General features: G+C 36.5%; 2 protein-coding genes across 2 annotated transcripts; both read right to left on the bottom strand.

The window, feature by feature from the left end:
* Positions 1–25,795: 25,795 nt before the first annotated feature.
* On the bottom strand, positions 25,796–28,794 carry LOC145158871 (Phospholipase A2 family protein). The gene is made up of 3 exons (XM_079077732.1): positions 28,660–28,794; positions 26,961–27,588; positions 25,796–26,046 (listed from the first exon to the last, which is right to left on the bottom strand). Exons 2-3 carry the CDS (start codon positions 27,499–27,501, stop codon positions 25,916–25,918), a joined length of 672 nt encoding a protein of 223 aa, XP_078933858.1. The 5' UTR covers positions 27,502–27,588; positions 28,660–28,794; the 3' UTR covers positions 25,796–25,915.
* A 4,749-nt stretch (positions 28,795–33,543) lies between these two features.
* Positions 33,544–38,533, bottom strand: LOC145158870 (uncharacterized). Its single transcript, XM_079077731.1, has 10 exons — positions 38,063–38,533; positions 37,210–37,246; positions 37,041–37,119; positions 36,892–36,937; positions 36,708–36,806; positions 36,511–36,579; positions 36,087–36,432; positions 35,642–35,796; positions 34,139–34,558; positions 33,544–33,985 (listed from the first exon to the last, which is right to left on the bottom strand). Exons 1-10 carry the CDS (start codon positions 38,474–38,476, stop codon positions 33,956–33,958), a joined length of 1,695 nt encoding a protein of 564 aa, XP_078933857.1. The 5' UTR covers positions 38,477–38,533; the 3' UTR covers positions 33,544–33,955.
* Between the last annotated feature and the right edge of the window lie 33,556 nt (positions 38,534–72,089).

Here is a 72,089-nt window from a genome sequence, read left to right as displayed (position 1 = left end):
ATCTAAATCCATGAGTTCTTGAAGGCCAACCTGCTTAACGATAGACCGATGGGTCACGTTCTAATGAACTCTCATCATATGTTGCAACGCTCAGACTCAGGTCTCTTAGAGTCAAATTCCGGAATGGAATATACTTTTCTTCATGTTCTAATGTGATATAATCACATTTTAACATGTAGCATTTCTAGCTACCAACTTCTTTAACTAGCGTGATACTTCTATTCACCGCTTCAATTATCTTTCACTTCAATCTTCTGGCTTAAGTTAGATGCTACATCGAACTTGGTTCTCTGAACCACGTAACATACTCATCTTAGTCGGACTCAATTTGATATGACCACAAGGGTCGAAACAACAATCATCTTCTTAATCATTACCGAAACGATGGTAACGACATACTTGAATAAAACGGAATAAACTACTAGCTTCTTGGTAACCTTGTGACTTTCCCTGATCCAAGTGTGAGTCTTGTACTTCCGGTAGTATAGGCCTTTACTACCATTCACACCTACTCATACTCGTCCCAAGTATTGTCTCGCAGTTCTCCAAGTCATTATCATAAAAACAATTTTAACACATACAAATGTGTCCAAACAATCATATAATTTTCCCTAGACTCTACTAGGACTTCTTCCATGCGTATCTTCAAGCATCAACTATGCTTCAACTCGGTTGGTGATGGAAATGTCAGACGATGGGATAACTTCATGGATTATACCAAAAATCTTTCTTTTCTGCTAATCGAAAGTGTACTTCTCCCATACTAGACGTATTATTTCTTAGACGCGTTCTAAAGGCAAGATATCACTCTAACGATATCTTCCGATAGGTACCACTCAGTATCGTAAGCCTTCTCATTTCCTCCATTTACTCAATTCACTACGAGTGTTCACCATGATGTTTTGCACACCAAAGCAGTCGTTTGGTGTATCGAGACGAGAATAAAGATAGAGGAAGGTTTAGACGCGTATTCCTCCTTATTACCTCAAAAAATTACATGCTAGTTCTAATATCGTAATTAAATGTTTAGAAATCTGAACACATAAAGTTTCCAGATCCGGTCGGCAACAGATATAGATCCGATCAAACGATAGCATCATAAAGCATCACAAATCATTTAGCACATAAAAGCAATTTAGGCATCCTTCCCTAATAAGCTAGTGCTTGTGTCTATTCAGGTGTACTACCTAAATTATATTAGACACACTCCTCGCGATCATCGCTTAGCATTCTAAGTTTAAGTCTAGAAATAAATCCTTATTCCTAGTTCGCTTAAACTAATGCTCTGATACCAACTGCGACATCCCCATTTTTACAGCCAGAAAAGACCGATTTTGTTTATGCTTTATAAAAATCAGAGTACTTCTTTTAGTAAAAACGTTGCGGAATTTGTTCCCAGTAAAACATGATAAATACGTTATCAAAGCATTTCCAAAGAAATGTATTTTTATTCATTTTAAAACATTTGGGATGTCTTCGTCAATACAGAAACATAAGCATAAACAGAAGTTACATTCATTTACACTAGTGATCTACATCTCTTTAAACTCTCTGTGTAATGTGACTTCGTATCGACACCTGTGATACAAATAAGCTTGAGTGGGTCGGGTTGAGAAACCTGGTGAGTACATAGGGTTTTCAACACACAATAATATACTTATTATGTTTAAACATAAAACAATCAACCCAATTACCCATCCCCATTATCTTACTCTTAAGGGTCTACCCTAAGAGTCATCTATCTGCATTCGTTCATTCCGAAGTCCCTTGCTTCCAGGGTTTATAAGACAAGCACTAAGTCTATAGCTGTCGATACTCATTCATAAAGCACTAATTCCATAGCTGCTATCATTCATTCATCAGGTACTAAATCCATAGCTACCAGTGTTTATCTAATAGGTACTAAGTCCATAGCTACCGACGTTTATCTATCAGGTACTAAGTCCATTGCTACCAACGTTTATTTAATAGGCACTAAATCCATAACTGTAGATTTTATTTATTAGGCACTAAGTCTATAGCTGACTATGTTCACTTATATCATCTTTCATCTCTCATCATTCATCTACCCATGTTTTACCCAACATATTCGTAGATATAAAATACATATACAGTTTAAATCATTTAAAACATGTATAAAATCGTTCATCCAACATAGATAGCAAGTATACAGGTTATATGCACACATAGCACGTAATTTATATAAAATACTTCATATCTATGTGTAAGATGAAAGTAACTATGCCCTCACTTGATAAGGTGGTGACTCGGTACTCGGACAACGCTTCGTTTACTTTAAAATAATTTCCTTCGACGAAACCTAATATTATTACCACTACATTTTAGTCTAAATCTCTTCTTCTCGGAGCCGTCGAGCGCTCCGGGGATTTCTTCTAGCGCTAGGGGAGTTTTTGGGAGGTTTAGAGAGGGTGTAGAGAGAAGAAAGAATGGGAAAGGTGTGAAGAAAATGAGGGTGGGAGAGGTTCTATTTTTAGGGTGAAATATGGCTGAACTTGGTGCCACATGTCACCATCTGGTGGCAAGACTTGGGGAGAAAGCAATGGCCAAGATTGTGCCACGACACCCATTTTTGCACAACACACTTCCAACTTCTAAAATCCGTAACTTTCGCATACGAGCTCTGTTTTTGACGTTCTTTATATCCACGCGTAGGTAAAAATAAGATCTACAACTTTCATTTTGACTCCGTCGGCTAATTCTCGACCGATCTTAAATCTAACAGTAGGAGGAGATTATATGTTAAATGACCACGAAAAATTCGTAACTCTTTCATACGGACTCCGTTTTCGTCTTTCTTTTTATCGTTGACTTCCTATTAATGAGATCTTCAAATATCATTTAGGTCGCGTAGGCCAAAAACCACTCGATCTAAAATTCGAGTTTCGGGTCGTGCACTGCTATGCCAAATCTTAGAAAATTCATAACTTCCTCATACGAAGTCAGATTTGGGCGTTCTTTTTATGCACGCTCTCGGTTTAATGTATACTACAACTTTTATTTAGATCACTAAGGCCAAAAATTCCTCTATCGTAAATTCACTATTTACGTCTCCCGGTGTCGTGCCGGTTTTGCCGTAAAACTTCGACGTGCCATAACTTCTTCGTTATAACTCGGATTTCGGCGTTCTTTATATGTACGGAACCCTTGTAACATATACTACCACTTGGTTAAGATTAATCCTTATAAATAATATTCCATCAATAACTCATTTTTTATGCTACTTGTCTCTAAATTGACTAGCCCGAATGTGCGGGCGTTACAATTATCTCCCCCTTAGGATGATTACGTCCCGGAATCATCAACGAAACAGGGCTGTATAATGAATGCATATGTTATCTCTTCATCCTAGGTAATAATCGTAACTTTTATGTTACTTCGAATGCGTATCTAACTCCTGGTCTTCTTGACTGCAAGTGGTGCTTGATCTTGCACCCGTTCTCTATGTCTTGTTACACTTTCAATCATGACCTTCAAATGGTGCTTGACTGCAAATGCCCAATAAACATGTAATGTATTTTTCGGGCCCAATAAGCATCTAAATGGACCACTAAGGCCCAATAAACATGTAATGTATATTCTAGACCCAATAAGCATCTAAATGGACCACTAAGGCCCAATAAACATGTAAGGTATATTCCAGGCCCAATAAAAGTGAAAATGACGTATTTAGTCCGTTTGTTATTTCGTTGTTTGTTTTAGCTGAATTGTTTACCAAAATGACGTAAAAGGCCCACTTTTTGTAATGATGACATTTTTGGCTCATTAAGCCGAAAATTTACAAATTAGGTACATTTTTGGTAAAAATAACACTTTAGGTCCATTAAGACCAAAAGTTTACATTTAAGGGCTTATTTTAAATAGAATAACATTTTTAGCCCACTTTCGTTAGAATTACATTTTTTGCCCAATTTTTGATGAAAATTGATATTTGCGGCCCAATGTATAGAAATTTACCTTTTCGGCCCAAGTTTAAAAAGAATGACATTTTCAGCCCTTTTTAACCGAAATTTACATTTTTGACTCAAATTTGTTTAAAATGAAAACTTAACCCACAAAAGTCAAAAATTTACTAATTTAGCCCATGAAACCGTTAAAGCCCAACTTTAAGCCCATTTTGTGATAATTAACACTTTGGCCCTTTTAAAACCATAAATACCTTTAAGACCCATTTTTATATAAAAATGACTCTTTTGGTCCTTGTAAAACCGTGAATGTCCTAAAGGCTTCACCTTTTTGTTTATTTGTCAAAAATAGCCCCTTAAACGGTTTTGTTAAATTTTTCTAGTGTTCCGCAACATGTTTACTCATTTCACTTCATAGTAAGTTGTATTATGTGTGTTAGTTTACAAACATCACCAAGTTTTGGTAGAGTTTTCAAGATTTATGAAGTTTCATCATATAATCACCACATATAACATAGAAAACACACATAAACATGCATCTACACATAGATATAACACAAAGCAACTTGTATCCTCCCCCAAAACATAGTAAAAACCGAAAATAGGGGATATGAACTCACTTTGGGGTGTTGGATTCGGTTTTGGTGAAGAGTTTGAAGGAGTTTTCGGCCTAGCTTGCTTCTTGAGAAGAGTTTTCGAGTCCAAGATGGTTCTAGGAGCATGAATCATGAAATGAGAGTGGTTTAAGGATAGATTTTTAGTGTAAACTTGGATTAAAAGTTATAGGACTTTACAATAACTTACCAAGTTGATGAGAAACTTGAAGTAAATCTCTTGAAGCACACACCAATTCACGATTTTTAGGAGGAAAAATGAGAGACTTTCTGTGGAGAGTTGAGAGGATAATATGTTTGAAATGAAGGAGGATGGTGGTGGAGGCTCTTATGGCCGTGAATAAGAAGAGAGAAGAGAAGAGAGAGAGAGAGTGAGAGAGAGAGAGAGAGAGAGAAAGAGAGAGAGAGAGAGAGAGAGAGAGAGAGAGAGAGATAAGATGTTGTATGGAGATATGAGAATGTCATGGATATCCAACATGTAATATTGAGGTGTCAAGTTCCAAATTAATCACACATTATCTTTTTTTTAAACCGAGAGGTGGTGAGAGGATGAAAGAAGAGAGTGTATTGGGTTTAGGTTTAAAATGTAGCTTAAAACACAATGGCCCAATAGAGGTTTTTCAGCCCATGAAAGCCCATTAGGGGATCTCGGCCCAAATAAGGAAAAATCAATTGGTTTTCGGCCCATTACAATTAATTATATGATTTTTGGCCCAATCAGGCCCATGAAAACAAAGTGAGACATTCTAGGCCCATTAAGGCCCATAAAAAGTCTTATGGCCCAAAATGCTATGGTTTAATGAATGTGGGTCTAACTAGGCCCCAAATAAGGTTCCTAAACCCAAAATAATCTCATTTGAGATTTTATTGGCCCATTAGGCCTAATAAGAGGGTCCTGGTCCAATAAGAGTTTGAACCGGGGAAATTAGGGTTACAACCCAAAGTAGAGTGAACATAGTGCATTGAACTAGGTTTAGGGCTTCACAAGTGAGTTTTGATTTGAATAGTTGTTTTTGAATGAGTAATATATATATATAACCTTAAACTTGAAGTTACACGATACATCAAGAAATGATTTCATATAGACAGAATTTCCTAGCCAAAATGCTAGTTGTGACATCTTCACCAAAATCGAATCCAACACCCCAAAGTGAGTTCATACCCCCTATTTTCAGTTTTTACTATGTTTTGGGGGGAGGATAGAAGTTGCTTTGTGTTAGATCTATGTATTGATGTATGTTTATGTGTGTTTTCTATGTTATATGTGGTGATTATGTGATGAAACTTCATAAATCTTGAAAACTCTACCAACACTTGGTGGTGTTTGTAAACTAACACACATTATACAACTTACTATGAAGTGAAAGGAGTAAACATGTTGTGGAACACTAGAAAACTAAACAAAACCATTTAAGGGGCCATTTTTGACAAATAAACAAAAAGGTGAAGCCTTTAGGACGTTCACGGTTTTTCAAGGACCAAAAGAGTCATTTTTATATAAAAATGGGTCTTAAATGTATTTATGATTTTAAAAGGGCCAAAAGTGTTGATTTACACAAAATGGGCTTAAAGTTGGGCCTTCACAGTCTTATGGGCTTAATTTGTAAATTTTCGACTTTTGTGGATTAAATTGTCATTTTAAACAAATTTGAGCCAAAATGTAAATTTTCGGTTAAAAAGGGCTGAAAATGTCAATTTTATTATACTTGGGCTGAAAAGGTAAATCTCTATACATTGGGCCGCAAATGTAAAGTTTCATCAAAGATTGGGTCGAAAATGTTATTTTCAACAAAAGTGGGCTAAAAATGTTATTTTATTTAAAATAAGCCCTTAAATGTAAACTTTTGGTCTTAAGGGACCTAAAGTGTCATTTTTACCAAAATTGTGCCTTAATTGTAAATTTTCGGCTTAATGGGCCAAAAATGTCTTCATTACAAAAAGTGGGCCTTTTATGTCATTTTGGTAAACAATTGAGCTAAAACAAACAACGTAATAATAAACGGACTAAATACATCATTTTCACTTTTATTGGGCCTGGAATATACCTTACATGTTTATTGGGCTTTAGTGGTCCATTTACATGCTTAATGGCCCTAGAATATACATTACATGTTTATTGGGCCGTAGTGGTCCATTTACATGCTTAGTGGGCCTGAAATATACATTACATGTTTATTGAGCCTTAGTGGTCCATTTACATGCTTAGTGGGCTTGGAATATACATTACATGTTTATTGGGCCTTAGTGGTCCATTTACATGCTTAATGGGCCTGGAATATACATTACATGTTTATTGGGCGTTTGTGGTCCAATTACATGCTTATTGGGCCTTGTAACTTAAAACATACACGGAAACATTATTCACTGCGTTATATAGTGTGATTCAATATTCGCGTAAATATAGTTAAGGTTCTTGTGAGACACGCTCTTTCATTCGTACCTACCTAGTGTACAACCTTTAGCCCTGTAGTTATAACCAGTTTCCTGGAGGGAGAGCGAGAGTTTGTGTATAGATCTATACGGGGTTGACAGCCCCGCACCTGAGCTGTTCGCTACAGCTAGACTAGGCCAGTCTAGGGTGACGGATGTCTTACCTTAAACAAGTCGACGCCTGAAAAACGTCATAACAGACAGATCCGTCATATCAAGTATGGTTATAACGACTCACATAGAAATTAACTCCGCTGTAAAATTTACGGAATACATATACGTTTCTACAGTTACAATTGTATACAAACACTATTTTACAGTCTTTGGGTTTAATACCACAACACTTTTACAAGCACAAAATATCGGTTTTTCTGGGAAAAACTTACATTATACATTACCTTCTATTTACAATGGAAAACATAGGATTTTCTAGATTACTCTCTTTGTACATTTTCAAAACAGAAAACACACATGCCTTAATACAAGATGTGATACAAAGCGTTCAAACCATTTATTTCTTTTACAGAAAATATCGGATTTTATGGTGTTTACAATGTGATACAAACTTTTCATACAAATATGCTTATGAACTCACCAACATTATATATGTTGACCATTTTCAAAATAACTTGCATTATCAGGAAATCGTTAAGCAGGTTGACCTTCAAGAACTCATGGATTTTGATGTATTTTTGCCATCATCGTACACTTATATTTTGGGAATGTAATTTTGTAAACCAAAATACTGATGTAAACAATGACGGTTGTATTATTGTATGTGTGATGATGATGTTGTATTGATTCAATTAAATACACTGTGATGGTATTACAAGATGAAGTCACCCAACCCCCAGACGTTTCCACCGTTTCTCCGGTTCGTGGGTGTGACAAAATGTCACCGACTTCTTGGTCAGTCGGGTCAGTGGAACAACAATCTTGGAGAAGTCCTGGATGAATCTCCGATAATAACCCGCCATACCAAGAAAACTCTGAATCTCAGATGGAGACCTCGGAACCTCCCATCTCATCACAGCCTCTACCTTGGCCGGATCGACCAGTATACCGTTATGGTTGACGAGGTGCCCCAGAAACGGCACATCGTGCAACCAAAACTCACACTTGAAGAACTTTGTGAAAAGTCTCTCCCTCCTCAAAGTCTCCAGCACCTCCCTCAAGTGCTCATCATGCTGCTCCTGCATCTTGGAATAGACCAAGATATGATCGATAAAGACTATTACAGACCGATCCAACATCGGTCTGCAAACGCGGTTCATGAGATCCATGAACGCGGCAGGATCATTGGTGAGCCCAAATGGAATCACCACGAACTTGTAATGGCCATAGCGAGTCCGGAAAGCAGTCTTCTGTACATCCTCGTTTCTGACTCTCATCTGATGGTAGCCCGATCGTAAATCAATCTTGGAAAATCAAGATGCTCCCTGTAGCTGGTCGAAGAGATCATCGATCCTCGGGAGTGGGTAACGGTTCTTCACTGTTACCTTATTCAACTCCCACTAGTCTATACACATCCGGTGTGTAACAAATCGTTATTTCAAACCTATGTAATAGTATAGGTCAATGTGTAGTTCTTTTTATAATAATAAAGAGAAATTTTAGCATAATGTGCATATTTACATAATTGACCCTCAAAAATAAATTATTTAGCAATCTCGATTAGGATGAACCAAGTGATAGAGATTGTAACAAGGTTTCCAAAAACATAAAGAACACTAAAATCCGAGTTATAACGAATAAGTTATGGCCAGTCGAAAATCCGCGACAAAACCGGCAAAACACTGTTCAGTGTAAAAACTGAATTTTCGATAAAAGGCTTTTTAGCCTTAACAATCTAAATGAAAGTTGTAGTTTATGTTAAACCGAGAACTTTCATAAAAAGAACGGAAATATCTGACTTTGTATGAGAAAGTTATGATTTTTCTAAGTTCCAGTATAATAGTGTACAGCTAAAAACTCGAAATTTAGATCGAGCGATTTTTAGCCGACACAACCTAAACGAGAAATGAAGGTCTCGTCGGTAGTATTACAACGGTAAAAAGACAGACAAAAAACGGACGTTGGATGAAGAAGTTATGAATTTTTAACGGATTCCCGTCCCGGTCTGTTTAAAATAATAATATTAAAAATACAGTCAAAATTAACCGACGAAGTCTAAACTAAAGTCGTAGAGTATGATTTTACCTACGCGTGCATATAAAGAACGCCAAAAACGGAGCTCGTATGCGAAAGTTATGATTTTCGCAAGTTTTGGCACAAAAATAAAGAAAAAATAAGAAAACCGGGCAATTTCGCAAGTGACACGTCACCTCGCATATGGCAGCTGCTGAGTGGACCGAAGCCATGCGTGGCACCTCCTGATTGGACCGCAGCCGAGGTCCACTAAGAAGGGAACAGCTTCGCATGAGATGCCCCGGAGACACCCCTCGGACACCCTCCTTCGCACGTGGCCTCTTCCTATTGGACCGAGGTTTGGTCCAATCCGAGCCTAACACGTTGCGAGCCTTCGGTCCGAAGTAAGCCACCTGTCCGACGCGTGTCAGCCTCGCATAGGCTTGGGTCCGAACCTTCGGACTATATATAGCATGCGAGGGCTTCCGAAGAAACCCCATTTTTCACACCAAATTTCACACACATTCACCCTTTTCACTTCCATAAGCTCTCATACAACCCCTAAAGCCCCGGTATCAAGTCTCGGACCTTAAGCAAGCCTCGAAGCCCCGAGATTCCCGAGAAGTAACCTCTCTCCTGTCGAAACTCTGCCCAATTTGAGCCGGTTTCTCGACAAATAAACTCCTTTTCGTGAAACGAAACTCTGTCCGGTTCACCATCTATCAAGTGAGTTCATACTCCCGTATTTTCATAATTTCTACTGTTTTAAGGTGGGAAATACAAGCATAACACAAGAACTTTGTGTTATAAAATCATGATTCAAATCATGATAAAATAACATTAAATTATCCAAAAATACTCAAAACATCAAACTCTTTTATAATCTTATATTTTTCCCCAAAATTCATATTTGTATATATATATATGTATATAAATAAGATTTAAAAGGCTTAGGACTGATAACTCATTCTGGGTCCTTTTCCTTGTTTGGATGTGGGCTTATAGTTCCGGTTATTTGTCCGAGTGTCGTTTAAATTTTACTTGTATATGAAATTGTGTATGTATATAAATATAAAAGTTATTTCATCAATTCAAACATCTTTGTAACACGCTGAGCAAGGGGTTACATGCTAAATACAGTTATATACACATTCAAAAAGTACATATAAATTATAATAGGTATAATTTATACATAGAACAATAATTCATAATACAAGAATACACAGTCTTACAAGAAACTAGGGTTTTGATACAGAACAAATCAAGGTTTACACTTATCAAATACATGTTTGAAATACTAAATCAAGGACATACTGTCAATCATTTATTTCAGAATGATTGGGTTTTCTTAACTAATATACATGTAACGTTTATATGCTTTTTATGAGACATTCAGGTTGTTTAATTCATTTTAGACAACCAAGGTAAAGCCCTGACATTATAACCAGAATCTCCAGCCTCGGGGATCGAAACAAGTTGTGTGTAGATCTATATCGGGATTGACAACCCCGCACTCAGGCTGCTAGCTACAGTCAGGCATACACGCCGATGAGTGACAATTGTTATCAACAGTTTAAACGCCCACAAAGCGCTTGTTTCAGGCCATCCGTCATAGTATGGTTATAAGAACTCGTTAAAAAGATATTAACAATATGTTAGTGTATAAATAACTAAACGAAAGTACGCCTTCAAAGTACCAGTTTACAGAATACAAAATACAAAGATTCAATACAGTTTTCAACAACAGCTGGTAGAGCCAGGCACACTCTCAGTTACAAGTTTTCATAAGTAATACAAATACAAAACATTAATACACAGAGAATGGTTTTATGGGAATAAAACTATTTTTCATATACAACAGAAAATATATGATTTTATGGAACACGTTACATATACAAGATACAGAGACATCCTTTACACATAAACACTTATGCACTCACTCAAATTTATGTTGATACTCTCTTTTCAAATTACGTGTATTCTTAGGGAAATAATACACAGGTACTCCCCGAACGTTTTGAGAAGATGGAGCTTTGTTGAGTCATATCTTCTTTTGTATAGCTATATTTTGATTCAATATACAATGATTGAACACATGTAAATACTTATACTTTTTAAATGCAATGGTTGTTTGTACTTTGATTACTATGATGCATGTGTTGTGATACTACAATTTAAGTCCTCCACCCCCATATGTTTCCGCCGTCTGGTTTGGGGTGTGATAGATTGGTATCAGAGCTTTGTTTATAGTGAACTCAGTATATCAATCAATAAAAGATATACAAACTATAAATACATCGAGGCAAGGAGCTCTTACTACAAGTATACTTTTAAAGATTTAAGTATTTTTATAAGAAGTATACTAACATTCATACCTACAAGTACAGTATCACAGTCATAAGAACACACTCATACTTACAAGTACAATATCACAATCATAAGAACTTAAAAGTATTTGGATGTTGAGCACTATAGTCAAACCTGAGCAGTTACGTAATCATATCTGGAATTAATATAGCCTGATCATCTATATTGATTTGAGATATGGCCAACATGTGTTTGGGAGTGATAGTAGTGTTCGCACTACTTCTACTTTCTACTTTCTATATCGAATGTGTATACTACTTTCTACGTTATGTATAAATCAAGTATCAATAAAACAATAAGCACTTTACTTCAACAAGAGTTATTACAGTTTTCATAATCATCTTATTCCAAAGTTTTGGATCGCAGAAATGTTCCAGTGTTATTTTTTCATACTTTCAATACAACCGCGGAAATTTTATTTTTCCGGTAGGTTGGTTTGATGTCGACACTTTCTCAGTATTGGGGTATATTATAATCCTGCTTTAAGGTCAAGTTTTCTGGACCTTATATACTTAATATACCAATACAGTTGACATGTACATTCATACTTTTTGAAAAATAACCATTCAATTTCATATTATCCTGTTGCAAGTAGTACTTGCAGTGGATTTCTATTTCCAATTCTTTGTAAGATTCATGTTGAATTAAGTGTTTAGTTCAGAGATATCAAATTCATATTCATTCTTGATATCTCACTATCTTTTTATCTATTTGACTTTTATAGCAAGAGATGCCTCCTCGTAGAAATCCAAGACGTGTCAACACCAATGAAGCACCGACGCCACCCCCACCACCACCTCCTCAATTCGACCCCGCTATGTTTCAAGCGGCGGTCACGGCGGCTGTAGTGGCTGCCATGTCTCACGTTCATACTCCTGGTGTTAGTGGGTCGGGAGTCGGTGCACATCCTTCTAACCATGGCGAAAGTCATGGGCATTCGCGAGAATGCACTTATAAGGATTTCTCTAATGCCAAACCCAGGACCTTTAATGGGACTGGGGGAGTTATGGCACTAAGGCAGTGGATAGAAAAGACGGAAGCAATCTTTGAAATTTTCTCCTGTCCTGAGGGTAGCAAAGTTAAATTTGCTGCCTGTACTTTTTCTGATAGGGCTCTAACGTGGTGGAATGGCCACATTAAGTCACTTACTCTAGTAGTGGCTAACTCCATCAGCTGGGAGAGCCTGAAAGCCATGTTAATGCGGGAATACTGTCCGCGAGGGGAGATACAGAAATTGGAGCAAGAACTATGGGCTCTTACAATGGTTGGTTCTGATATATCATCCTATACCAATAGGTTCTGTGATCTGGCAATTCTTTGCCCGTATATGGTTCCTATCGAGAGCAAAAGGATTGAGAGATATATTGGGGGTATGTCGCCCCAAATTCAGTCAAGTGTTTTAGCTTCAAAGCCTATTACTTTTGATAGTGCCAAAGAACTGGTACAATCTCTCATCGACCACGGAGCCCGTCAAAACTCTGTGGTCTCTGATCCAGAACAACCCAAGGAGAACAACAACAACAGCAAGAAGAGGGTTTGGAACAAGGGGAAGGGCAAATCTTATCTGGAACCACCAAAGAAGCAACAAGTAGTGGCAGTCCATGCTACTACTGTACCTGCTACCATACCCGCTATTGTACCTGCTGCTGTCTCCAATAACTTTGCACCAACAAATCCCTATGCTGGTACCCTCCCTAAATGCAACAAGTGCAATTTTCACCACAACGGAAATTGCCAAGAAATGCAGTGCCGAAACTGCAACAGGAAAGGGCATACTGCCCGATTCTGTAGAATACCACCCCAACCCCCTTAACCAAGTACCTGCCGCTGGAGTAGGCCGAGCATGCTACCAATGCGGTGATGTGGGGCATTTCAAGAAATATTGTCCAAAGGCTGGAAATGCCGATGGAGTTGGGAGGATTTTAGCACTGGGTCATGAAGAAGCAGTGGCAGACCCTGCTGTGGTCACAGGTACGTTCCTTCTCAATAATACTTATGCATGCATTCTATTTGATTGTGGTGCTGAGAGGAGCTTCATGAGCCATAATTTTAAACACCTACTAAATCAAAACTCCCAACCACTAAACGAAACTTTTACAGTAGAAATGGCTAAGGGGAAATCTGAATCCACCAATGATATATACATAGGATGTATCCTTACCTTGAATGACTTGTCTTTTCCAATAGACCTTATGTCGGTCTCTATCAAAAGTTTTGACATCATAATAGGTATGGATTGGTTGTGCCCCAACCATGCCGACATCCTATGTTATGAAAGAGCTATTCGTTTGAACTTACCAAATAACGAAACTCTTATTATCTATGGCGACAAACCCGGAACAAATCTTCAGATCATTTCTTGCATCAAAGCACATAAATATCTTCGCAAGGAGTACTGTGCTTTCTTAGCTCACGTGGTAGACAAAAAGCAAGAAGTGAAAGATATTGCGAGCATTCCAGAGGTCTGCAACTTTCCCGATATTTTTCCCGATGATCTTCCAGGAGTACCTCCCAAACGACAAATCGAATTCCGAATCGACTTAATCCCTGGAGCTACCCCCGTAGCCAAATCCCCCTATCGTCTTGCACCTTCTGAAATGCAAGAATTGTCCAGCCAACTTAACGAAATCCTTAACAAAGGTTTCATAAGACCAAGCTTCTCACCTTGGGGAGCACCAGTTTTGTTCGTAAAGAAGAAGGATGGATCATTCCGCATGTGCATAGACTACCGCGAGCTGAATAAACTTACCGTCAAAAATCGATACCCTTTACCTCGCATTGACAATCTGTTCGACCAACTTCAAGGTGCGACTACTTCTCGAAAATAGACTTAAGATCCGGGTATCACCAATTACGGATTTCGGAGGAAGACATTCCCAAGACCGTGTTTAGAATTCGTTATGGTCATTACGAGTTTATAGTGATGCCATTCGAATTGACGAATGCACCTGCTGTGTTCATGGATCTAATGAACATAGTATGTCGTCCATTCCTGGACAAATTCGTCATAGTCTTTATCGACGACATCCTTATCTATTCAAGAAGCAAAGAAGAACATGGCCAACATCTTCGTCAAATATTACAAACCCTTAGGACCGAAAAACTTTATGCGAAGTTTTCAAAGTGCGAGTTTTGGATTAGGAAGGTTGAATTCCTAGGTCACGTGGTCAGTTCAGAAGGAATACACGTGGACCCTTCCAAAATCAAAGCAATTGAAAACTGGCCAGCACCCACAACTCCTACAAAAATCTGACAATTCTTAGGGCTTGCTGGCTACTATCGCAGGTTCATCCAAAATTTCTCCCGAATCGCTAAACCGCTTACCACCCTGACGCAAAAAGGTGTAACTTTCAGTTGGGAGGAGAAGCAAGAAGCATCATTTCAAACGCTCAAACTAGCCTTATGCAGTGCACCGATCTTGTCCCTACCCGAAGGGACAGAAGACTTTGTAGTGTACTGTGATGCTTCAAATCAAGGGCTTGGGTGTGTACTTATGCAAAGAGGAAAGGTTATCTCCTATGCCTCCATACAACTTAAGACGCATGAAGTCAACTATACAACACACGACCTTGAGCTAGGAGTGGTGGTGTTTGCTCTGAAGATCTGGAGACATTACCTATATGGCACAAAATGCACAATATTCACGGACCATAAAAGTCTCCAGCATATCTTCAATCAGAAAGAGCTAAACATGAGACAACGACGATGGGTGGAGCTACTGAACGACTATGAATGTGAAATTCTTTATCACCCTGGTAAAGAAAACGTAGTAGTTGATGCCCTTAGCAGAAAAGAATACTCGGGATGCCGAGTAAAGTCGTTGACCATGATAATCCGTTCACATCTGTCCACACAAATCAAAGAAGCTCAAATAGAAGCCTTGAAACCCGAAAACCTGGCAGGTGAAACCCTGAGAGGAATGGATAAAAACTTCGAAGTCAGGGATAATGGAGTTTATTATTTCATGAACCGGATCTGGACACCAAAGTTCGGTGGTTACAGAGACGTGGTTATGAATGAAGCACACAAAACCCGATACTCCGTTCATCCAGGTTCAGACAAGATGTATCTGGACCTTAAGAAACTATACTGGTGGCCTAACATGAAAGCCGAAATCGCTACCTTTGTGGGCAAGTGTCTTCCTTGTGCCAAAGTCAAGGTAGAGTACCAGAAACCTTCAGGTTTATTACAACAACCTGAAATCCCTGAATGGAAGTGGGAGCGGATTACAATGCATTTCATAACCAAATTACCCAAGACTTTGGGTAGTTATAATACTATTTGGGTAATCGTCGACAGATTAACCAAATCCGCACACTTCTTGCCAATAAAAGAAACCGACAAGATGGAGAAACTAACCCGAACTTACCTAAAGGATATTGTTAGACTGCATGGTGTACCAATATCTATTATTTAAGACCGAGATAGTAGATTCACCTCTCGTTTCTGGCAGTCTTTACAAAACTCTTTGGGAACTAGGTTGGACAAGAGTACAGCCTACCATCCACAAACCGACGGACAAAGTGAGAGGACGATTCAAACTCTAGAAGACATGTCGCGAGCTTGCGTGATAGACTTTGGAAAAGCATGGGATATTCACTTACCCCTTGTTGAATTCTCTTATAACAACAGTTATCACACTAGCATTAAGGCTGCTCCATTCGAAGCCCTCTATGTCCGCAAGTGCAGATCCCCTCTGTGATGGGCTGAAGTGGGTGACACGCAGCTAGCTAGAGGTCAAACTCCTGATAGTGCTCTCACTGGTCCGGAAATCATTCGAGAAACCACCGAGAAAATCATACAAATTCGGGAGCGACTTAAAGCTTCCAGAGACAGACAGAAAAGCTACGCTGACAAACGGAGAAAACCCTTGGAATTCCAGGTTGGTGACCGCGTCTTGTTAAAGGTCTCACCCTGGAAGGGCATGATACGCTTTGGAAAGTGTGACAAATTGAGTCCAAGGTACATAGGACCCTTCGAAATTCTTGCTAGAATTGGTCCTGTAGCTTACAAACTTCGTTTACCCCAAGAACTAAATAACATTCATCCTACCTTCCACGTTTCAAACTTGAAAAAGTGTTTATCTAATGAGACTCTTGTGATACCACTCGAGGATATCGAGTTAAACGAGAGCCTCAACTTTGTGGAAGAACCCGTAGAGATTCTAGACAGGGAAGTTAAGAAAACCAAACAAAGCCGTATCCCGATAGTGAAGGTTCGCTGGAATGCAAAACGGGGACCTGAATTCACTTGGGAGCGGGAGGATCAAATGAAACAGAAGTATCCACATCTTTTTTCCCTAGTCTACCTGAAATACTAATTTCGGGACGAAATTCTTTCTAACGGGGGGATAATGTAACAAATCGTGATTTCAAACCTATGTAATAGTATAGGTCAATGTGTAGTTCTTTTTATAATAATAAAGAGAAATTTTAGCATAATGTGCATATTTACATAATTGACCCTCAAAAATAAATTATTTAGCAATATCGATTGGGATGAACCAAGTGATAGAGATTGTAACAAGGTTTCCAAAAACATAAGGAACACTAACATCCGAGTTATAACGAAGAAGTTATGACCAATCGAAAATCCGCGACAAAACCGGCAAAACACTGTTCAGTGTAAAAACTGAATTTTCGATAAAAGGCTTTTTAGCCTTAACAATCTAAATGAAAGTTGTAGTTTATGTTAAACCGAGAACTTTCATAAAAAGAACGGAAATATCTGACTTTGTATGAGAAAGTTATGATTTTTCTAAGTTCCAGTATAATAGTGTACAGCTAAAAACTCGAAATTTAGATCGAGCGATTTTTAGCCGACACAACCTAAACGAGAAATGAAGGTCTCGTCGGTAGTATTACAACGGTAAAAAGACAGACAAAAACGGACGTTGGATGAAGAAGTTATGAATTTTTAACGGATTCCCGTCCCGGTCTGTTTAAAATAATAATATTAAAAATAAAGTCAAAATTAACCGACGAAGTCTAAACGAAAGTCGTAGAGTATGATTTTACCTACGCGTGCATATAAAGAACGCCAAAAACGGAGCTCGTATGCGAAAGTTATGATTTTCGCAAGTTTTGGCACAAAAATAAAGAAAAAATAAGAAAACCGGGCAATTTCGCAAGTGACACGTCACCTCGCACGTGGCAGCTGCTGAGTGGACCAAAGCCATGCGTGGCACCTCCTGATTGGACCGCAGCCGAGGTCCACTAAGAAGCGAACAGCTTCGCATGAGATGCCCCGGAGACACCCCTCGGACACCCTCCTTCGCACGTGGCCTCTTCCCATTGGACCGAGGTTTGGTCCAATCCGAGCCTAACACCCTGCGAGGCTTCGGTCCGAAGTAAGCCACCTGTCCGACGCGTGTCAGCCTCGCATAGGCTTGGGTCCGAACCTTCGGACTATATATAGCATGCGAGGGCTTCCGAAGAAACCCCATTTTTCACACCAAATTTCACACACATTCACCCTATTCACTTCCATAAGCTCTCATACAACCCTTAAAGCCCTGGTATCAAGTCTCGGACCTTAAGCAAGCCTCGAAGCCCCGAGATTCCCGAGAAGTAACCTCTCTCCTGTCGAAACTCTGCCCAATTTGAGCCGGTTTCTCGACAAATAAACTCCTTTTCGTGAAACGAAACTCTGTCCGGTTCACCATCTATCAAGTGAGTTCATACTCCCGTATTTTCATAATTTCTACTGTTTTAAGGGGGAAAATACAAGCATAACACAAGAACTTTGTGTTATAAAATCATGATTCAAATCATGATAAAATAACATTAAATTATCCAAAAATACTCAAAACATCAAACTCTTTTATAATCTTATATTTTTTCCCCAAAATTCATATTTGTATATATATATATATATATATATATATATATATATATATATATATATATATATATAAATAAGATTTAAAAGGCTTAGGACTGATAACTCATTCTGGGTCCTTTTCCTTGTTTGGATGTGGGCTTATAGTTCTGGTTATTTGTCCGAGTGTCGTTTAAATTTTACTTGTATATGAAATTGTGTATGTATATAAATATAAAAGTTATTTCATCAATTCAAACACCTTTGTAACACGCTGAGCAAGGGGTTACATGCTAAATACAGTTATATACACATTCATAAAGTACATATAAATTATAATAGGTATAATTTATACATAGAACAATAATTCATAATACAAGAATACACAGTCTTACAAGAAACTAGGGTTTTGATACAGAACAAATCAAGGTTTACACTTATCAAATACATGTTTGAAATACTAAATCAAGGACATACTGTCAATCATTTATTTCAGAATGATTGGGTTTTCTTAACTAATATACATGTAACGTTTATATGCTTTTTATGAGACATTCAGGTTGTTTAATTCATTTTAGACAACCAAGGTAAAGCCCTGACATTATAACCAGAATCTCCAGCCTCGGGGATCGAAACAAGTTGTGTGTAGATCTATATCGGGATTGACAACCCCGCACTCAGGCTTCTAGCTACAGTCAGGCATACACGCCGATGAGTGACAATTGTTATCAACAGTTTAAACGCCCACAAAGCGTTTGTTTCAGGCCATCCGTCATAGTATGGTTATAAGAACTCGTTAAAAAGATATTAACAATACGTTAGTGTATAAATAACTAAACGAAAGTACACCTTCAAAGTACCAGTTTACAGAATACAAAATACAAAGATTCAATATAGTTTTCAACAACAGCTGGTGGAGCCAGGCACACTCTCAGTTACAAGTTTTCATAAGTAATACAAATACAAAACATTAATACACAGAGAATGGTTTTATGGGAATAAAACTACTTTTCATTTACAACAGAAAATATAGGATTTTCTGGAATAAGTTACATATACAAGATACAGAGACATCCTTTAAACATAAACACTTATGCACTCACTCAACTTTATGTTGATACTCTCTTTTCAAATTATTTGTATTCTCAGGGAAATAATACACAGGTACTCCCCGAACTTTTTGAGAAGATGGAGCTTTGTTGAGTCATATGTTCTTTTGTATAGCTATATTTTGGTTCAATATACAATGATTGAACACATGTAAATACTTATACTTTTTAAATACAATGGTTGTTTGTACTTTGATTACTATGATGCATGTGTTGTGATACTACAATTTAAGTCCTCCACCCCCAGATGTTTCCGCCGTCTGGTTTGGGGGTGTGATACGGTGAGACCCGTCCTTCTTCTTCACAAATAGAATCGGGGCTCCCCAAGGCGAACTGCTCGGCCTGATAAATCCCTTGTCCAACAGCTCCGACAGCTGTGTAGACAACTTTTGCATCTCGGGAGGATCCAACCGATACGGTGCCTTGGCTATGAAGAGTATTCTTTTTGGTCTAAAATCGCCTATTAATTCTATGAATAGTGTGCAGAGTTGGGGGATCGAGCTGCTACAAGTGCGGCAAGACAACCCCATGGTCGAATTCTATGAAGAGTCTTCTTTTTGGTCTAAAATCACCCAACGATTCCACAATGAAATGGGTCAATGTCGCTATTGAAGCAAAGATCAAATCTATATCAAATGGAGGCACACAAACCAGGTGAGAGTATAGTTTTACGTTGTGTTGAATACATTGAGACGTACTTAGGAAATGATGAAAATGATTAAATGTTGTTAAACAATATTCTTTCAATTTTCTGCCAAGAAAAACTTATACCTTTATGATATTCAGAGTTTTGGCAAGTTGATAGAGCCTTAGGGGAAACGCAAAATGACGCCAATATGTGGACTTAATGGTGTTATTTTTATGTTTAATGTTTCCTATGTTTAATTTCAAGTGTCATTTATCTTTTATTATCCTATACTTGTCATTTTTATCTTAATGAAAGTTTTAGCTTTATATTAATTATAATATTTAAAAAAAAATCAAAGTGAATGTAATATGATACACCATCTCCTTAAATGACAAGAAAGAAAAGTAAGTGGTGTGGCTAAAAAGAATTCTTGTCTACAGGGTAGAAAAAAAGTATGGCAAAAGTGGTTAAACGTCCTCCACCTATCCGGAGTGGATACCTCTTCACGCGTGAAAAGCTGAGGTGGAGGGGCCAAAGACACGTGAACACCGCCCCCATCCCTGGTGGTTTGTGTGTGGCGTCTTTGTGAAGACGGAAGAAGACAACCAATAGAATATTGGCAGCAGCATCGTCTCTCTTTATCTCTCTCTTCCTTTTATCTCATCACCATCAACCCACCGGTGAACACCATTTCCACAACCTGGTAGGTTGGTTGTGAAATGGTAAAAAGTCTATACGTGACTTTCTTTTCACATATAACACACTCGTGACGATACCACACGGCCTAAATGAAGCATTTATGATAAGATACTAATGATTACACTTGTTATTCAACCTAAAAGTTTTTTTTGAAAGACTTTTGATTTGATCTTAAATCACATCTCTTCAATGGACTTGTACCTCAACTTCTAATGTAAAATGTAAAGTTATCCGAATTACCTTTTAAAAAGAAAAATTATTTTATCATATTAGAGCATATCTACAAAATTTATGGGAAAAAAAACTTAAGATTTATCGATAAATTGACTCAAAAAGTTTTTTTACTTAAAAAACAAAACAAGTTAGAGTATAAACTAGTTTATGTTTGTCGAACACAATATTAGTGGACCATTTGAATATTAAACACTCCAAAATAAATTGTGAATCCTACAAATTTCAATTTTAAAATGAGATACCGTTCTAAAAAATTATATGGAAAATGACTCTTGAGGGTAACAAACTGTTGCGTTTGTTCTCATTTGGTCCCTTTCCTTTTTTTTGTACTTAATATATCATCGAACTTATTTTTTGTGCTCACCATAACCTTTTTGACCGGCTTTTGATCTGTGATAGCCGGTCAAAGGGTTATGGTGAACACAAACAACAAGTTCGATGGTATATTGAGTACAAAAAAAAGGAAAATGACCAAATGAGAACAAACTCAACAGTTGGTTACCCTCCTGATTCATTTTCCCTTTATTCATTTACAACAAATCCCACGTCATCTTCTGCTGATAATAATGACTTTATGAGATTCATTATTGTTTCTCTTCAAAAAATAATCCACGAAAGAACATTATTCATACATGTACAACTTTGTAATGCACTTAAATATTTATTAGGGGAATCTTGACTAAGCAGGTGCATTTCATGACTACATTTACATTTTCAATCAAATGATTTATCGTATCATGGATTCTAGATAAGTCTACAAACGAGTGAAATCACAAGTGCTATGATTTTTGAGTTTACTTAGCTTTATGATCGAATTCATGGGATAAGATACAATATCAATATGTACAATATCATGCAGCTTTTGCAGACACATCACCATAATATACCTTGATGTAAACGTTTATGCTGATAACTATACCTCTCATACACAATCATATCCTTTTGTAGAGAGGTGTTGACAGCTAACCACAGTAAGCATAGCATAGACCATGTTTTAACGAAGTTACCCCTCCGAAACGCTCTTCATGTACGTTATGGCCAAAGAAGGTTGCAGTCTTTGATAATTTTGCAACTTTAATTTCATTTATCTTTTCGGGGAATATGACTCAGGAGGGTAACTAACTATTGAGTTTGTTCTCATTTGGTCCCTTTCCTTTTTTTTTGTACTTAATATACCATCGAACTTGTTGTTTGTGTTCATCATAACCCCTTGACCGACTATCACATGTCAAAAGCCGGTCAAAAGGGTTATGGTGAACACAAACAACAAGTTCGATGGTATATTGAATACAAAAAAAAGAAAATGAACCAAATGAAAACAAACGCAACAGTTAGTTACCTCAAGAGTCATTTTCCCAAAATTATAAAACACCTTATCACTAAAGGAGAGTGGCCTACTCTTACAATGTATAACAATGGTATTCATAATTTGTAACATTGTTGTTTCGACCATTAAAATTGAGATATTTGAGTCGTGTGATGAAAAACTATGACATTCTTGACTAGTTATTCAAAAACATATCAAATTTTACATTACATTATCATTAACAACTTAAATGCCCAAACCAAAAAAAGAAGGAACGAGAAATGCGCCAAATGTGTCATACACTCAGCCTCATAGACTTGCAATCTTCTAAGCCTTTTACTCAAATGAATTAAAGTAAAATATAATTTTTTATAATTATAAATATTAGTTTAAGATATGTTTTCATTTGAATTAAAAATACGTACATTTCAATCCGAACATATTTAAATTTGTTTTATCTATTTTATCAAATAAAAATAGACAAATATAAACGCGATCTATTATATACAAATTAACGATAAAAGTATTAGTTATTTTTTTTTGTGTCTATTAAAACTCCTACAATTTCAATACATACGCTAATATCTCTATATTAAACACAAGAAAAATCTATATTAAATGTTTGGCTATATAAAGACTTTCAATCCATATGAAAAAGCACACTAAAAGTTTAATGCCAGAAAGCATAATTTATTATAAATCTTTTTTTTATTGAAAAACGTTTTGGAAAGAGGAATTAGACCATTGCAAGAAAAGAGAAAATTTTAACATGTACAAAATTAATATAATAGTTTTTTCGAAATTGATATATGATAAATTGTTTTTTTTTTTTTAATATTTGTACATAAAAAAATCAATAGAATGATATAATTATTGTCTATTGCTTACATAAAAAGTCAAAATAGAGCAAATTAGAGGGAATAAAAGGTGGTGCATTTGGAGACATTTATGGTTGAGTTGCACAAGAGCCTGATGGTCCTCACCATTCGGAAATGAGGACCAATTAATGGTCCATGTTTCCATTGTCACATTAACATCATATCCATTTCACTTCAATCAAACATTGGAATTGGTGCTTTCGGTTTCTTTAAATCCATGGATTTATGTAAAGTCGTCTTTTCTATATGAACCTAGACAAAGTGTAATTTTTTTAATATTAAATGTTGTATGTGTAAAAGGTGTTTAAAATAGAAAAAACGAAAATAATAACATAACAGAGAAGACAAATACATGAAGACAAAATTAATAAATGTTACAATTTAATGGTGAAAACATTGTTTCTTTAACTTTCTTGCTATATCTATCTTTCCGCATTAAGTAAAACAAATATGTATATATAACTTACTTAATTAAATGATATCTTCATCTATCAAGTCAGAACAAAACAACATTATGACATTTCTACCACAAAATGTTAGATATTATCAATTTGGTCCACTAAAAGGATTGTTTTGGTTTTGCTTATTTAGAGTTTTTATCAATTATATGTTTAATTGAGATGATATAAAAGATTTAAGTCTTTAGCTATTGACTTACTAAACTCCCTCAATCGGGTTGCAATTGTTTAAATTTAAAAACGAGGAAGTTGTAAATAACACACTAACTTATCACGGATTAAGGAATTCGAAGCAAAATATGCACTCTTATTACGAAAAAATTTGTGATCATCCTTAGATTACCTCAAATACTTGTCATGCACATGTGTAAAGGCTTATGGTCTAGTGTGGTCATGAGTTTATATTAGTAACATTAAATGTGTCTATGAACAGAAAAAACATGTAGCACATTCTTCATATGAAACTACAAAATAATGACATCTCATAATTTAATTGTTACCTATATGCATTGTAGCAACTAGTTGTCATTTCCTTTCGTATCTCCCTAAGTCAAAATGTAACTCATCTCATCACACATTAGTTTGGTCATGTTTACAGTTTTAGTATCATATACAATGTAACAATAGTTGTCATATTGGCACCAACGCTTTAAAACACATGTAATGTCATCCATAAGCACATCAACATAAATTCACATCCACATATATTCAAAAAAACGACAAAGCATATCATGGCAATCATCATTCTTTTCCTATTTTAACATGTAAAATACTTTCTTTGCAACAAAAAATAGAAGTAGACTAGATTGAAACCCATCATCTCTAATTTCATGTATCTTGATTCTTGCTAGACAAAAATTCCAAATATTCTACTAACAAAAACATATATGATATGTTTGGCCATCAAGAGCTTTTAGAAGCTTTTAGTTTTTAAGAAAAAAAACTAGAATTAAAGAAAAAACTTCATTCGGAATTATTAACTTAAAACTTTTATTTTATATAAACAGTTTAGAATCCAAAAGTTACTTCAAGTAGGTTTTGAGAATTTTAACGAGTTTTTAATCATTTTACAACTTGCAAAAGCTTACACCACATTTGTTGAATAAGTCTATACATATAAAAGTTGTAACTCCCAACGCCCCAAACATACCCTTAAACCTTAATCTTAATTAATAAAGTGGGTAATTCAACATATATTCATTTTCCTTTCAGTAAGCTTCCAACAATAACGACTATGGATTGTAATATTATAATACATTATTGGTTTATTGATTTAGACATTTCCTCGTTGATTTTTTGTATTAGACAAGGAATCTTTCATCGATTATAACATCTTGTTTGTATCCTTTTAACTTGTATTGAGATATTACAATATACATACGACTTTGAATCACCTGAAAAATGTAGTTGAAAATATGTAAATATAACCTACTTTCCACGAATTCTTACTTCAAGCAATATTTTTTTATGTCCATTTTGAGTAATACACCTTAACCCACCGGCATAATAAGATCTAAAGTAAATTATAATGTTACATACAATGACAAAAATACATTGCGTGGAATGGAGGGAATTAATAAAAATTAGAGTAAATTAAATTATTTGTTCTTGTGCTTTATAGAAAATCACAAGTTCGGTCCAATTTTTAAAATTGTTTATATGCCAGTCCTTACATTTGCATTTCATTACAGATATGGTCCTTGTGCTTTACTCATTATTGCAAGTTTTGTTCAATCTATGTAGCCATACTATATGGATAAGGACTATATTGGCAACAAAATTCAAACTTAAGGACATGAGGATAATTCGATAATTTGGACCAAACTTGCAATTTTGGATCGAGCATATGGACCAAATTTGTAATTTACTCTATAAATTATTACCTCTAAAAAAAGCACATTATTATATATAGTGAAAATTAGCCTAAGGTAATTGTTATTATAGACACTATTATTATAGTGTCTATAATATGATTATTAAGATAGAATAGATTTAGAATAGATTTTTAATACGTGCAAAAGACAATTGTTATTATAGACACTATTATTATAGTGTCTATAATATGATTATTAAGATAGAATAGATTTAGAATAGATTTTTAATACGTGCAAAAGACATAAATGTCCTCCTTTTCCTGATATCCAAAATAGGCCTATGTGTTTTTGCAACTACGATATACTAAGATGGATGTAGAAATTTAGACTAATTAAAACGACAATTTAATATAATTGTGATAATTTGGACATTTACTCACAAGACATTTACATACATATTACTTGTATATATATATACGAGTCTTATATAGACATAATTGAATTTAACTCTAGCGTGCTTCTTTATGAGCATTCCATCCTTTCCATTTCATATTGCTGAGCCATCCGAATCCAAGACTTAATTGACCCGACTTTAATTTCACCAAATGTTGTCTGTATGGTATCAGTATACCCCTCAGACCTGTATTATAGAAAAAAAAAAATTATAGGTTAAATTACTCTTTTGTCCTTTAGGCAAAGTTCCTTACATGGAACAAATTTTCTAGGGATCTTTTTGGCAGTGAGGATGAGGAGGGCATTAGCGTCTTTTGCACAGACAAGATACGACTGAATCCATGTCCTGACATCATTTCTTTCTATTACGACTTCAAAAAATTACCCAATTATAACATTGTATTTATTTTTATTTTTCTTATTGGAATTTTGGACATTATATTTTGGAAAATCTACCAAATTATAACAGAAAAAATTGTCTTGTATTTGGATGACATTGCTATAATTGGGTAGATTTCAAAGTATAGTGTTGTAATATGATAAAGTTAGAGCAGGATACTATAATCATGATTAATGAAATGGGATAAATGCAAAGCTATAAAACATATTACCATTTATTCATGTATTATAGCATCTTACTTTCAGTTTTTTTTTAAAGGTTAAATATCATAAAAGACCTTATATATCGAGTTTTTTCCTGATTAAACCTCAACTTTATTTTTTTAATGAAAAAGACCTTGCAGTTTTTCATTTTTTCCGAAAAATCCCTCAACTATTTATTTTTTCAAAAAAAACCTCACATTTGACAAGTTTTTTCGGAAAAAGAAACTGCTAAAAGGGTCAAATCGAAAAAAATGGAAAAATACAAGGTCTTTTTCATCGATCGGAAAAAAAATGGAAAAAAAATTATTTTAAAATTTTAAAGTACAATGCTTTAATAGGAAAAATAAATGAAACTAGGATGCTCCATGCTACGATAAACAAATCAATTAAAGTTTCAATTTCTTCCAACAACTCCTAAATAAATCGATAAAGTAATTTGCTATTTTTTGCATTTAACCTTTTCTAAAAAACACAAGTGAGAAACAAAGCTACACAAACCTGATACACACATTGTCTTGTAAAGTTGAGCAACATGAACATCTCCTCTTGTAGCCATATGAGGCCTCTCTAAGCACTCAAGAAAAGCCAAATCCGCCTTCAAAAGCTCACTTTGATCATGACTATCATATCCCATATCATGACAATAACAACAATAATCAAGCCAATCAATAGGCCTTTTATCCCACAATAAAGACCCTCCATCTTTCCCACTTGACCAATTTGGCCCACAATAATGCCCATATCGTGGAAACAATTGTGACAAAAATGCCCTTGGACCCGTGTGCCATGGAACCTTTGAAACATAAGGTCTGAAACGAACTGTGGAGTAAGTGACACCGGGTCCCACAAGATTGGCTCGAGAGTTTTGTGCGTGTTTTTTTAGTTTTTTGTTGAAAAAAGTTGGGATTTTTAGGTTTTCTGCCCATGGGAAAACTGAAATGAGGGATAATCCCCAAACTTTGATGTTGATTTCTTGATTTTTAGGTGGATATTGAAGGATTGTTGTTGTTGTTGTTGTATCTGGTTTGTTTGAAGTCATTGTGATACTAAAAGTGTAGAAGTAATTGAGAAATGGGTTTTATGGGAATCATTTAGTAATAGAAGAATGCTTCTTGTTAAACAAGACCTACATGAAGCAAGAATAGTAAAAGTTGAATTAAGATAAGCAATCCAAAATGGAGTGAAAAGAATTCATAACAAAATGATTAAAGCATGTTGTGTTTGTTTTTTTTTTCTGTATTTTCCCTTTTTACAAGATGGGATAACGGAGGAAAATGGTTTTCTAAATGGTAAAAAAGTAAAATGGTTTTCATGATGTCACCAGAATCTTTGGCTATATACAAGCAATCAGCAATTCAACTAACAGATGATGAAACTCAAACTGAAGGTTGTTATACAAGATATAGTTTATAATGATAATAAACAAGAAAAAGAAGCCTTGAACAAACTAAAAGTCTTAAACAAACCAAAGGTCTAATCAATAATCATAATCACCCTCTTTTAAGTTACCATCAAACTCTTTTCTTATATCCTCATCACTCTTTAATCCATCCACAGAGGTGTAATTTAAAAGTCTAATATTTCTTTGGGACAAGTTAAGAAATTCCCATTTCATAGCCTACGAATTACGTAAGACTAAGGGATTGTCATGTGCGTTTAAACTACTTATTGCGATTTGAAATTGCAACAATCAATTTTAAGTGTTTGCGTAAACCGATTATGATTCCAATTTTCTGATTATTTAGGGTAAACGTAATCATTTGGATATCAATTAGCGTACGAAAATCGATTATAGAAATCATTGTAACATTACCCAACTATCCTACCTTTTAACAGATTATGTGATTTTGATTCTTTCAAAGCATCCTTCATAATGTAAAACCGAAGTCATAGGCCTATGTGTTCTTGCAAGAAAAACAGAAACAGGTACAATTTCCCAGTAATTACACATACGTTACTCTATAGTTCATCAAAATCAAGTGTCAATCCGAACTCTATTAAACTTGTCACAAAGCAATAATTTTCTAAGGACAATAGTTTTCACAAGAACACAATACTCGAACGCGATAATTTCCTAAAAGTACCAAAATATGACAATTAATCCACAGGTATGAACGAGAGCAAACGAAAAATCTATTGATGAGCTTAAAATTCAAATGCGAAGCTAAAATTAGAAGGTGAAACGAATGATACTAACCGAAACGCAGTAATTCAGCAACAATTTCGTAGTAAAGCTGTTGTTCATCAGAAAATTTGGGAATTTTAATGAAGAGAACAGGGTGGGAAAGGATAAAGGGAGTGATGCGACAAAAGTTCACCGACTCAGCAATTGTACACTCAGAAAATTAGTGTCTTTGGTCAGAATATATTCTCCAAATAACAAGCTAACGTTCTCTAAAGTCTTACGTAATAGAAAAATATTACTAAATATTTATTGAGTTTTATAGTTTTATTTTTTAATCTACCTTATTTCAAACTTATCAAAAAGTTTAAATAATAAAATTTTAATTTATTTTGTTAATAACAAAACTGGTCAATCTAGTTTAAGCAATTTTGTAAATAGTAACCAGGTTTTAAAATTATTTAACTTTTTAGAATTTTCAAAACCTTTTAAGAGTTTTAAACACTTAAATCTTAGTTATATCACAGAAAAAAAATGTTATAAAAGATATTATACTTTTTAATTTTTTTATTTAAAAATAAACTTTATTTTATTTTCAAAAACATCTGCATATCTTTTTTTTTTTCGTTATCATTTTTTAAAAGGTTTACAGATAATCTTTTAGTAATTGACAATTTTTGGGTAAAGAAAAACCAAACTTTTTCTCAAAAAAATAATAAAAAAAAAAGAAAAAGAAAAACCCTCTTATATTTAACAATTTTTTTTCATTTGGACCAACTTTTTTTTTGTTTTAACTCATAATCTCGATGTTCTTATTGTTGGTGTTTATGATGTTCTTGATTGAGGAAGATAAAGATCTGATTGTTAAGTGGTAAACCATATTACGTCAACTCACCCCAAAACTCATGTGAGAGGTCAAACTTTGAACATTAACGATATTTTAGACATGACAAAGTTTGAACCTTGGACCTCTTACATAAAATTATGCACCCAAACTACTAGTCCCCATTGTGGGGCTAACTTGTATGTGATTGCTAATTTGGAAGGTGAAGATCGTGTCTGATAACTTCTATCAAACAAATGATTACATGTCTTTTGGGGAGTGAATGTTTTGCATGTGCATATCACAAATGGTTTCATGTTTGCTAATTTCGAGACTAAATTTCTGATTTTGTTATCGTTCACAATGCTACTCTTAAATGGCTATTGATGGTAAAAAAAAGTGAGTCTAAAATGAAAGAACGTTTACATCAAACAAACCCAAGTAAACCTAGAGGAAGATGTACAACAATCCTAATCCTTCATAGCAGCCAAATGTCAAATAAATACCAAACAAAAATAGTGGAACATAAAATAGACGTGTCCTCCTCCAACACTAAATTCTTTCCGGCATAATTAAGAGCTACATGCCGGATGATCCAAGCTATACTTGACTATACTTATCAGACACTTTCACAAGATCATTAAGATAAAAACCATTCAATAGATGCATCCACCACTTATAATCTTAAACACGATATAAAATGCACAAAATGCCATAAACTCATGTAGTTTGTATATAATTTAATTTTTAAGAAAATTACTAAAAGTGTTGGATTTGAAAAAAAAAAATTAAAAAAAAAAGAAAAAACGTAATGATACTAGTAACTAAATTGATCCTTCCATTTTGGGTTCCAAATTGTTCAGCCTCAAATCGAACAACGGAAATTATATATATGTGAGTTAGTTTTAACTTAATAAATATAAATCTAAAATGATGTTTCGAATTTGGAAATAAAGAAATGCATTCGAGTTCATGTTTTCATGGTTATGATAACTGGTTTTTAATATAAAGTTTGGATCAATAATCAAATTTTTCTTAAAAATTATATAATTGAACCAACATGAGTAAGTATTAGAAATTCAATAAGAGTTGTACGGATCAACGATAAAATTGAGGAAATGACGATTGTGGTGGCATGAACATATACAAAAAAGACTACCATCAATGACGATGGTGAGGGTTGATTCATTGATGGATGATGTTAAGAGGAGAATAGGACATCCTAATAGGAAGTGGAAGGATATCGTAAGGTTAGACATAGAGTAATTGGCTCTTTCTAGCGACATGTCCTCATATAGGAGGGTGTGGAGGGTTAATATCATGTTAGTTGAGTGGCCTAGGTCCTTATATGCATCTTATTGCTTATGTCGTTTGGTAAATTGATTTGTTTTTTTCCAGTATATGTTTACTCCCTTGTATGTTTTGGTTTTTGATCGTTAATATCGATAATAATATGTTTTATATGTGTATATATAGCTCACACTATTTTATTATTCCTCTCTTTCCCCCCATTTAAAGGTGTTTATTATTTACATATGTCAGAGGCCTTTTTGGTTTTTGATCGTTAATATCGATATCTATGCCCTACCTCATTTCAATGGGATTCTCATGGTATGTTGTTATTGTTATATATATATATATATATATATATATATATATATATATATATATATATATATATATATATATATATATATATATAAAGTTATGTTTATTGGCTAGGGAGTTATCTTCTAAACATGTATACATATTAATAAAGGGCTAATCACAAAAATGAACAACATAAATGTGAAATTCTCTTTTATAACCAATCCTTGAGATATTTTTAAAATAATCACCATCTTCGAAATACTTTAATCAAACTAATTGATTTTTGTGTCAGATTGTCTTAAGAGTTAAAACCGTTGAAACGGAATATAAAATAATATGAAAGTTGAAATTTTAGACAAATGGTATATTTCATAAAATAATATGAAAGTTGAAATTTTAGACAAATGGTATATTTCAAAATTCCATATATGCTAGTTTTGTATATTTTGGACAATACTTCAATTCAAACTTGTATATTGGACTGCATTTTAGGTTTTTTATCGTATATGTGATGTCTGTAGGGTTTTAACCATTTATCTAAATACAAAACTCTATTGTTCAAAATATAGCCAGATTTTAAAGCCCATTTTCCTATTGGAGGGTCATGGGAGCGAATCAGTGGTGCCATGCTGTAAATTATGTCTAATTATACATTTTATGGTGTGCATTTCACTTATGTATGAACTATTGTGGGGTGGTAAACTTCGCGGATTCCAAGATAAGGTTACGGCAAAATCAAACTTTTTGTCTTTCCAATGTCCTCGAATAAACGTTGATGACAATAATGTCAAATATTTTATGAGTATTGTTACTAGTATCTTGTCATTATTTGTTGCCAATAATATTATCAAAAGTGATGCTAACCAACTAGTTATATATCGATCTCCTATATCAATAAGAAACTGATTACCTCGGGAAAACCAATTTGATGAAAATTTGTCTCGCATTAGTATTAACCAAATATGTAATATATTGCATGTTACAGTGACTCCCGAAGCAATCTACGAAACACAAGAAATACGTGTAGACGATTTCCTTTCACGTCGTTAAGGGAAGTAATGTAACACATGTTTCCCAATATGTATTTTAATTGTTTAAGTAATTGAATTTATGTTAAGGAGGGTTAATTTTAGGCCGAGGCGTGACGTGCCTCATAGCAGGCACAACGAGCTTGGGCACATGCAGGTATGGAGCGGCGCATCCTATTTGGCAACTAAAACCCTAATTTATCGATCTTTATGCCCTATTTAAAAACACTAACTCCTAGGGTTGTCTTATTTGACCTCCATTTTGTAGAATCACCTCCCTCGAAACCCTAGGCTCCATTTATGATCTTCCTTGGGTTTTGTCACCTTGGTGTGTAGCTTTTGGGAGAAGGAAGCTCATTTGGTGGAAGAGAGCTTAGATCCCTCGAAACCCTAGCCTCCATTAAGACTCTTATTAGATTAAGATCTAAGAATTATAGGCACTAGCTAGAAGGATTAAGAGCTTAAGGAAAAATGTTGTTAAGCCAGTAAGCGTAACGTTCCTGTTAAAGAGTCACATCGTGTCTGACCGTTGACTTTTTGACCAGTTTGACTTTTGGTCAAGCTTTGGTGGATTTAAACTATAAAGTGAGAATAGAACTTTGTTTGGTTATATGTTATCAACGTTAGCTATTTCGAGGAGTTTGATTGTGTGTCTACAGTTGTATTGCATCCATGAGTTTTGTTTTTACAAACTTCTGTTGATATGATTTTACTTTGATTTTGGAACACGATGCGATATGTTTGATCAAATGCATGTTTTTATTATATTTTGGAAAATGGTTTTGGCTGATTACTCTTATTTTAAAATGACCATTTTATTTTGAAAATTCCAGACGTCACAAATGTAAGACATTTATGATGAGACTGTTATGATGCTCATGAATCATAAAATAACCATCAAAATCTGTTGATGTTGATTGATGATTAAAACCCACATTCACACAAAATCCAGTGTTGATATTTCCTACTCCACAAGCATGGCGGGCAAAATGCTATACTTCAAATTTTGAAAGGATCTATCAAAAAAATCTTTTTCCGAACTCCATGTGTATTATTACAATATTAAAAGGATTAATCCAGAAATTGTTACTCATATAATACGTATGAATTACATCGGTTTGAATACTTCGTCACTATCAATTGTTTGGTAATATTAGTTTTCAAATTGTATTTACATTTTCATTTTGATAAACTATTGTGATAGGTGGCCCAATAAAGTGTAGACTCTTCAGTTTAAAAACTAGGTGTGTACTATAATTGATGGTGCTTACCTAAAAATATAAACATGTATAAATATAATTATGTACTATAATTGCATGAAAGAAAATGATATTTTCTTTTGTAGTGTAACTTCAAAAGCCCATAACCCCTTACACTCAGAAGGAGACTAATAAAAAAAAAGATGCTTAAATGTTCACAATGAAAGGCATACCTTATCAAAAACACCTTTGAAGTACATGATTACAACAAGAATTGTACAAGGTACTGAAAAAGCAATTAAGCTAAAAAAAATGAATAGAAAAACAATACAAAGTGCTAAAAAGCAGAATGATTTTGATTGTAAATAGTTAGAAGAACAAGCTACAGTCCTCTTGGATCATATATAACCCCAAGGGTCAATAAAAACCTACCAAATAACTAAATAAGATATAACTTTTCTCCAAATATTAATAAATTTACAAATCCAAAAAATCAAAAACCCAAAATACTCCCTCTTTTTTTTTTTAACTTATTTCTAATCCAGTTTTTTTTATCATCATAATCTCATTAATTACCAGTTCAATGTTACAAAGATATCAGAAGACAGTTATATTTTAATCTGTACAGAATCATTCCTACCCTATAAAATTACCTCCTCTTCCACCTCACCTCTTCACCCCCTTGTACTTTGTGCTTTAAGAGTGGTACATTTCCAATCCGTCAGTCTTCGTCACATATCCTCTCCTTTCCCATCATCACTCTGCCACAACACACAAAACATCAATCAAAATTCTTCTTTCAACAACCCCCACACATTTGACCTATTTTATTAAAAGAAACCCTGTCATACGCTGACAGAGTCCAATCCACATTGGAACTGAAACTCTCACACCGACTGCTAAGACTGACATACCTGTTGCCAAGAAGTTGATTTCCCGGACCCACCACCGCCTTCACCTACTTTCTCACATTCGGTCACCTGCCCGGATGAATTCCCGGGCAGATTACTTCCGAAATTAAAACCGTTTCTACCGGATCCTGTTTTCGGGTCGGGATCAATTGGCTCTACTTTCGGTTCGTTTAATGGGATTTGAGGTCGGTTTGGGGTATTCTCGGTCAGCAAAGCGGGCAGCTGTATCGGGTTTACGGGCGGGGTGAATAATGAAGGTGGAGGGGCAGCATCGTTTTCACCAACGACTCCAGGAGCAAACTTAGTGCCAGGTGGCAAAGCTTTTTCAATTTTCTTTGATGCGATTTTCCAGACAACGGGGCCCAGGTTTGCAGCAAATCGAGCTAGGCTTCTAGCATAACCATGCTCAGCATGTAAACCTACCTGGATTTTAGTGAATAAAAATATATATTAAATGTTTTTAATTATTTGTCAAATGCCTAAAATAGTCCTTTTTTGTCTATTTGGCCACTTCAACTATTTTCCATGCTGATTAAACCATTATCCATTTTTTTTTTAAAAAGAGGGTAAAACCAGGAAGGAAGAAAATTTTATTAGAAATTAAAAAAAATATAACGGTGTAATCACTACAGAATATAGTTAGGTGACTAAATCAATAAAAATGGTGAAGGATGGAAACAATTAAAGACTAAATGCAAGAAAAAGTAATGTACTTTCATTTATTTGTTTATTGAAGCATATTGCTTCTATTTTTTTTTCTAGAGTAAATTACATGAATGGTCCCTATGGTTTAGGGTAATTTGCGCGTTTGGTCTCTTACTTATTTTTTTAACTCGGAAAGTCCCTACTGTTTGTTTTTGTTACACATATGATCCCTGTCTTACCTAAAAAAACTATTTTGCCCTTGATTTTTTAATTTATTTAAATAAACACACCCCCAACCCCACCCCAATCGCCTTACCTTACCTACCCCACCATTTTTCCATATTTAAATAATAGTTTTTTAGGTAAGACAGGGACCAAGCGCGTAACAAAAACAAACAGTAGGGACCAAGCGTGTAACACAAACAAACAGTAGGGACCTTCCGAGTTAAAAAAATAAGTTAGGGACCAAGCGCGCAAATTACCCCAAACCATAGGGACCATTCGTGTAATTTACTCTTTTTTCTATTATGTATCTACTGTGTTTTTATTATCAAAGCAATGTACTAAATAAAACCTACCCAATTATTAGCATCAAACTTTCAAGTTTTTCCTTATTGGGACAATGTATTTTGAAAAATATACCAAATTATATCAATGAAAATTGCTTTTTTCTTTGGATGACATTGCTATAAGTGAGTAGACTTTTTCCAAATGAAAATGTTGTAATAGGAAGAAATGAAAGTAGGATGCTTTAACAAACAAATAACTACTTCCTAAAAGCTACTTCCGAATTAAAATAAGTACAAATATGGTAGATGAAAAGTGATATATAAAAAAGAAAATTGAAAACAAAGAACATACTGCTAATAGCTGCTTCTTTTCCCCACCAAAGTTGGATAAAAGAGATGACTCATAACCATAAGCTGAAGGGTGATATTGCTTGTAGGTTTCACGTCTAGTTTCGTCAATAATGAAATGTTTATTCCCATATTTCATGTCTGCTTTCCGAATACGCTCTGAAAAAATTGAGAATAAACAATAAAAAAATGTGTAACAAAAAACTACAATAGTCTTATTAGTAACAAAAGGAGTGATCTTGGTTTCTTTTAGTTATCAAAATTGATTCTTTTAGTTATACATTAAGTTTAGTTACTGTGTTTATTCTTTTATCATTCAGTCAAATATTCAAATCACATCTTAAAAAGATCTAAAACTTTGTGAATTGTTACACCCACAAACAAATATAGAATCTATTATATTATCAGAAGTGCTAAAAGCTATTTTAAGAAATTAAAAAAAAAAAAACCTGGAAACTCTTCATTCCAATCTGACAACAATTCTGAGAAATGTTCACCATTGCGAGAACGATTTGAACCAAATAAACCATCAGGTTGATACCTATAAAGCATAGGTGGCGCTTTTCGTAAATTGTAAGGAGTAGACTCGTTTGTATTGTCTTCAGGGGTTGCCAGGGTGGCACCTGAGGTTGACTCAGGACCAACACGGTCCAATGGCGGTCTGCCAGGTGTCTTCTTCACATGCTTGCCAGGTGGCCTTCCTCTTTTCACCACTTTTGGTTGTAATTCTCCATCTTCACCTTCTTGCCTCAGATTCTCAAAGTCCCTTTTTGCCAACTCTAGTATAGACCTCGCCTATTGAGAAAAAAAAAAAGTAAAATGATATAATTTATATATAAGTAGATAAGTATGCATAAACAAGATGAAACTTACCTGTCGAAAGTATATTGTATCAGATGAATTATACTGCATTGCATTTGAGCAAATCAAATAGACATCTGCCTGCAAACACAAGATATATGCACAAAAGATTCATATAAACTATAAACATAACTGTATTTATGCTATATTAAAAGAAATAGAATCAAGATAGCAAATTTAAATGATTATGTAACTGCTAATATACAAACCTCCAATTCTTCCAAATTTGAATAAAGACCCTCATCAAGTTTTCTCCTAACAGTGCCAAAATCCATAGGTTGCTTGATAATTTCATGGTAATCTGGAAGCTGAACACAAAACAAGATATCCATATCAATGAGAAGTAGAAAAAAAATCACAATTGATGACATGAAAGCTTTCAAAATAAAGCACCTCATTAGGGTCAACAGGATCAGAGAAGACTGCATGAGTGTCCTTCCTGTAGACCAATTTAAATACTCTCTTAAATCAAGAAACAGTGGAAGAAATAAGATGTACTCTATTCAAAGAAGCAAAAGAAAGAAAGAGAGAGAGAGACACACTTTTGAAGCCTATCAAGAATGAACACCAACAACTTTTTGTCTGGCAAAGGTGTTGTGGGTCCAGACTCTAATGGTGACCCTGCATAGAAATTAAATGAAAAGATTAGAAAACAAAAACCCATGATAAAATCTCATTCAAAAATATAAGAAAAGGGTTTTTGATTAAGACCATGAAGAGTGTCCATCGCTTTCAAAACCTTTTCACCCTACAAACATAAAATCCACACCAATCGTTACAACAAAGAAGAATAAATTAGATTACAGAATATACATCAAAGGTAGTTGTAGTTCATCATTAATGAAAGCACCCACAAGATGAAAGGAAACATAACCAATTGGGAAGTACAGGTGAGGTTAAAGAATACAGAGAATAACAATAATTAATAGAGAAAAGACAAATTTGAACTTTTTCCCAGAGACATGGTGGTGGGGGAATGTTCCTTTAAGTCTGTGTGTATGCATATCCTTATACATATACATATAAATAATAAAAGTCAGATAGACTAACTAGAAGCAATACATCAACTATCAACTATACATATATAATAAAATAAGAGAATTTATGTCAAAAACAGAACGTTGATAGAATTAAAGGCTTCAGATTTCACAAACCACGAAAGGAAAAAATATATATATAAATTAGCATCGCACTGTACGTGTATGTTATATATCCACACATGTATCTATTTACAGGTTTTGTAGTTATGGATGTGTAAGCTAAAAACAAAACGTGACATAGTCAACACAAGTACGTCCACTAACGATCTTGGAAGAAAAGAAAAGGCTGTTGAAGTACCCGCGAAAATCCAAATAAAGTTTCAAAGGGAGAAAATCATGGCCAGTGAAGATATTTTCTTCCCCTCAATTTTGCTATTTTTAAAATCCTGGTATTTTTTATGCTCTAAAATACACTTTTTCCCTCGATTTTCTTGTTTTAAACTCTTAAGCATTACTACAGTACAAATTCACAAAAACAAAAAAATCTAAACCCTAATTTCGAGGCATTAATGAAAGAAATTTACCTGATGATCAGTGAGAACACCACCAGATCCGGATTTAATTTTGCGAATATCAACATCAGCATTCGAATCAGAGCCACAAGATGCCGAATTAAGAGAGGAAGATCTAATTAAATCAGACGAGAAATGTTGTTGTTGTTGTTGCTGATCCGATTGGGGCAAACGAACAACGAGCTTGACTTTCTTCTCTTTCCTCTCATCATCATCGTCATCGTAGTACTCTTCTTCACCGACGTCGCTGGCAGTCGAGTTAGGGTTCCGGCGATTGGATCTCCGCTGTTGTAATTGTTCTTGATTTTGCAATTTCTGTTGTTCTATAGCCCGTTTCTGGAGATCTAAAAGAGAAGGACGGCCTTTCTTCTTCTTCTTCGCCGTCGTTGCTCCACCTCCGCCTCCTCCTCCGCCTACCTTACCCATGCTCCTTTCTCTCTCTATCCTTTCTCGCTATTTTTGGTTTCTCTCTCCAGAGCAAGCGTTAACTATTTTTGTTACATTACAATTTCTGAATGACAATTTGTTAACTTTTGGTCCTTTAACTATATAAATGTTGACTTAATTCACCCTTCTATTAGTAAATCATGCATGGTCTATCGAAAATCGACAATCTTGATATCAAATCGTGTGGTCAATGAAAAGACTTGCTTCTTTTTAAGATTCTTTGCTTTTTTGTGTTCAAGTAATGTTATTTGTCTCTATATCAGAGCATATACTATAATGAAAATTATAAGAAGAAATATAAAAAGTTCAAATAAACGATAATGAAAAACATAACATACAGTAAAATGAAAATTATAATGTAATGGGTGTTGGATTTTGGAGCCTAGCGAAAATAGAAGTGCAAAAGGCATAGATTTCATTTAGTTTACCTAAAGTATTTGATGTCATATTTTAAGAACCAATAGACCAATACACAAAATCTGATTTTATGTATAGTTGATTTAGTTAACCATCTAAAATGATACAATTTTAGGGTATTATATCCGATATTTCATGCTTATGCTTTAAAACAACAACAAACACTCAAAATCCTATTATAATGGGATAGGTGATGTAAATATCAGACAATTGAAGTCTCCATAAGTCTCCATATGAAGAAGAGCAATGTGTCTCAAAGATGATATTCGGCATGTGCAAAGCAATGACCTGTAAAGGAGGAAAAACAAGAACAACAATAGGAAATGAGTACTGAGTAAGTTCAAGTGAGCAATAAAAAAATATACAAAGATAATCATAAAAAACGTAAAAAGATTTCGAAAACCTGCGAAAGAGACAAAAGCAATGGGGATAAAGTCAATATAAGTCGAAAAAAATAAATAAAGATAAAAGATACAAGACAAAGTATATATCAAAAAATAAATAAATAATCCCGACAATGATACTAGTCTACTCCAAGCCCATTGAGAAAAAGTTATATATAAACTTAAAAATGACAAATCTCTGACACACTTTTTGTAGTATTTCGTTTGAACATGTATAAGAGTTTCGTACTTAACTTTTATGAAACAAGTGATTGTCCACGGGTCTTTAATCATATTGTGATAGAAATTTGTCCATAACTTTTGAATAAGTCATATTCTTTTGCATTTGGATATGAAATTCTTAAAACTTCATTTTCGTTTGTAATTATGTGAAAGATATTGTGTGTGTTTATAAACTACTATTATCGAGATGTAATTATTGTTCTTGTTTCAAGATAGTAAAATCATTTGGTAGCGTTTAGAATTATAGTTTTATGTCTCTTTCAAAACCTTGAACTCATTTAACTGGTTGTATATTGTAGATTGTATGATGTATGGAGTAATATACTGGATTTCACATGCCAAGTATCTTAAATGTTCGTAGTTTATTACGTGGGGTAAAATTATATTCAGGAATTTTGACATAAGAAGTATAGAACAAGTGTCATTTGTAATTGAACTTTATATATATTGCTAAAATGGTTAGAAAATGTAACATTTGGGTTTTTACTGTATGTGTGATCGTTACTTTGGTAGGTAGCTAGAAACGGTTGCTTTGGTACAATTAGTTGAAAGTTTGAAAAAATAAATTGTGTTTAAGGGTAATTTATAAGTGTATTATGTCTAAAATAACTAGTTTTGAAAGTTTTGCATAAAAAATAATAGGACAAATACCATAAAAGTCTCAAATTTTACAGGCGCAGTTGGGAAAAGCCCTAGCATTTTTTTTGTTGGTAAAAATAACAATTTTTCGGATGATCTTCCATTTTTAACCTATTATCCGATCATCAACCAGCAACAACCGTGTTAGGGTCAGGATCCTTACAATATTAAGGATCCTCAAATATCCAGGATCCTCAACTACCTTAGGATCCCAGCTAATTACCGTTATTATTTTTATTAATATTTATAAAAGTCATATTTTGTCTATAACTAACACGTGTACAAAAGTAGTCAATGGAAGACCAATTCTCAACGAAGAATCATCTCAACGAAGACACTTGATTCATATCCTTGAAACATCATCAAACTCATGAACATCAAGAGTGTACGACCGTACATTCTATGTATGGCCGTAAACCCTTGTTTGGTTCATAACCTTGAGCCTTAAACACTTGCTAGATACTTGTTATCCATTAGAACTCTTGAACCATTGAATCCCTATGAATCAAGACCCAAAATGCACCATTTTGGAGTGTGTACGACCGTACACACTTGGTGTGGCCGTGAACACACTTCCCTTTGGCCGTAAACACCCTTTGATCAATCACATGTGATTTCTACACTTAGTTTCAAGTGTTCCTTAGTCCCTTAGGTTGTTTCCCTTCATGATTAGTTGTTTATACACTAATTATATACATATATGTATCAATATATGTCATTTAGGACTCGTTTGTGTCTCGGGACTTCATTCGTGGAACTTCTCATCCTTACTCGAATCTTCATTTGGATCACCCACATAAGGTGAGTTCATACCCCTACGTTTTACCACTTTTCACTGTTTTAAGGGGGGGAATACAAGTCTAAACACAAGAAATTGTGTTTACTATAAATGAAATTCTTTAACTATTTTAAATGACACTAAGTCACCAAAATGCTTTTAAATATCGTTAAACTCTTTTAAATATTGATAAATGCTTTCAAAGGTTATTAAACTTTTTTAACTATTGGTAAATGCTTTTTAAATGTTTTATAAATTCTTTTAACTTATATTGTGTATAAATCATGTTTATATGTATATACTTATATAAATAAGATTTAAAGGGCTTAGGACTAATAATTTGCCCTATTTCCTTTTCCTTGTCTGGATGTGGGCTTAGGGTGAACTTATTTGTCCGACTGCCGTTTCAATTTTAATTATATATCCTGTATATACATATGAATATAAAAGTTAGTTCAATAGGATTTCATACTCCGTTTGTAACATGTTGAGCAAAGGGGGTGCATTCATGAATATCACATGTTTAACAGAAGATACTAGTAAACTATAATAGGTATAGTTTAGAGAGTCAATACTTATTACTTGTTAGAACATTGAAGTCATAGTAATACACAGAGATCAAATACTTTATAGTGTTAACTATATGAAAAGTATGAACAGTATTACAAACGAAACGTAATGAACTAAAATGGGTACACGACCACAGTACCGGACACCACTATAAAGGGTACATCTACACAGTACCAGACTCCACTATAAAATAGGTACACGACCACAGTACCGGACGACACTATAAAGGGAACATAACTAATCATTCGGTCTTAAGGAGTAGTTTCTGTGGTTACTTAGTATATACACTAAAGTTATATACGATGAGAGACTGATAGACAGTTGAATGTGTGAACTCTGTTTTACTTTCCTATTCCTTGTTTGGATGTGGGGGTACGACAGGATCGCACAATCAATTGTCCGTCCGTTCCTGATTATATATAATATGTATGTACTAAGTGATCATAGGATGGTTTTAACATAGGGTATCAGAGTACAAATCAGAGAAGCATATCAATCAGATTGCAGTCTTTTTATAGTTTATTATGAACTAAAACAAAGTATACTAATACATGGTATATTAATACGCATACAGAACGGTTTTATGGGATTTAAAACTACATATCAATTACAGCAGGAAATATAGGATTTTCTGGAATAACAGTAGCGTCTTATAAGTAACATATTAGTACATCATAAGGATTCTTAAAGGTTAACATTATGATTTCTTAGTTTATACATTTCTGAGTTATATATAATGAAGATCTGATAGATCTTAGAATGTGAGAATTCTGTTTTACTTCCTTTTCCTTGTTACTTCCTTTTCCTTGTTTGGATGTGGACTTAAGGTAGAACCCCACAACCTATTATCCATCCTACCTTGACTATATATAATGTGTATAAACTAATTGATCACTCAATAGATGTTAGGAACCTATTTACTTCCAGTTTAATACTTAGTTATAATTGGTATAACTTGATTAACTTTAAATTGTTCCTTCTATAATCCCTTAATTTATATATCAGAGTTATACTTGATGAAGGCCTGATGGACCGTAGAATGTGTGAATTCTGTTTTACTTCCTTTTCCTTGTTTGGATGTGGTTTTACTGTGGAATCACACAGTCTACTGTCCGTCTTATCTTGATTATGTATAACTAGTATAAACTAAGTGATTATAGAAAGAACCGGTTTATTCACGCTTTACATTAAGGAAATATAGGATTTCCTTGTAGATCATTCAAACTTATTCAATTATCAAAGAAGATACTTTCTTTAAACAAAATCTTATGCACTCACCAGCTTTATAGCTGATACTCGCTTTCAAAATACTTGTATTCTCAGGGATCTAATAAGACAGGTATCCACACCGGAGTCGCGAAGACGGAGCAGTAGTTTCTCGTCTTATATTTTGATACAATTATATTATTAAGCATGTAATGTTTTGAACTCAATGTAAACACTTTAATATATATACTATGAATGTTGTTGCTTTGATTATTATTATGCAATTGTTGTGATACTACATATGACATCTCCGCCCCCGAACGTTTCCGCCGTTCTGGTTTGGGGGTGTAACAGATTGGTATCAGAGTATTGTTTATAGTGAACTAAGTATATCAACCTATTAAAGATATACAACTATAAATACAATGGGGCCGAAGTGCTCTGACTAAAAGTATACTTATAAATATAACAGTATTATCAATAAGTATACATACTTACATAAATATATACTAGAACAAGTATCACAAGTAGAACAAAACAAAAGTATTTAGATGTTGAACACAACTGTCAAATCTGGGCAGTTATGTAATCATATCTGGGATAAATATAGCCTGATCAACTATATTTATTTGAGATACGATGAACATGTGTTTGGGAGTGATAGTGGTGTTGCGACGAGTCTAAAACTTACCAAACCCTACATACAAAGAGTATATAGAACAAAACATAAAGTAAAATACTATAGGAGTATTTTAGGATGCTATTCAATAACAAGACTAAAAGTGTACAATAACAAGAAACTTAAGAATCAAACACAAAACAAAAATACTATAGGAATATTTTGAATAACTATAAATAACTTATGTGAGAATTAAAAGACCCTTACTGATAGGTTTATAATTGCTGAGTATATACTTCCAAAGGTTATATATAATAAAGATCTTATAGACTTAGAATGTGTGGTTTCGCTTTATTTCCTTTTCCTTGTTTGGATGTGGATTTAGAGTAGTATCACATTTCGAATGTCTATTAAATCTGAGTTATATAATTTGTTTACACTATGTGATTATAGAAGGACTCAGTGAGGATCACAATTTAAAATTTGTTACTAGAAATAGTTTAATTATTCTCATAGATTCTTTAGACATTCCCTTTCTCGCACCGACAACTTAGCTAGAGATACCACCTCACTAGGATAGTCAACAGAGGAGTCAAGGATGACAAGGAGGAATCCACAGAGAGAACTTCGAGAAGGGATCAGATGAGGAGTACGAAGCTAGAGAAATGCCCGAAGATATTGATGGGTTTTAGGTAAAACAAATAAACTAGAAACAATTCCTAAGTTCACATGCAACCTACTTTGGATCTATGTTTTAACTATTGAACATACAACTTTGAATTGCAAAACAAGAACCCTAGAGGAGAGAGGCTAATTTCGAAATTAACAAACTAGGGTTTAGGGTTTACATACCTTTCAATTGTTACAGCAAACAATTGATATTCCCTTGATCTTGATCTTGATCTTCTTGGAAGCTTTAGCACCACAAGTGTAATGCCTCTAATGGAATCACACCCAAACTAGCAAGAAGGAAAGTAGAAGAGAGAGGGGAGAGGGAGTATGCAAAATCTCGGCCTTAGGGTTTCTTCAAAAGAAAGAGTGACCAAAAACATGAACCAGGAGGCTCCTTATATAGCTGAGGGATCTAGGGTTTAAGGGAAACCCTAGTTATCCTTTGCTTAGGGCCTAAGCAAACCCAAGGGCCTTATCCAAGCCCCTATGGACGAAATTATTAGGGTTTCCCCTAAAGATTTCGTCCACCCTCTTCCAAGGGGGTTCTAGAGCCTTCCACTCAACTATTAGATAATTGCAAACTAGTCCCTGCACCTTATAATTAATTCTTTTAACCCCAAAATCAATTCTGATTAATTTCTGGCTAACAATTAATTAAACATAATGATTTCTAATTAATATATTAATCCATTAACATATTAATAAATCATTTATATATATATTAATTTATTAATCTTATAAATTAATATCTCTCCTTTCATAATTTCCTTGTCCAGTTGCTAGGTTGAGGGCAACCCAAAAGGACTGTGCTGCTATCAATTCAAGTACATACCAATTATAGTTATGGGCTTAGACACCTAATCCAACAGTCTCCCACTTGGATAAGTCTGTAACTATAATTGCTAGTATGCCTTCTAAATTTGACCAGCAAATTGTAGCTTCCAAAAGCTGCTGCCGAACTTTGACCCAATCAGTTACGTGTCCTAAGATAAGTGATCATATAATCCTTCGTTCTGCTGGATATCCCTAGACATAAGACATGGAATGTAATCAATGTCTTTGTCCAGAATCTATGTTTCCCGATTCCTGATTTGTGATGATGTAGGACTTCTAATTGAACACATCAATTTAGTCCTGGCTGGGCCTAGCACATAAGTCAACACCAAATCATCGAGGGGCCCACATATATCGCTTTTCCGGTTAGGGCAAAAGGAACGAATAAACGTTGACTCATATGCTTGTATCTTTTACTCATCAAATTATGCATGACAATACGTTTTATAACACCAATTTACTGATGCGTTTTCGTATCACCAATGCACAACCGACTTGTAAATTACAACTCATATATCTTCGTTTCAAGATTATAAGATATTATCGTCTCAGTATTACTCGTGATGAATTCCATGAAGTAATACTCTGAGCGAGGGTTTATCCAATACTCAAATCTCAATTTCTGAGTACTCATGAACGTTGCAGCAATTCTATTGCTATGTCTATCCTTAGACAATCTGCAATCCAATTCATGACAGTCTTAATTCACTACTTACTTCCAAGAGTACGAGCGACTGTGGAGTTTGAATAATCTCATTATTCAGGAAGTAAAACATGCAAAAATGAAACACAATAATAAACAATTGACAAAAGGCAGAAACCAAACTTATAAATAATACTTTATTATTTAATCACCAAAAGTCAATTACATTTACTTTGTTACAAGTTTCAGAATAAAACTAATCTAACTACTAAAACTAATATCATCTTTCAGTCCTATGCTCCGAGCATGCTGAATATGCTTAGCCCTACTCAGACCCTTTGTGAGAGGATCTGCTGGGTTATCTTCAGATGACACCCTCTTTACTATAAGATGGCCTTCTTCTACTTTATGTCTGATGAAATGGTACTTTCTGTCGATATGTCTGGTCTTACCATGATCTCTCGGTTCCTTTGTCAAGGCAACCGCTCCTTCATTATCGCAGAACAGTTCCATAGGCTCCTGGATGGTTGGAACAACTCCGAGATCCCCGATGAAGTTCCTCAACTAAGCTGCTTCTTTCGACGCTTCACTTGCTGCTATGTACTCTGATTCACAAGTAGAATCAGCCACCGTATTTTGCTTGGAACTCTTCCAAGTAACTGCTCCTCCATTCAGTAAAAATACCCAGCCCGACTGAGAACGGAAGTTATCTCTATCCGTTTGAAAGCTGGCATCACTGTAACCATCTACTCTCAAAGTATCACTGCCACCAAGCACAAGAACCCAGTCCTTTGTCCTTCGAAAATACTTGAGTATATTCTTAACTGCTATCCAATGAGCTCTACCTGGGTTTCCCTGATAGCGACTGACCATGCTCAAAGCAAATGCCACATCAGGGCGAGTACATGTCATAGCGTACATGATCGATCCGACAGCGGAAGCATAAGGTACACGACTCATGTCATCTATTTCAACATCTGTACTCGGGCATTGAGTCTTACTCAATTTGGTATTGCTCTGGATAGGTAGCTCTCCCTTCTTGGAATTTTCCATACTAAACCTCTTTAGTACCTTATCCAAGTATGTGCTCTGACTAAGTCCAATTAGTCTCTTCTTTCTATCTCTCAATATTCTAATCCCAAGAATATAGGCAGCTTCTCCAAGGTCTTTCATGGCAAAACACTTTCCAAGCCAAGACTTAACTTCTTTCAAGGTTGGAACGTCGTTACCAATGAGTAATATGTCATCGACATACAACACCAGAAAAGTTACTATACTCCCACTAGCCTTGATATACACACAGAACTCATCTTCACTTCTAGAGAAACCAAACTCTTTGACTTTCTCATGGAAGCAAAGATTCCAACTGCGAGATGCTTGTTTCAATCCATAAATGGATTTCTCAAGCTTGCACACTCTATTGGGGAACTTTGCATCAACAAAACCCTCTGGCTGACTCATGTAAACATCTTCAGCCAATTTCCCATTAAGGAAAGCAGTTTTGACATCCATCTGCCAGATTTCATAATCATGAAAGGCAGCTATGGCGAGCAATATCCTAATAGATTTAATCTTAGCCACTGGCGAGAAGGTCTCATCATAGTCAACCCCTGGGGTTTGAGTGAAACCTTTTGCAACCAGTTGAGCCTTGAATGTGTGCACATTTCCATCCATGTCTGTTTTCTTCTTGAAGATCCATTTGCACCCAACTGTCTTACGACCTGGTGCACTATCAACCAAATTCCAAACTTGGTTGTCATACATGGACTTAATCTCGCTGTCCATTGCCTCTTTCCACTTGGAAGCCTCTGGGCCTTCCATTGCTTCCTTATAAGTGACTGGTTCATCTAAGTTTACCAGTGTTCTGTCACTTATGAATGTGTCACCATCTGAAGTAATATGAAAACCATACAACTCAGGTGGCACACTCACCCTAGTGGATCTTCTAAGAGGTAATGAGTTATCGATTTGTTCAACAGGAACTGTTTCCTCTGGTTGAGTGCTAGTGTCATCTAAGGTTCCTTCATTGGCTGAATCTTGAATTTCTTCAAGGTCAACAGTGCTCCCACTGTCCTCTTTGAATATGAGCTCTCTTTCAAGAAAGACTCCTCTTCGTGCTACAAAGACCACGTTTTCACTAGGCCTGTAGAACAAATATCCAAAAGACTGCTTTGGGTAACCAATGAAAACACATTTCTCACTTCTAGCTGCTAGCTTTGTCGTGAGTCTCTCGTCTTACGAAAGCTTCACAACCCCAGACTTTAATATGTGCTAACGAGGGAACTTTCCCTGTCCACATTTCGTGAGGTGTTTTGGCAACCTTCTTTGTAGGGACAAGATTGAGGATGTGGGCGGCTGTCTCTAAGGCATACCCCCAGAAGTGAATGGGAAGCGAAGCCCGACTCATCATAGAACGAACCATGTCTAACAAGGTTCGATTGCGCCTCTCAGCTACACCATTTAACTGTGGTGTCCTAGGAGGAGTCAATTGTGAGACTATCCCACATTCTTTCAGATAGTCGTTAAACTCGATACTAAGATACTCCCCGCCTCTATCGGATCTAAGTATCTTTATCTTTCTGCCCAATTGATTTTCGACTTCATGCTTAAACTCTTTGAACTTTTCAAAAGTTTCTGACTTATGCTTGATCAAGTAGATATATCCATATCTGCTATAATCGTCAGTGAAAGTCATATAGAATCGATTAGCATCTCTTGTAGTTGATCTGAAGGGCCCACACACATCTGTGTGTATGAGATCCAACAGACCTTCACCTCTTTCACAAGACCCTGTGAATGGTGATTTTGTCATCTTTCCCAAAAGACAAGATTCACACATATCATCTGACTTTAGGTCAAATGATTCCAACACTCCATCCTTTTGGAGTTGGGCTATGTGTTTCTTGTTAATGTGTCCAAGACGACAATGCCACAAGCATGCCTTGTCTACACTATTAGACAAGTCAATATTAAGTACACTATTTCCTAGGCTATCAACACAAGTCACTGTTTCATACACACCATTACAAGGCAAAGCTTCAAACATAAAAACACTATTCTTATAAACAGAAATTGAACCATTCAAATCATTAAAAGAATATGTAAAACCTTGTCTGAACAATGCATGAAATGAAATAATGTTTCTCGTCATCTCAGACGAATAGCAACAATTTATTAAATCTAATCTAACATCATTACTAAGCAGAAGCTGATAAACTCCGATCTTGGTTACTGGTGAAGACTTTCTGTTTCCCATGATCAGGTTTATCCTTCCTCGCTCTATCTCCTCACTTTCCTTTAGACCCTGCAAATCAGAACAGATATGAAAACCACATCCTGTATCAAGGACCCATGAACGAGAAGATAATGAGTTATTAGCAGAAATAGTGTAAATACCTGCCGAAGATGGCTTCACTTTGCCATCCTTGATATCTTGCAGATATTGTGGGCAAGATCTCTTCCAATGCCCCTTTTGGTTGCAGTAAAAGCAAACTGCCTCTTTTGGATCAGAAACATGGGGAGTGGAACCATTGGGCTTAGCCTTTGGGCCATTACTAGATGACCCAGCTTGAGCCTTGCTCTTCCAGTTTTGCTTGGGAGGACCTTTCCTCTTTTTCCCCTTTCCCTGTCCAATAGCCAAAACAGGGGCACTCGTAGGTGTGGAGGGTATACTTTTACCCTTCATCCCTGCCTCAGCTGTCTGCAACAAGTTGTGCAATTGGGCCAAGGTCTGCTCAGTATTGTTCAAATGGTAAGTTAGAATAAACTGACAATAACATTCAGGAAGTGAGTTCAAGACCATGTCAATGGCCAATTCCTCATCAAAGTGAATATTGAGCTTGACCAAACGCTCTATGTAGCGTTGCATTCTTTGCACATGTGACACAACCGACTCCCCATCTTTCATCTTGCAAGCCATGAGTGACTTGACTACTTCGAACTTTTCTTGACGAGCTCGCTTATGGTACTTTTCCATAAGGTCCTTGTTCATCTCGAAAGGCCAGTAGTCCTCATAGTACCTCTGCAGTTCTGGGGACATAGTTGCCACCATGATGCATGCCACTTTGGTAGCATCATCGTAATGTTTCTTGTAGGCAGCAAGATCTTCAGGAGTAGCTTCATTCTCATCAAGCTCTTTGAGCTCCTTTTCAAGAACATATTCTTTGTTCTCGAAACGAAGAGCCATCTTGATGTTGCGCATCCAATCGTTATAGTTTGAGCCATCCATAACGACTTTGGAGCAGATATTGAGCAAAGAGAAGTTTTGGTTGGAGGAGGATGAAGCAGAAGTGTTTCCAGGAGTAGACATCTGAAAAAAAAAGGAAAGTTTTAGTTAGATTTCAAGATACCTTAATAAAATAACCCAAAGATATAATATCAAGGTTAGGATCCAACTATGAAGATTCACAACTCAGAAATGGGATGCCGAGATCCAAGTGCAAATTTCATAAAGGTAGGTGAATGACGATTCACCAATTCCACCATTAGACGAAACAAACGAAGTGAAATTCCTAATTCTTTTGAGATACATTGAAACTATTCAATGGCATGTTTTAATCTCAGATTATGCTCTTCTATTTGTGACTGGGATGCCGAGGATCACAAACAAGATGTGAATAACCATGCAAATGTGCTTGGTAACCTCATTGTCTTTATCATTAACTATTGATGTGCTGGTAAACCACACACGCTCCATCAAAATGACAATTATGAGATACCCATTACTACTCTTTATTAGTGCCTTTTAGTGTGCTGGTTAACCACACACGCTCCACTAACGACCAATAAAGCATAATGTGCAATTTCATGGATTAGCATACTATAGGAGTATTTTAGGATGCTATTCAATAACAAGACTAAAAGTGTACAATAACAAGAAACTTAAGAATCAAACACAAAACAAAAATACTATAGGAATATTTTGAATAACTATAAATAACTTATGTGAGAATTAAAAGACCCTTACTGATAGGTTTATAATTGCTGAGTATATACTTCCAAAGGTTATATATAATAAAGATCTTATAGACTTAGAATGTGTGGTTTCGCTTTATTTCCTTTTCCTTGTTTGGATGTGGATTTAGAGTAGTATCACATTTCGAATGTCTATTAAATCTGAGTTATATAATTTGTTTACACTATGTGATTATAGAAGGACTCAGTGAGGATCACAATTTAAAATTTGTTACTAGAAATAGTTTAATTATTCTCATAGATTCTTTAGACATTCCCTTTCTCGCACCGACAACTTAGCTAGAGATACCACCTCACTAGGATAGTCAACAGAGGAGTCAAGGATGACAAGGAGGAATCCACAGAGAGAACTTCGAGAAGGGATCAGATGAGGAGTACGAAGCTAGAGAAATGCCCGAAGATATTGATGGGTTTTAGGTAAAACAAATAAACTAGAAACAATTCCTAAGTTCACATGCAACCTACTTTGGATCTATGTTTTAACTATTGAACATACAACTTTGAATTGCAAAACAAGAACCCTAGAGGAGAGAGGCTAATTTCGAAATTAACAAACTAGGGTTTAGGGTTTACATACCTTTCAATTGTTACAGCAAACAATTGATATTCCCTTAATCTTGATCTTGATCTTCTTGGAAGCTTTAGCACCACAAGTGTAATGCCTCTAATGGAATCACACCCAAACTAGCAAGAAGGAAAGTAGAAGAGAGAGGGGAGAGGGAGTATGCAAAATCTCGGCCTTAGGGTTTCTTCAAAAGAAAGAGTGACCAAAAACATGAACCAGGAGGCTCCTTATATAGCTGAGGGATCTAGGGTTTAAGGGAAACCCTAGTTATCCTTTGCTTAGGGCCTAAGCAAACCCAAGGGCCTTATCCAAGCCCCTATGGACGAAATTATTAGGGTTTCCCCTAAAGATTTCGTCCACCCTCTTCCAAGGGGGTTCTAGAGCCTTCCACTCAACTATTAGATAATTGCAAACTAGTCCCTGCACCTTATAATTAATTCTTTTAACCCCAAAATCAATTCTGATTAATTTCTGGCTAACAATTAATTAAACATAATGATTTCTAATTAATATATTAATCCATTAACATATTAATAAATCATTTATATATATATATATTAATTTATTAATCTTATAAATTAATATCTCTCCTTTCATAATTTCCTTGTCCAGTTGCTAGGTTGAGGGCAACCCAAAAGGACTGTGTTGGTATCAATTCAAGTACATACCAATTATAGTTATGGGCTTAGACACCTAATCCAACAGATATCACAGGAACATAAGGAGACTGTAGATCACTTGCGTCAAGAGTAGGACAGAGAACAGAGGAAACCACTCGCGAGTCATGCAAGGTGGCAGAAAACCTTACGTGTCACCCTAATAGCTAATGGATCAATACAACCTAGTGAGTTAGTGAATACACTACTCATACTATATGGTAGGCTTAAAGTCTTTATAATTACAACTCGTTAATAACAGTAAATCAGGTCACAAGGTTTCAATAAGAATCGTCGCATCTATCGATTACCATAGTTATTTACGAACTCGTTTTCCTTTCATACATCAGAATCATGTCTTCGCTTGGAAATAACCGTTTAGCCGATGAAACCCCGATTCTACATATAGACACCGCTACCTTCCAAGCCGCCGTAACAGCTGCCGTGACAGCTGTCCCGGCGTAATTCAACGCTAGTGATGCAAACGAAGATGGAAACGGAGTTGAATATTCAAATCGTTGTAACAAACCGGGGAATCAACGAATGACAGTAGTCACAAACACCCAAGGCTACAAATCTGAGAGCAAGAAACGAAAGCTTCGGGTCCAAAAGGAGCGCAAGCTATCTCAAAAACTTGCCATGCAACAACAACCAATGGCAACCCTTGCCACTTCAGCACCGATTAGACGATATGGTGGAACACTCCCGAAGTGTAACAAGTGTAACTTTCATCATAACGGAGCTTGCCGTGTGATGCAGTGCAGAAATTGCAATAAGAAGGGACACACCATCCGTTTTTGTAGGTCACCAGCACTACCAACCAACCAAGTTCCTAGCGTAGGAGTAATCCCGGTTTGCTATGGTTGCGGTGAACCCGGACACTTTAAAAGAGATTGTCCAAAAAGGAGGAACAACAAAAGCGCTTGTGTCTGCATAACTCCCACCCTGCACATCACTTCAACCACCGATGTTGGTGCAAGCCCAATATGTAATGTATGCGGTGAGATAGGACATCTCAAGAGAGACTGTCCGACCGAAAGGAACTCTGACGGCGATGGAAGGATACTAAGGATCACCTCAGGAGAGAATACTCCAGAACCGCCTGCGAATACCGATATGTTCCTTAACGGTAATGTTAGACTTATAAACTTTTAAAAAAACTAGTGCAACTTAAGCCATATCATTCTGCGAGATTCCATCAGTTCTTAGGAATTCTCGTGCTGCTAGTACTCGCTTGAGACGGTACATCTTGTTCGCAGCAGTAATAACAAAAGTAAAACTAAAATTCTAAAAACATACATAGGTTATGCCGTTGTGTTTTTGGAGCACTTTTCCAAACTAGTCTGACACCATTTATTCCGAGTAGTCTAACATCGTCATTTGACTTGAGTCGATTCGATCCTCACAGTGCCAGTTTCGTGCGAAAATTATGTTCCCATAATCGACTTTCTAGCGAAGCCTTCGTTCCAAAATCCGAGGTACTCATGCGAAGAGTGCCTTATGTTTCGTAACTTTCCCCGAAGTACCCTCAGCATACCTTGTCACACCCCTGAACCAGACGTCGGAAACGTCCGAGGGCTCGTGTGACTTTAATTGAAATATCATCACAATGATTATACATGAAACATAACATAAACATCACCATGCATCAATATATTACAACTGACATTGTTCACATCAAGTACTTTGTTTTACATTACATATTTCAAAACATAAATTGTTTGATGATTAACATTTCACAAAAGAAATTCCTGAAAGGCACTTGAAGGTTCTTCAGTCTAACGATTTCCTGAGAATACAAGTTATTTTGAAAATGGTCAACATATATAATGTTGGTGAGTTCATAAGCATGTTTGATATAAAATGGTTTGTATTGTTTGTAAAACCCAGAAAATCCGATATTTTCTGTAATAAAAACTGTTTACGACATAATGTGATGATCCAATATGTGTTTATGTATGCGTGAGTTTCAAAACAGGTATAAGTGAATGACTTTCGTAATTGTTCCTTGTACTGTATTTGATGTATGCCGAAATGAATGATGTTGTTTCCCGGAAAATCCGATATTTTCCGATTTAAAATAGTATGATAGTTTTGTATTATCGCATGAATCACTTTATATGACCACCATGTATGAATTTGATTTCCCCTGAATGATGATATGGTAATGGATCTCTAAGTGAGTCGTTATAACCATGCATGATAGTGACTAATTCGCCTGTCTTGGTATTTTTCCAAACGCCAGTTTTGATCAAGATTTTGTCACCCTAGACTGACTAGTCTAACTGTAGCGAACAGCTCAGGTGTGGGGGAGTCACCCCCGTATAGATCTATACACAAACTCTCGCTCTCCCTCCAGGAGACTCTGATTATAACTACAAGTTACGACCATACACTCGATGATGTCAACCGACACGTCTCACCAGATCCCATTTGTTTTCGTATGAATTTGTATAATGTTATATGTATTTAGTAATATGAACACTAGATAATGTATGAAATGAAAAGATAAAGCCCAACAAATATGAAAAAGGATAATGTGGCCCATTAGACATGTAAGTTGTTTTCAAGGCTTGTTAGGTATGTCAAAGGACACTTAAACCCATCAAGCATATGATGAATAATTCGGGCCATATCAGCAATGCAAATGGGCCACTAAGGCCCAATAGCATGTAAAGGCTAATGAAGGCCCATTAGGCATGTAATTGGGTCACCAAGGCCCAATAAACATGTTTTGGTTATATTGGGCCCAATAATCGTGTAATTGGGTCACAAAGGCCCAATAAGCACGAGTAGGAAATGTTAGGCCTAATCATTGTATCATTTATCTGTTTATTGATATAAATTTGTAGTATAGGATTTATTTTACAATAAGTGTTTACCTACGATGTTGAAATACTTAGCGTTTGATTTATAACGACACTTTGGTTATATATATATATATATATATATATATATATATATATATATATATATATATATATATATATATACATTTTAAAAACCATACGTTATAAATTTAATATCCTTGGCCCAATTGTTTAAATATTAACATATTGGACCCCAAAATATTTATTTGACCATTTCAGCCCCTTTTTCACATAAAGTTACATTTTCGGCCCAATCATAAATTATATTACAAATCCGGCCCAAAAATATTTTATTTGCCATTTCCAGCCCTTATTTGTTAAAATTTTACATTTTTGCCCCAAATTCCAGAAGTTTTACAATTTTTGTCCAAAATCCAAAAACTTTACATTTTTAACCCAATTAGGGAATAAAAGACCTTTTCAGCCCCTGAATTGGTTTATTTACGTTTTTAGACTCATACTTTAATGAATTGACAATTTCAACCCCAAAACTCTTCATTTTCGCAATTTTGGGCCCAAAAACCCTTGAAGCCCAATTGTAAGCCCAATAAGCTAAAATTTATATTTTTGACCCCTTGAAAAGTATTATTTCCATAGAAATCAGATTTTATATAAATAAATACCATATAACCCTTATAAAACCGAAAATGTCATCTTTTAACCAATTCTTTGTTATTTTTGCTAAAATGACACTTATAAAACGTTTGGCTTTGTTTTTCACTTCTTAACCTTAAATACTCTTAGATCTTTGTATTATGTCGTTTATTATGTTATTATTTATGAATCTTTCACATTTTAGTTATAGATCTCGAGATATAACAAATATTAACACAATTTTCACAAAACAAACCAAGGAAATCACATATAACATGCAAACACACATAGATCAACACATAATACTTGTATTCTCCTCCCAAAAACAAGAAAAAACTGAAAACAAGGGGGTATGAACTCACCTTTGCTTGATGTTTCGGTTTTTGAAGAAGAAGTGGAAGAGATATTTGGTCCTAACACACCTTTGTTGTAGATCTCGAGCTTATGGAGATTTTCTAAGAGTATGATCACCAAAATGTTTAGGAGAAGTGATCTATCATGAGAAAGGAGTTATATAGCTTGGATATGTAAAAACTTACCAAGAAATGATGATATTCTTATGAAAATCCTCTTGAAGACAAATAAAATTTCGAGATTTTGGAGGAAGAAGAAGAAGAATGCTTGAGAGTGATTGAGGAAGTGTTTGAAAGAATGTGTGTGTGTGTGTGTGTGTTTGGCTCTAAGCCGAAAGTAGAAGAAGAAAGGGGAGAGAGGTAGTGAGGTGACTGTCATGGGAATATGAGAGACCATGCCTAGATACATGGTAAGTATTATGGAGGTGGCACCTCCAAAGTCAACTCCCCCCCCCCTTCCATTTCATTTTTCATTTTTTTTATTTGATGATGGGCCGAGGTTTCTTGGGCTAGGAGAAAGGGTGGAGTAGTTTGGGCCCCATTAACATTTAGTTAGGATTTTTGGAACCTAAACATGAAATTTTCGGCCCATTGGGCTCATTAGATAGCTCACGGCCCATTTTGAAAGAAAAAGGGAGTTTATGGCCCATTGGGGCAAATTAATTCCTTAATGGCCCAATCAGGCCCATTAAGGGTAAATTAATTGATTTTGGACCCAAAATGGCCCAAAATGCTAATTGTTATGGAAGTGGGTCCAATTAGACCCCAAATAGGGTTTCCAAGCCCAAAATGGTTGAATTGGATGCTTATTGGTCCATTAGGCCCAATAAGGAAATCCTAGTCCAATATGGACTCAAACCAGTGTTCTTAGGGCTTCAGACTCTTTGATGAACATAATTGATGAATCTAAATGAGCATTGAGTGAGATCTACTTAGAGTATATGATTTACAATAGTTGAATGGTTACACATGAATAGAATTTCCTAGCTAAAATGCTAGTTGTGACATCATCCCCCCGTTAGAGGGAATTTCGTCCCGAAATTCTTTTGAAAAATAGGTTTGTGAAGGGAAGAATAAGTGAGGGTACTTCTGCTTCATCTAGTCTTCACGTTCCCATGTGAATTCCGGTCCACGTTTTGCGCTCCATCGAACCTTCACAATCGGGATGCGACTTTGCTTTGTACGCTTCACCTCCCTATCCATAATCTCGACTGGTTCTTCGACGATCAGGAGATTCTCGTTTATTTCAATCTCTTCCAAAGGAACGACAAGGGTTTCATCTGATAGACACTTTTTCAGATTCGAGACGTAAAACACTGGGTGTACGTTGTTGAGCTCGACAGGTAGTTGCAGCTTATAAGCCACTGGACCAATTCGGGCAAGAATCTCGAACGGTCCAATGTATTGCGGGTTCAACTTTCCTCGTTTCCCAAAGCGAATCATTCTATTCCAAGGAGAGACCTTTAACAACACGCTATCCCCGACTTGAAATTCTAATGGCTTTCGCCGCTTGTTAGCATAACTTTTCTGTCGGTCTCGCGATGCTTGAAGTCGAGCTTTGATTTGGACTATCCTTTCGGTCGTCTCACGGATGATTTCGGGTCCGGTAAGAGTACTGGCTGGCGATAGTCCTTTTGCTAGTTGAGTGTCACCCACCTCATCCCAGCATAGGGGCGATCTGCACTTACGACCATAAAGAGCCTCGAAGGGAGCAACCTTGATGCTCGTATGATAACTATTGTTATAGGAGAACTCGATTAGAGGCAAGTGGGTATCCCATGACTTGCCAAAGTCAATCACGCAAGCTTGGAGCATATCCTCAAGTGTCTCTATGGTACGCTCACTTTGACCATCCGTCTGTGGGTGGTAGGCAGTGTTCATATCTAGCTGTGTTCCCATTGCCTTCTGAAGAGATTTCCAGAATCTTGAAGTGAATCTGCTATCTCAATCTGAGATAATAGATATTGGCACTCCATGCAGTCTCACAACCTCCTTGAGGTAGATTCGGGTCAGCTTTTCCATCTTGTAGGACTATTTTATTGGCAAGAAATGAGCGGATTTTGTTAATCTATCGAAAATTACCCAGATAGCATCTAGTCCATCTGTTGTCTTCGGCAATTTGGTCACGAAGTCCATAGTAATCCTCTCTCATTTCCACTCGGGTATCACTGGTTGCTGCAGAAGTCCTGAGGGCTTTTGGTATTCCACTTTCACCTTGGCGCAAGTAATACACTTGCCTACGAAAGTGGCTATCTCTGCCTTCATATTAGGCCACCAATATTGCTGCTTGATATCCAAATACATTTTGTCTAACCCCGGATGAATAGAATATCGCGTCTTGTGGGCTTCATACATGACTATCTCTCTGAATCCCCCAATTTTGGGAACCCATATTCTATTCATAAAGTAGTGAGTCCCGTCTTCTTTAACTTCAAGTTCCTTATCCGTTCCACGCAGTGATTCACCTACGACATTCTCCGGCTTCAATGCGTTCAATTGGGCTTCCTTGATCTGTGAGGCTAGATGAGATTGGATGGTGATTGATAGAGTCTTCACGCGACGAATGGAATACCCCTTTCGACTCAGGGCATCGGCTACCACGTTAGCCTTGCCTGGATGGTATTTGATCTCACACTCATAATCATTTAACAGTTCAACCCATCTCCGTTGCCTCATGTTTAGCTCCTTTTGATTTAGAAAGTACTGAAGGCTCTTGTGGTCTGTAAAAATGGTGTACTTGGTACCATATAGGTAGTGCCTCCAAATTTTCAAGGCGAAGACCACCGCCCCCAGTTCGAGATCATGTGTGGTATAATTTACTTCATGTGTTTTCAGTTGTCTGGACGCATACGCAATTACCTTCCCTCGTTGCATCAGGACACAACCTAAACCTTGATTTGAAGCATCACAGTAGACCATAAAGTCTTCGGTTCCCTCTGGTAAGGATAGCACTGACGCACTACAGAGGGCTTGCTTCAAGGTTTGGAAGGAAATATTTTGCTTCTCAGTCCAGTTGAAAGGTACGCCTTTTTGTGTCAATAAGGTGAGAGATTTTGTTGTCTTGGAGAAGTTCTGAATGAACCTTCGGTAGTAGCCTGCAAGACCCAAGAATTGGCGAATTTCTGTTGGCGTTGCCGGAATTGCCCAGTTTTCGATTGCTTTGATCTTGGAGGGGTCCACATGTATTCCTTCCTGACTGACTACATGGCCCAAAAAGTTTACACTGCGGAGCCAGAATTTGCACTTGGAGAGTTTCGCATACAACTTTTTAGCCTGCAGTGTCTCTAAGATTTGTCGGAGATGTTGGCTACGATCTTCTTCGCTTCGAGAGTATACGAGAATATCATCGATGAAAACGATTACGAAATTGCAAGAAATGGGAGGCAGTCTCGATTCATGAGGTCCATAAATGCAGCGGGGGCATTTGTTAGACCGAAGGGCATCACGACGAATTCGTAATGACCATAACGAGTTCGGAAAGTAGTCTTAGGAATGTCCTCATCTCGTACTTTGAGTTGATGATAACTGGATCTCAGATCTATCTTTGAAAAGTAACTAGCCCCTTGGAGCTGGTCAAATAGATCAATGATTCGTGGAAGTGGATACCGGTTTTTGATGGTGAGCTTATTCAGTTCCCTGTAGTCGATGCACATCCAGAAGGATCCGTTTTTCTTTTTAACGAAAAGAATCGGAGCTCCCCATGGAGAGAAGCTTGGTCTTATGAATCCTTTATCCAGGAGTTCACTTAGTTGGCTTGACAATTCTTGCATTTCAGCAGGAGACAACCTATAGGGTGATTTGGCGATTGGAGTGGCTCCTGGTACAAGGTTAATTCGAAATTCGACCTGTCTATCGGGGGGTATTCCCGGTAGATCCTCGAGAAATACGTCTGGAAAGTCACACGCCACTGGGATATCTCGAATGTTTATTTCTTCCTTGGACTTATCCACGATGTGCGCAAGGAATGCGTAGTTCCTCTTGTGCAGGCATTTCTGTGCCTTGATGCACGAGATCAGACGAAGGTTGACGTCGAGTTTATCTTCATAGATGATTAGGGTTTCGTGGTTGGGGAGGTGAAGGCAAACGGCCTTCTCGTGGCACATAATATCAGCATGATGGGGGCTTAACCAATCCATGCCAATTATCATATCAAAACTCCTAATATTTACAGGCATCAAATCTATTTGGAAAGTGTGGTTGTTTAATGTTATCGTGCACCCTACATAGATTTCCTTAGCTGATTTTGTTTTCCCATTAGCCATTTCCACCGTGAAGGCTTCATTGAGCTTCTGGGGTTGTTGTTTTAGTAAATGTTTGAACTTATTACTCACAAAACTTCGTTCTGCTCCACTATCAAACAAAATGCATGCGTATGTGTTGTTAAGTAGGAACGTACCGGTAACAATTGCTGGGTCCTGCACTGCTTCACCCTGACCCATTGTCAGCACTCTCCCTGCTGCTCCTGCCCCTTGATTGTTTGTGTTGGGGAAGTTACGCCTGAAATGCCCGGTTCTTCCACATCCGTAACAGGTATGACTGGCCCCAACATTGGTGTTGTTGTTATTGTTGTTGTGGTTGTTATTGTTGTTGTTGTTGTTGTTGTTTGGCATCTGGTTTTGTTGAAGTTGAGCCCTACAATACTTTGTTGTATGGACCTTCCGGTTGCACCTTGTGCACATCATCTCTCTGCATTCCCCATGATGGTGGAAGTTGCATTTCTTACATTTGGGAAGATTTCCTGAGTACTGCTTTGGAGCATTTGGAGTGGATGAGGCTGGAGCATGTGGTGTGGTGGTAGCTTGAGTTGTAGCATAGACAGTCACAGTTTGTTGTTTCTTTGATGACTCGGAGTTCTGTTTTCCCTTTCGGTTGTTGTTCTTTCCTTTCTTGTTCTCACCTTCTTTCTTAATCTCCGTTTCTCCTATTTTGGCACCCTTTTTGTTGCCATGATCATACAATTTCTTAGCCAGTCTCTTGGCGCTATCAAATGTCTCAGGGTTTGCCATAATGACATTCCCGTGGATAGGTGCGGTAAATCCCCAGATAAACCTCTCAATCTTGTTCCCTTCTGAGGTGATCATTCCGGGACACAGAAGAGATAGCTCACTAAACCTGGATATGTATGCATCGATATCTGAGTTTTGAACCGTGAGGTTCCACAGTTCTTGTTCCATCTTCTGAATTTCACCTCTGGGACAATATTCGGCTAACATCATCTCCTTAAGCTCCTCCCAGGGCATCACATTCGCCACCGGGAGTGTCATGGCCTCTACGTGGCCATTCCACCAGGAGAGAGCTTGATCCATGAATGTGCAGGCTGCGAACTTGACCTTGCACCCATCTGGACACCCGCAGATTTCAAAAACTGATTCCACTTTCTCAATCCATCGCTTCAGGGCTATTATGCCTCCTGTTCCATTAAAGGTTCGAGGTTTGGCGTTGGTGAAGTCCTTGTAGGTGCAGGTTCGTGTGGTTCCGTGGTTCGTTCCTTGATTTGTGCTTCCGGTTACCTGCCCGTTGCCTTCTCCGTTGTTTCCATTGTGAATATGCGCAAGTGATGCAGTGACCGCAGCGGACACTGCTGCCTGGAATGTAACTGAGTTTATTTCAGGCGGGGTCGGTGTTGCGTTGTTTCCATGATTGGGTCTTTGAGGCATCTTTCTGTCACAGAATGGAAAGATGTTGAGTGCATATTGTTTTGCAAGTTTAGAATTCCATAGACTCGGCGTATCGAGCGTGTATTTAAGTAATTCCATGTATTATCATAAAACAAGGAAATAAAACACATATCAGATAACAACATCATGATAAAAACATAAAGCATTTTCATTAATACTAATTGTTTTAATACATGAAAATTTGCCAGAAGGCATACAGTACATAGGAAACATAAAATCCGGCGGCATGGCGACCCTATGAGTAGTGTAATCACTTAAAAATAGAGTCGATAGTACATGGCATAATACGCCTAAGAGAAACCTAATATTAATAGGATATACTATTAATCCCGATCCTACTGAGAAGTGCCTAATGGTGGTGGCGAAATCATATCCCAAATGTTATGCCAACAACTAAGCCATCTCAGTCATTTCTCCGATGACCTCGTCCCTCTCCTGCTCAGCTTGCACATCCCGTGCCTCCATAGCAAACAGCTGTTGCCGAAGTGTGGCGACCTCGGCTTCCAGAGAACGATCCCCACCAACGGGATCCTCTGGTGGAGCAGGGTGGTCCTGGTGTGCCTCCTCGGTAGATGGTTCGACGGGGGCTTCATTCGTGTCCCTATCTTCCTCCATGTCTTCGCCAGTCCCCTCAAACTCATAGTCGGTATCAGTGTACTCGTCGGGCCCAACGTCATGGGCTCCCCCTTGTTCTTATTTGGGGTCCTCCTCAAGTATCTCCTGAGCTACTGGTGTTTGATGGACTCCTTGCTGATCATCATCCATGGTGACTGCATGGGGAGCAGGAATAAGTCATGTTTTGATTATTCCTATAGTGTATTTTAATTATTTAAGTTTTGGATTCCCTAAAGTTATTGAAGAGTGAGGTAAGCTTTTGGATTCATTTCCCGCTATGATCACTCCTGAACACATGTTGGTCATATTCTGAATAAATACTGTTGATCAGACTATATTTGTCCCTAATATAACTACATAACTGCCCAGGTTTAATCATAGTGTTCAATTTCCTTCAGAAGCTTTTATTAGTTGTTGTTAGGTTATTATTCTAATATGCGCACATAAGTGTGAAATTTTTGTTTTTGTTTTTTTTCCAGAGTTATTTAGTCCCATTGTGTTTATAGTTGCATATCATGTATGGGTAGATATGCTAGTTCACTATAAACAATGCTCTGATACCAACCTGTCACACCCCCGAACCAGACGGTGCAAACGTCCGAGGGCTCATGCGACTTTAATTGAAATATCATCACAATAATTATACATGAAACATAACATACACATCACCATGCATCAATATATTACAACTGACATTGTTCACATCAAGTACTTTGTTTTACATTACATATTTCAAAACATAAATTGTTTGATGATTAACATTTCACAAAAGAAATTCTTGAAACACACTTGAAGGTTCTTCAGTCTAACGATTTCCTGAGAATACAAGTTATTTTGAAAACGGTCAACATATATAATGTTGGTGAGTTCATAAGCATGTTTGATATAAAATGGTTTGTATTATTTGTAAAACCCAGAAAATCCGATATTTTTTGTAATAAAAACTGTTTACGACATAATGTGATGATCCAATATGTGTTTATGTATGCGTGATTTTCAAAACAAGTATAAGTGAATGACTTTCATAATTGTTCCTTGTACTGTATTTTATGTATGCAGAAATGAATGATGTTGTTTCCCGGAAAATCCGATATTTTCCGAAAGTAGAAGAAGAGAGGGGAGAGAGGTAGTGAGGTGACTGTCATGGGAATATGAGAGACCATGCCTAGATACATGGTGAGTATTATGGAGGTGGCACCTCCAAAGTCAACTCCCCCCCCCTTCCATTTCATTTTTCATTTTTTTTATTTGATGATGGGCCAATGTTTCTTGGGCTAGGAGAAAGGGTGGAGTAGTTTGGGCCCCATTAACATTTAGTTAGGATTTTTGGAACCTAAACATGAAATTTTCGGCCCATTGGGCTCATTAGATAGCTCACGACCCATTTTGAAAGAAAAAGGGAGTTTATGGCCCATTGGGGCAAATTAATTCCTTAATGGCCCAATCAGGCCCATTAAGGGTAAACTAATTGATTTTGGACCCAAAATGGCCCAAAATGCTAAGTTTTATGGAAGTGGGTCCAATTAGATCCCAAATAGGGTTTCCAAGCCCAAAATGGTTGAATTGGACGCTTATTGGTCCATTAGGCCCAATAAGGAAATCCTAGTCCAATATGGACTCAAACCAGTGTTCTTAGGGCTTCAGACTCTTTGATGAACATAATTGATGAATCTAAATGACCATTGAGTGAGATTTACTTAGAGTATATGATTTACAATAGTTGAATGGTTACACAGGAATAAAATTTCCTAGCTAAAATGCTAGTTGTGACAGACCTCGCTGGAATACCACTCGTACAGTACGTCGAGTTCAATACCAAGGACCCATACAGTTAATCTATCGCTGCGGAATGTATACGCAAGGGTGGTACATAATCAAGTTTCTACAGGCTTAGAATTGATGATTCCGCTTTAACATCTTTTCCTTGTTTGGATGTGAGCTTAGAGAAGAATCATTTATTCGGCTGCATTTTCAATCTTAATTATATACGACTCGTATACACAAGACTGTGATCGATAAACCGAGTATGAGTTCTATCATGAACTTCAGGGCGGAGACTGCCCAAGACTACGAGTGATCGTGCTACCATGCGAGTAAACATAGAAGCCAAACCAATACCCTTCCCACCGACTAGAACAAGAGATGCAGATGGAACAGAAGTACCTACCCTTTTCCTTAATTCATGAGTAATCACTTTAGACTCGGAATTTTCGGGATGAAATTCCCTTTAACAGGGGGATGATGTGACAACCCAAAATTTTTTGTCTTGTAAAGTTAGTCCAATCAACCAAAAGTCAGACTCGCTTCTGTTATCTTTTAGCACTGTTTAGGGTCTGTTTGAGTGTTCTAAACCTAGTGCATTCAAGGTTTGGGTTTAGGGATGAGTTAACTTAAGTTCATCGTGTTACATTCGAGCCAAGAACTCCATCAAGTGGAGTGTACGACCGCAAACATGAGTGTACGGCCGTACACTCAAGATGGTCGTGAACTACCCATATATATATATATATATATATATATATATATATATATATATATATATATATATATATATATATATATATATAAGAATACTTCACTTATCTTTCATTTCTCACTTCCTTGGCCGCAATCCTCTAAAAATCTCTCAAGTATCATAAGTTCAAGAACACCATTTCCACTCTTTTCACACTCTTTCCTTTGTATCTCCTTAGAATACAACTTAGGATCTTCAAACACTAGCCAAAACACAAAGATCTTCAAGTGTTCTTCAAGTGTGGGCCGTGAACCTGTAACGACGTAAATTTTCAAACAAAATTTTCATTTTTCAAACACAATAAAACTCATTTCGTAATTCTCAAAATCTCATATGTCTCAAATGTCAACATAGTAAAACAAAATCCGAGAATCATAAAAACAATCTCTCGCCAGTGTGTACAATCATGCAGGTGCCTTGCCGCGATCCTCGAAACTACCTGGAACACATAACACATAACACGGTAAGCATAAAGCTTAGTAAGTTCCCCAAAATACCACATATCACACATTAGCCACTCGAGGCTATAACTCTGTAGGACCCTCCGGTCAATGTGTCTCAGTGGGACCCTCCGGTCCCACAACTCAGGTGGACCCTCTGGTCCCTCAACTCAGCAACTCAATATAGTACACATTAAACATATCACAAAAAAATAGAAGGATATATTAATACATAACACATACATATAAGACCCTCTGGTCACACATAAGTTACCACTCAAGGTAAGTATAGTGAGAAGACTCACCTCGTAAGCTAGCGAAAGAAAATCTCGTACTCGAAATCTCGAACTCTACGCACTATTCTAGCCTCCGCCTAACACATAATAATTATCCCTAATTAATGTTGGTCCTCAAGAAGCTAGACTAACCCTTCTACATCCCACAGAAGGTTAAAAGACCATTTCACCCATCCATAGGCTTAATAGTCCTCAATTTTGACCAAACCCTAAAGTTAACAAAAGTCAACGGCAGGAGTACGCTGTGCGTTCCACCTCCCTACGCCGGGCGTACTCGACTGCTATACAGAAATTGGGGATGCTCGACCCCTACGTTGCACGTACTAGGATTACGCCCAACGTACGCCCCAGTTTCGCACTCCTCACAATTTTGGTCTTAATCAGTTAAGACATAGACTCATATTTCAGATCTGGTCACTCTAATGTCTCATAATCCATAAAGTCAGTGACTTTAAGCCTTTGCATGGCTGAAAAGGTCACCAACACTCAAAACACATAACCCTTTTCCTTATGAAGCTCATAACTCATGCATGGCTCACTCCTAACGTCCAAGATTGTATTTTTATGACTCTACATCACAATATACATTGAAAAGGGGTAGATCAAGGTATCTGGAGCTCATTTACCCATAAAGTCTCCACCTTTTGGGACTAAAACCCTAATTACACCAAATGAACGAACCAAAGCAAAGGATAAGAAAGCTTGAAGCTTTATACCTTTTTGGGAAGCCTTTCATGTTGCTAAGCTCAGATCCAAACTCCTGGGCTCTCACTCCTCCTCCTCCAACCTCTTTCTCCACCTCAAGATCACAAAGATATGCTCACAAGCTCCCAAATGCACTCTCCAGCTACAAGGACGAAGATTTAGGGTTTAGAGGATTTGGTGTCTGGAAATGGTGGCCAGAAATGAGGCAATCATGTTCTTTAAATAGGAAGCTTGCCCACAATTAGGGTTTTATTCTATGCCTAGTATGCCCAGCGTACGCACTGGTACGCTCAGCGTACTAGGTGGCGTTCACGTTACTAACACGCATTCGAGTACGCTAAGCGTACACCCAAGTACGCCCCGCGTACTCGTTCACCACCCTTTTCTCAATTAAGGGCCAAAAATGAAGAATAACTCAAGATCAGGGTTTTATAGGATATACCTGGACTTGGGATGTTACAATTCTCCCCCAATAGACTTAGACTTCGCCCCTCGAAGTCGTGCTCTGCAAATAACTCTGGATGCTGCTCTCGCATCTCCGACTCGGGCTCCCAAGTCAGTTCGGACCCTCTCCGATGTTGCCACTGGACCTGAACCAGAGGCACTTCCTTGTTCCTCAGAACCTTAATCTTCCGATCCAAAATCGCGATCGGCCTCTCGATGAAATTCAGGCTCGCATCCACCTGAATATCCTCTAGTGGAACCACTGTCGTCTCATCGGCTACACACTTCCTCAACTGGGATGCGTGGAAGGTGTTATGGATCTGACTCAACTCCCCAGGTAGCTCTAAACGGTATGCTACCTTACCCACTCTAGCGGTCACCCTGAAGGGACCGATGTATCCGGGCCCCAACTTGACCCTCTTCCTGAACTGGATCACCCCCTTCCACGGAGATACCTTCAGGAGGACAAAATCTCCAACCTGGAACTCAAGCTCGGATCGTCCCTTGTCTGCATAACTTTTCTGGCGACTCTGGGCCGTCAGTAACCTCTGTCTGACCTGTTGGATCTGCTCAGTCGTCTTGAGCACTATCTCAGTGTAGGGTTTCAAAGTACTCCATGGATTATGGCAATGGGCCCCCTTGATGAAGTGTAGATTAAAAGCCCAAAACTTGTCTTTTCCCTATAAATAGTCATGTATTATTCATAATTAGGGTTAAGAGTGAGACAAAATGTAGCCGCCACATTGTGAGGTTTCTTATGTAGAGTTAGATCCTTTAGTCTATTCTGAAAGTGTAATATATTCCTCATTTTTTGAATAAATCGAGTGATCATTCGACATATCTTCATATTTGTGTTTGTTCTTATTTTCCGCATCTTGTTCATCAAATCACAATTAGGGTTTTAATACCAACAAGTGGTATCAGAGCAAGGTTTTTGAAAATCTATTGATTTTTGAAGTATCGGTTCTTGATTTGATGTTTTTCTGCACAAGTTATTGAAGATTTTTGGTATTTTGGCATCTTGGGATCAAAATTCTGTTCAAGTTAGTTGTTCATGGAGATTTATGTTGTTCCTCTACTGTTCATGGTGGTATTTTTTTCACTCCGTTCTTCGGATCTGATTAATTTTTTTTAGATCAATAGATCCGTTTGTGGCCATATAATCGAATCTTATTTCGTCTTATCATTCCGATCCAATTTTATTTATGTTCACTTGGGCATGTTACTGTTTATCATAGGTGGTTTGGCCCATTATCGTGTTCTTTGAATTCACTTATTGCAATCGACTAAACTTGGTTCTGTGATTTTCGTTTCTTCAAATCCATTTTTCTTCTGTTCTTAGTCGATTTTAATAATCAATTCCTTTATCAAGACCGACTTTTGATTTTATCTGATTTTGTGATCGATCTGAGTCGGTACATTCATTCATTGAATATCACTTTTTGTTTCTTGATTGTATCATTCGATGAAGTTGATGATGATATGGATTCGGAGTTTTAAGGTTTTTGTAAATACAAATAAGGATGGTGATGAACTCAATCGAAGCGCTGTTTGATCTTGAAGTCGATCTGAGAGAATTATTTGGTGTTTGTTGATGGTCAACGCTAAAAGTCAAAACTGAAATTATAGTTTTTCTTTGAACGACGTTCTCACTGTTCGCAATGGGTATCGGAATTAGGACTTAGCTGGATTGTTTTGAGGATATGTTCGTAATTTCTGGTCTCGTAATCGTATCTTGCATCACCAATTAGAATTGATTCGGAGTTTGGAATGCTTGAATTGGGGGACTGTTTTTTGATTTGCACCGAAATCGTTTGACTCAGAACGAACCATAATGGATTCGGAATTATAAAATTGAATTCACAATCGGAATTGGAACTGTGAGAAGTCGTTTGGAATTCATTCAGAAGGAGAAAGAAGAATCGGAAGTATGACGGGTATGAATTGGAAATAGAACCGGATTCGCAGTCGGTAGAGCGTTAATCGGGATAAACAATGGTCAAAATTGATAAGTCAAAATTGACTGTGATAAGGGATTGACTATAAACGAACCGCTTACATGCGAACGTTCGTTTTGGGTGTGTAATCGACGGACTCGGAACGAAAGTATAAATGGGAAGTGTTGGTGGATTGGAATCGGATTTGTGGTTTCGTATGCGAACCATTGTTTGAGTCGCCGTTTTCTTTTAATCACGAATGTTAATTTGCCGATTCACATTTGGGAAAAAGATATTCAAGTTACATTTTTGCTCCCTGCAACTTCAGCGATTTGATACTTTTGGTACAAATTAAAGAGAAAATGATGCATAATTACTTTTTTAGTCCCTGTCTTTCAGCAAAGTGACAGTTTCAGCCCATTTTTCGAAAAGTTTGGAAATTCAAGGGTGGTGAACAGTTTTGGATTTTTTAACGCATATATTTTTTTCGTGAACAGAAAATTAAGGATTCCACCAAGTCTTGGCGGTTCGGAAAGTTGTTTTTAGTGATAACGTCAAATTTGTTTTCCGACTATTTCGGATTTTATACTTAATCGTTTATATCATTTTGTCGTGGGGGAGCATAGTAATTTTTTATCCATTCAAGATCATTCTCATGACCATTTGAAGGCTTTATAATCACGTTTTTTATTATAAATCGGGGGAGAATTTGGTATGGCCATTCGAAATTGGATTTGTGACTTTTCAAATTTGATGATTTTTGATAAAGCTCGTGATAGAATTATGAAGGTAGCTTTTACAGTAGCAGTTCTTCATCGAGCTCTTCAAAAGCTTTTACAGAGAAGAATCCTTTACAGTAGCAGTTCCTCATCGAGCTCTTCTAAGGACTTGTTATATCTTCGACTTCTAGTATTTTATCGATCAAGTGGCGTTACGAATCTTAAAATTTGGGTTGTTACATGATAGTTTTTTCTGGCATATATCATTAGCTTATTTTAAGATCATTGTGACTTGGAGGGGGAGTTCTTCAAAGACAAGAAGTGATTTGGTTTCTTAATTCTGAAATGAGTTTTTATAGTGGGTTTGGCTTTCTTGAAGATCTTTGGGATTACATCAGAAAACGAAGTTTAAAAACATTACTTCAGTGCTTGGTTTATATATACCCTAGAACCCGTTTTTGAAGACTATTGAAGAATCAAGATTTGTGGATTGCTTCAAATATTCCTCGTTGCGAGATCTTTTCTTATTTGCTAGATGCTTGTTTTGGAAGTTGAAGCATTGTCATCTATTCCATACTTTGAGGGGGAGATTGTAGGGTTTCAAAGTATTCCATGGATTATGGCAATGGGCCCCGAATATCTGGAAAAATCAATCTTTTCCGGTCTAAGTGAGATTACGACCGTAAACGTGTTTACGACCGTAAACTCGTTTACGACCGTAAACCTGTTTACGGTCAGTGACGAGTGGACCCCCACCACACCCCTATAAATACGATGCCTCCACCTTCATTAAAACATTTCTGGCCAGAAACTCTCTCCTTCTCTCTCTAAGAACCTTAACCGTAAACACTCAAAACACCTTCAAACTTCGGGAAACATCGAGAAAACCATGTTTGGAGACACCTTGGAACGTCTCAGAGCACTTATGTCTTCGAAATCAACAATCAGTACCATTTTTCTCGAGTTTACGGTCCACCTTCAAGAACCGTAAACCATGTTCTTGAGTTTACGGTCCAACCTTCAAAGACCGTAAACTCTATTCTTGAGTTTACGGTCGTAAACTCACCAAGCATTCAGAAACCGTAAACTACCTGTCGACCATAAACTCTTGTTCACGGCCGTAAACACCCTTTTAAGTGGTGCTTTTGACTGAAAACTCACTTTCATCGGTTCAATCAAGTCCCGGTAACATTCCTCAACCAAATTCAAGCGTTCCTCTAACACGTTATTTAACGAAATCGCTAATTTAGATACATATATGTATTTATTTGATAATAGGATTCCGTTAAGTGTCACGTGCAACAACTTGAGGATCTTCATTTCAGTAAACGATTTCACGCAACGACTGTGAGTTCATACCCCTACATTTTCTGTATTTTTAATGTTTTCAGGGGGGGAATACCAGCTAAACATAAATGTTTTCATAAAATTTATGCAAATCTCATACTTTGAATCCCTTTTGTACTATGCTGAGCATAAGGGACGTTTTCACTAAAATTTGCATAGTTTCCCGGACACGCTACTCATTATACCTGCAAACTATAATCGGTATAGTTTGGGATTTTTCTAAACATAACAAGTGCAAAAACTTTCACTACTAAACATATGCTCTAAGACAGAAACAGTTTACAGTTTACATCACTACTTTATCATGGCATTCATAACTGTAATTATCACTATATACGGTATACATACGGATTTTCACTACGGTAGAACGCTACTACACTACTTGTAAATTAGATTGTACGATACTGTGAGGCGCTACTTCACTACTGTACCCTTAGGTGTACAGGGATAAATCCTACCACTGTATAACCAGAGTCTCCTGGAGGGAGAGCGCGAGATTTGTGAATAGATCTATTCGGGACTGACAATCCCACATCTGGACTGCTAGCTACAGTTAGGCGGGCACGCCTGAGATGTACAAATGTCATTTCACTCAACGCCTGAAGAACCTTGGAAAGGTCACTAGTCATATCAAGCATGGTTATACGACTCACATTATGTATGAATCACCTTTTTTTACAAACCTGACACTCTTCAACGGTTTTATTTATACTAAATAGAACTAAAACACTCTACGTATACTGGCCAGGCTAGGGTTTTTCAAGCAGAACCACTTAATCTATGGCTATGCATTCAAAATATTTATACTTCATGATTAGCTTTAACTAGTCACATGAGGTAGTATATTCGCTCATCAATACAGTTTTCAGTAACGAACATTCATGGTTTTATACGTAAACGATAACGTTACATTTTTCACTAAAGAAAATATCGGATTTTCTTGGAAGCATGCAGATATTCATGGTTTATTACAAAACTGATATCACTACATTTTTCACTAAAGAAAATATCGGATTTTCTTGAAACTTTACAACTTTTTGGCTAGTTCATCAACAAGATTTCATTACAAATTACTGCTTATGAACTCACCAGCTTTATGCTGATATTTTCAAACTGCTTCTATTCTCAGGAAATCAGTAGACATGTACCTGCTGGGTTTTTGGGGAATGGCAGCAATAAGAGTTTAACGTTTATATTCATGCAAACTATTGGATGTAATTCGAACAAAGTTTTAGACAAAGTTTCAACTGATGTAAACATTTTTATTTTAGTATTCACTGTACTGGTTATGTTGCTATGATTGCTATTATTCATTGGTTGTGATGCTACACATGACGTCCTCCGCCCCGGAACGTTTCCGTCATCGGTTTCGGGGTGTGACATATTGGTATCAGAGCCCTTGTTTATAGCGAACTAGTATACCGAACCTTACGTGGTATACAACTATAAACACTAAGGGGCCTAAGTGCTCTACGCTAAAAGTATACTTTCAAAAATATAAGTATTTTTATAAAAAGTATACGAGCATTGCATACATAACAAAATTCGTATCACTAGTGGAGCAGGACAAAAGTATTTGGATGTTGGAACGCTGCGGTTAGACCTGGGCAGTTATGTAATCATGTCTAGGGTGAATATAGCCTGATCAACTATATTCAGTCGAGACATGACCAACATGTGCTGGGGAGTGACTATGGTGTTACAGCAGGCCTAAAACTTACCAAAAATCATCCCACATAAAATACTATAGGAGTATTTTCGCTAGAGCCAAACTCAGTACACTGATTCACTCTAAGTGTTGCTACCTCTTCTCCCTTAAGCGATAACTTACTTGCGTTAGTAACCTTTCTGTGCTTATCGCAGTGGTAGTTTACTCTTAA

Source organism: Lactuca virosa, chromosome 2 (assembly GCF_052849685.1).
Source record: "Lactuca virosa cultivar CGN04683 chromosome 2, Lactuca_virosa_CGN04683_v6, whole genome shotgun sequence".
Taxonomy (NCBI): domain Eukaryota; kingdom Viridiplantae; phylum Streptophyta; class Magnoliopsida; order Asterales; family Asteraceae; genus Lactuca; species Lactuca virosa.
The sequence above is the reverse complement of the archived record's forward strand: the minus strand, read 5'-3'. Positions and strand labels throughout refer to the sequence as shown.

Coding starts and splice junctions, on each gene's coding strand:
- LOC145158871 (XM_079077732.1), bottom strand. CDS start 27,501: ATGACTTCAAACAAACCAGATACAACAACAACAACAACAATCCTTCAA. Junction 26,047..26,960: donor CAAGACAATGTGTGTATCAG/GTTTGTGTAGCT, acceptor TCTATAATACAG/GTCTGAGGGGTATACTGATA.
- LOC145158870 (XM_079077731.1), bottom strand. CDS start 38,476: ATGGGTAAGGTAGGCGGAGGAGGAGGCGGAGGTGGAGCAACGACGGCG. Junction 37,247..38,062: donor GTGTTCTCACTGATCATCAG/GTAAATTTCTTT, acceptor TTATGTTTGTAG/GGTGAAAAGGTTTTGAAAGC. Junction 34,559..35,641: donor AAAAGAAGCAGCTATTAGCA/GTATGTTCTTTG, acceptor ACTAAAATCCAG/GTAGGTTTACATGCTGAGCA.